Source organism: Cryptomeria japonica, chromosome 9, assembly GCF_030272615.1.
Source record: "Cryptomeria japonica chromosome 9, Sugi_1.0, whole genome shotgun sequence".
Taxonomy (NCBI): Eukaryota; Viridiplantae; Streptophyta; class Pinopsida; order Cupressales; family Cupressaceae; genus Cryptomeria; species Cryptomeria japonica.
In genome coordinates, this window is record NC_081413.1 from 744,818,435 (window position 1) to 744,890,523 (window position 72,089).

Sequence of the window (72,089 nt, forward strand, 5' to 3'; positions counted from 1 at the left end):
GGGGCCTCAGTTGCAGTAGAATGAGTGACCGGAGGATAAGGCTGAACTTGTTCGAAAACTGACTCACTGGATACCAGTTTTGCATAGGCATTGCCTTCTATCATTTCTTGTTTAGGTGCCTCGGTGTCCATGATGTCTTCATCAATTTGTATGGTGTCAGTAGGGTCTTGTTCGATGACATTAGGATATTGCTCGATGACATCAACTATTTCTACTTCACCTTGCTCACCAGTAGTCTTGAGTCAAAATATTTCCTGCCACTTTTCTTTTGTCTCATTTTCCACTTCAATATAAAGACCATTCATCAGTTTTAAGGCTCTTTGTTTGATGAGGAACTTTGTGTGGTAGGTTGTCAAATGTTCTTTTATTTCAACTAACGACATGTCTAGAAAGAGATGTACCAGACTTCTTTCTCTAATCTATTTTTTTGAGTCCATTGCATATTTCCACCTATTATCAATATGCAAATATAATTCTTTTGGAAGAGAGTTAGATACGTCCAATGGGACCAATTGGAATTTTAGAAGTGTGTAGATGACAGCTTCTTCTATTTGTCTCTTCTCATCATCAGATCTAGTTTCATACTTAACATATCTGAATCCTCCAAATCCACCATATTCTTTCAAGTTAGTACATAAATTAGCAACACTATGTACATTTTCCTTTGTACTCTTAACAATCTAAAATTTGTTAGCATCTTCAGACTCTGTGTCACTAGACTCATTAGTCAAAATGAGTCTCCGAGTAGATTTCTTATAGGTCTTTGTTACCTTAGGAACAACAACAGTCTTTGGTTTCTTACTCGGTGACACTACAAATGATCTTGTGTTTGGGCACTTTACTGAGGGAGTCGGTGATGCCTTTGATGTGTCTTGTTTCTTCCTCTTCAGAACTTTCCCTTTAGGCAACTTGGTGCTTAGTGTAATAGCAACCTCTTGGGCTTCTGATTCCTCCTTGGTGATTACTAGTGTGCCCTTGACAGGTGTGGAGGAAGAAACTTCTCCAAATTTCTCTGATAGTGCCTTGATCATCTTTGTTGCTTTTCTTGTAGCTTTTGGTACTACAATGCTCATCTTTACTTTCTCTTTGACTTCTTCATATGTTCCATACCTCAGCTCAGTAGCATGCCTTGGTAGTGTAAGAAAGGCATCTATCTACTGTTGTGTGATGTCAAAGTCAATCTCATAACCCATAGGTGGCAAAGATTGAGTTCTTGGTTCCACAACATTCACATAGTAGTAGTCAGTGTCTACTTCAAAACATATGTCATATTTGTATTTTTCCACTAGCTAGGGTGGAATTCTATACCTGTTATGCATATTCTCTTGAAACTTGCTGAAGTAATCATCCATAATATCATTGAATTTGTCACCTAGACGTTTGGTAAAGTCATTGATTTGATGGGTGACTGGTCGGTGTAGCTCCCAAACTACTTTACCAACTGTTGGAAAGAATTTTTCAAAGTGGAAAAACATGCATACTAACAGTGATCCAAACTTTAGTGTATTGGCCGAGTTGTTCTTCTTCGGCTTCCTGATGGTGTTTAGATTCTCAAACAGGTTTTTCAGCAATACTTCACAAAGATCAATTTTCATTCCCTTTTTCACAATTTTGTATGCTAAGTCGACTGCTGCATAGGGTACACTGTTTTCCCTTGCCGATTGGAAGAAAGAATAACCTATCACTCTAATAGAAAAATTTAGCTCTACATCAGTTACATTATTCAGTTTCAATCCTCTACAATTGGATTCCACTCTGGTTAAGGTGATCAATTCCTTTTGTGATATCATCTTCTGAGCTCAGGCATGATCATAAATAGGGTAACCGGTGATCAGATGAATGATTTCCTTGGTGATTTTGAATGGTTTCTCCTCTAACCACATGAAATCATCGTGAACTCTGCTTAGAACAAACTTGACCCACTAGGGTTTGAAGACACGAGGATAGGTTAGGGCTTCAGTCAATCCCTTGATCTTAATGTGCTCATACTTGTTATCCAATTTCCCATCGGTGCACAATTCATCATAGGTGTCTTTGATTTCAACATGACCTAGTTCTTCAACTCGACATTTGGTGAAGAATCTGACATCCTCAACTAGTAAAACTCTATCCGGGATGAGTGAAAATGCAGTTTTGTCATCCGGTTCTGATGCTACTTTGGGAGATAGAGAGTATTTTAGTGAGGGTTTTTCAACATTCCTAACAACAACGGGTTCTTGGATCTTCAGTGCCATTGTATATTTCAAATAGAAATTATCAAAAGATTCTTAGGGTTTGAAGATTTTCAAACGACAGATGCTTCTTCTCTTAACAAATATGAAACAGAAATCTTCAACAGATATGATCGGTAAACCAACTTAACAATAAGTTGAGATTGATGTAAATACCTTGAATTTCGCTTTGGAGGAGGTTTGATTGCCTTGGAATCACTTTTCTCTGCTCTCTTGAAAACTTGGTAAGTGAAAAATGACCGCGTAAATGCTTTTAAGTACACAATATACCTTATCAGGCTCCGTGCAGGTTAGGTTAAAACATTAAATGCACTCGGTTCCACTAAATCGATTTACTCTTTTTTTTTGCTTTAACCGAGTAGCCAGATTTCCTTCATTTACCAACTAGATAGGCTTCCTGTATTCATTGACTTGACAGTCTTCCTATATAGTGCTCCAAAAGACTTTGATAGAATTTCAAACTTACTAATACATCTTTAACTATGCAGATTTTGACTTAAGTACATAATAAAGTAGGAACTGTTAGGATTTGACCTTTGAGAGAGTGCAGTCCCTTCATACCTTTACCAATTAATTGGAATAGGTGCACCTAACTCGGTAGATAAGGTTCTTTCTTCATTTGACACAATTTCCTTCTTTTTCCAAATCATCTATAATTTTTCTTTTATTTCCTTATTGTCTCCTCTAGGTTGATCTCTACAATCTCTAGCCAAGTGTCCAACTTTGTGACAATGAAAACATGCCATACCAGGATTTCTCCATGATCTTCGGTTGTTCATTCCAAACCTTATAAAGAAGTTGGCACTTATATGTCCATATCTTCCACAACATTCACACCATATCCTTGTATTGTAATCCCATGGTACTGCAACATATGGCCAGTTAAGTTCTTTGTGAGTTTGGTAGCTTCCAGTATTTGCTTGGTGTGCAGACCACATATAGTTCTTTTGCTTAAACCAACACTTCTCGGTACTATGTCCATATCTATTGCAGTTTTTACAAAACCCTTTGAATTTTGCCTTCTTATAATTGCTAGCAGACTTTGTCCTACATTGGTTAAATGTGTGACCATATTTACTGCAATTGTAACAATAATCATTGGACTTAGTGACATTCAGTTTCTTACCTTTTCTGATTTGGCACATGTTGGCAGTATGACCTTCATTTCCACAGTAGTTGCAAATAGGCTTCTTTCTTTTGATGTTCTTCTTGATTCTAGCTTGCTTTGATAATTGTCCTCTCTCGGTAGTATGAATTCCCTTCTCGGTGGAGTCTTTTCCTTTGTAACTGAGTCCTACATCTTAGTTGGGTCTTCTTGTATTTAGTTGCTCATCCAACATCTTTGATGCTTCATAACTCTTCTTTAGTGTTTCTTTGGATTTCTTCTCTATTTCAAGTTCATCGATCAACCTTGATACTTCAAGTTTCAATGCTTGATTCTCATCATCTTTCAGATTTGCTTCATGATGTGCATAACCTAGTTGATCTGAGAGATTTTGTTGAATCCCAGTCAATCTTATGATTTCATCATTCTTTTCAGATACTAATGCTTCAAGTTGTTGTTTTTCTCTTTCTAGATCTCTTACTTTATCCTCGACTGTCCTCAATGCATCAAGATTTTCGGTCATCTGTGTGCTGAAATGCTCATGTTCTCTTTTCATTGCTTTTAGCTGATCAGTTAGTGCTTTGTTCTTTTCTTTCAACACTTCAATCATTTCTTCAGTCGCTTCAGACATACTGTTCTTAGATGATGTCTCAATTTGTTCCACTAACTCTTGAGAGTCCTGCAAATCATCAGATAATCTTCTTCTCACTTTCAATGATTTTTGCATTTGTCTTTGCATGTCTGCAATCACTTGATTAGCATGATCCAACTCTTCTTGCAAATATACAATTCTCCAAGATTGTTTATAGCCTTCCATTGATAAGATCTTTCTCTTTAGGCAGTTAAACACTTTTCTAAGATTGAAGCTCTGATACCAATTGTTAGGCCCAATATGGAAAGCTAATGTACTGAGAGGGGAGGGGTGAATTAGTACTTCAAAACTTTTCTTCAACAATAACTTTACTATTAAGCATAAACTGAATAGTGCAGTAACATAATATAATGATAAAACAGATAAATAACAATCATACATGATTGACTCCATAACACATATATTTTGGTTACGTAGAAACTCTTGGTTAGAGAGAAAAATTGTGGTGAGGATGACACCCATAACTTCACTATTGCAATAATAAAGGTTGCTCGGTTAGAGCTACATGTTTAGCTATTTCTCATAGCTTACCCTATTAGGAGTATCAAGATATGTTTGATCTACCTTGCTAAAGGATTTTACAACACTTATTCTAAATGCTACACCTGGTTAGAGGCTTTACAATTTATAGACTAAGTTTGAGTCTTTTACCTTGTTAGAGGTTTTTCTTACAACTCAAAATATTACAATCATATCTTTACAAATTATCTGCAACTTTACATCTAAAATGTTATAGCAGATTCTATGTGCTCAAAATGATATTACCTTGCTTATAGAATACCTCAGAAATCCATATATTAACTCGATAAACCCTTCTATTTTCTCTGTTCTTTGACTGTTCTTTGAAATCCTTCTTAGTGACCTCTGTGTTTCTCTATCAACTGTAACAGTCATAACACTCTTTGATATCTCATGATTTTCCCTTTTGTATATGTCTTGCTTCACACACACATGCACATATATACTTGCACATATATCTAATCCTGAATTCATGGTGTATAAATAGATCTCTTATGTTGGTGATCTAGTCCATGCTTCGATCTTACAAACATGATTTCTCGAATGAATAACCATGCAAAATATTTCATTGGTTAGATGACCTCAAAATCATACACAATCTTTAAGTGCAATTTCCAATGTGATAACGGTTACTTGTTCCTTGATCTTTGTAACACATTTCCCATATATGTCTAGGTTCAGTGAATCTAGTAACATGTTTCACTTAGTGTGTGTTCACTCGGTATATCATTCTTGCTGCTTGGTAGACATAGAGTGTTCGGTGTATACTATGCTCTGAGACTACTTTCTTCTATAACCGACTGCACTGTGGTTACTGACTGTTCTGTGCTTACTGACTGAAAGATTTGGTAGAAGTAACCGACTAGAATATATAGAATAACTTTGAACATAAGACTAATGGAAATCTTAGTAAGTAGTAACAATGTTTAGGATGTGAAATCTTCAAACCAGTCTCTTCATCTTTTATCTGTATAGTGTTCCTTCTATTGGAAGAAATATGAGAGTGGTTGGTCCAATAATTGATGACCAATCTTCTTACATCTTCAGAAATTTGTCTTTTAGAGGAAGTCTACAAATATTTAACCAATTCATTTCAATGTTTTCATCTAACATATTTCTCCTTCTAATATATCTTTGAACAATTTTTCTAGATATATGCAGTAATTCAGAAATTCATGTAACTTGTCTTCTATGTGACAACCTCTTACTAGAAATCGTAGTCATCAATGCTCTAAGTGCAACACTTGAATCAACTCTTCGACTTGTGGTATCAATAAGGTTCAATGCATCTTGCAAATTTTCAACTATTATTTCTTTTGCATGACCTCCTAAGATTTTTCTCTTATTGACACCCAACAGCTCTAAAACAGGAGTCATTTCTCTTTTCCTAAATAACTTTCAAATAATTGTCCTCTCCCGACCATAGAGTTTTTTAAGAAATATTCCTCCCATATTTTTTTGCAATGCAATTTAATTTTGCTCTTAGGTACCATGTGTTCAGATGAAATGTGACTAAAAAGAGAATCCTCATTCATCTCCATCAAATTTCTCATGACAGAAGAAAAATTCGTACCTTGACTAGTACTAATTTCTTCCACTACTTCAGTTGCATCCTCTTCAACATCAATAGGATATTCCTCAACATCAATAGGTTGCTCTTGATTACATTTTGTATGACCTTTCTTTGAATCATCCCTTATACGATCATATTTTTTTTCTCTATTTCTTTTATTCTCCATTACACAAAGTATTGAAATTTTCTTTCCTAAAATCGCAAGTGAATACTCCTTAAGAAAAAAATCAACTCCTTTGCAAAAAATCACCTCCTTCAAAATAATCATCTTCTTCCTTGAAAAAAATCAACTTCCTAGAAAAAAAAATGAAGTTTTTATGAATTGTTTTTTGTTTTTTGTTTTTAGAAAATTAAAAAAACACCTCAATAATATATGAGGGAAAGGGTGGGGAAGCAAGCAGTCGCTTCCCGACACGATCGCTCATGGAGGGTCCCACCTCTTGGGGGACTCAGATGAGCCTTACTCAGCCAAGGGCCACTTGGCCGAGTAGGACTCAGCCGAGGTCCACTCAGCTGAGTAGGACTCCGTCGATGCCCACTCGACCAAGTCTGCCTATGTGGCATCACACATGGCAACATACTCATTAAAATCCCCCAATTTATAGAACTTTCAAGTTCTGCTAAGAATTTGAGCATCAAATTTTATTTTTTTTAAAATACTAAAAATACCCTTTTCGAGAGCTTGGAGTGAGGAACGTTAGTAAATCATATCAGAAAATTTTTAAAATTATATATAACACTAGTGAAAGAGTCCTATTAAAAAATATATAAGTTTTTTCAGGATTGCTATAGTTTTGATAGGATAAATTTTGTGGGAGACGAAAAACTGTAAATTTTGAGAAACTTTGACTTTGAATTGTTATAATGGTGAAAATATACATCGAAATTAGATTTTTATTTTCTTTCTACACTGGCTACAGATGTCATTTAAAACATATTTCAAAATTAGAGGAAAACAAGATTATTTACATGTAGTTTTCTAGTTGGAGGTGAAACCCCTGATTTGCAGTATTTTTCAATAATTGAAAAATGACTTTAATAATTAAAAACACATATCATATCTTGTTCCAATTTTTTTTTTTAAATAATAGGCATAAACTTCATCTAGCTTTACACATTTCATTAGTTTACATCATCTTCAAATACAAAATAGAAATATCACTTTTGTGCCATTGAAGTTGAATTGTTTTGTTGTTGTTAGCATTTTCCTTTATAAAAGTGAGACACAAGTTTGTACTTTTACCCAGCAATACCTTTAACATCAATCAACCATCACTCCCCAATGGCCTTCTCAACGTTATGATGGTCCATCCACATCCTTTCAAATCTAATTAAAGAAGTTTCTTTTAACACTTTTATTCTTTGCAACAAAAACCATAGGAAAGTGGTTCGAACCAATCCGTGAAATAGCTGATAGGAAGCACAGATAATGGCTAAACTAGTTATTAGAGATTAGGGCCCTATCTAATCTAACTTGAATAAAATCGCCCCCTACCCTTTGGTTGGTCTAAGTAAAATTGGCACCTTGGAGATCTATATCATGTAGACCCTAGTTATTAATAAAGTTCAGCAGGTCCATTCTAATATCTAACTAAGATGGGATGTCCCCAAACTTCTCATTGTCATGGAGAGGGGTATTGAAGTCCCCCATGATCATCCACCTTTCATCCTTAACAAGATATCAAATAGCCTCCAGCTTCTTCCAAAATTTGCATCCACCTAGTCTATTATTAGGGGCATAAATGCTAGTTAAGAGCCAAGAGGTACCATCCCCTAAATGATGAAAGCTAACAAAATCCAAATTACTATCCTTCTTAACAGGCACCTCAGTAACACTCCTTAGATTCCATAAAATGGCAATGCCCACATAAGTACCATTTGAGCTACCTCCTAAAAATCCACCATCCTTAAAAAGCTTAATCTTGTCAACTTTCTCTTTAGTCATTTTAGTTTCTTGGATAAGAACAATATTCGATTTATTTCTTCACTTTATTGTTTGTCTTGAATTTATTTATGTCAATTGTAAAAGATTTACATTTTTATACATGCGAGCATGTTATATAATTTCATATGTGTTGAGTAGGATTATATCATGTTGTATTTAATTAGATTTAATTACATTAGTCATATAATTATTAAGCTTAACACATTTTTCTTCTACATCATCAAGGTAGCATTTAATGAAATACTTAGATATTTAATTAAATCACACATGTATCAATTTAATCATGAATAATTGAGAAATAAATCACAAAATTTAAATTAGACATACATGTTCATTACCAAATATGTTACTTTTCATCAAAGAGGTGTATACATTGTTTCAAGAATTAAAATAATATGTTTGAGATAAAACATAAGCATAAACATATATATCAGTTTCATAACATGAATATCACTGTACATAAAAAATTATCATGATACAATCATCTCCTATCCCTAGGACTAGTAGCTAGAGGATGGTGACTAGATGTCCCCTCCTGATCTGGCCATGGGGGTAGGCCCATGGGTGTGTATCATGATGTGGTGTATGAGTGACTTCCTGAGAAGCTCCTATGATCCCTCTCCATCATGATCTGATGATATGTGGCTGCCTCTACCTGAGCCACTGCTAGATCTTACTCTATCTGTGGTATCCTCTCTAACAGGGTACTTTCCCTCTATCTCCATACCTCCATCTCGACTTGAATGGGGGTGAATAGGTCCTCATGCTGCCCAAAAAACCCTTATAGTCTATGCACTATCTGCGAGGAGATGAGAATGTGTGTGGTCATGATGATGCCTGTCACTACATTTTGGATAACAGATTGCCACTCCTAGACACCAATTGTAGAGATAGAAAGAGGTTTGTCATCAATAACATTCTATATCATTAAATCTAAATAAATAGGATGCACAAATTAAATAATCATAAAAACACTTTACCTGGATCTTCCTCTCGCCAATAAGGTTCGTGGAAAGGGACCTCTTGTGACTTGGACCTACTAGGCTCTTCATGCTCATAATGTCTTTGAACAATAGGCACATGATGGTGGGGACTAGAATTAGGACCCCTTATAGGGTCCTTTTCCACTCATGATGGAATTATGTGTGGATCTAGGGCAATGGTATCATCCCTAGAGTAATGAGGAACTGCATCTGACTTGGCCTCCTTGGCCTCCTTGTCCTCCTCACCCTCCTCATCCTCCTCACCCTCCTCATCTTTGTTGTCCTCCTCATCGTCCTCCTCCTTGTCCTCCTCCTCCTCCTCCTTGTCCTCCTCCTCCTCCTCTCCATCCTCCTCATCATCACCATCCTCATCTCTCTCTCCTACACCACCAATCTCCTATTGTCCTGCATCCTCATCCTGATCATATGTGTCCTCCTCATCAAGGACTCTGAACGTATTAGGATCCTCCTCATCACCCACATGTCTCCATGGTCTGGGGTTTCCTCTAGGGGATTCTGCTAGAAGAATAAATCTAGGGTATGTCCTACCCCACCATGTGATGTACCGTCGGTGTGCTCCCACATCATCTCTATATTCGGTTGCGATATCCTGATCTAACCCATCTAAATCAATGATATCAATCACGTCGCTAGTAGGCCTCTTAATGGCTTCTAGCCTAGGAGTCACACATGAGTTCCGGATATAGATAGGCACATTTGTTAGAACATAGTACTCAAACCCAAATTGCCACCAAACTTGGTCGAAGTATAATGGGACTACAATGTGGTTGTACCGTCCCTCTAGTAGGTGGTTCCTCTACATGCAAAACAACTACCTATGTATACCCACTGACATGTACATCCTAAGGTAGGCTCTCCATCTAATAACCTCTATTGTCAATCTGTCAAATATAACTCTCCAATACAACAAATCTCTGAACTACCACTCATGGGTGAGAGGATATGCAAACACCGTAGGCTTCTTTGGAACCAGGTCAATGGGTACTCTAGTGGGTCTAGTGCATGTGATGTGTTTGAGTATCTAGATCTGTAGTGGTGTGAGGGTTGCATCCTTTTCCAAATACGTACTCTCCAAGGTCATGAAAGAGGTGGGCTAGCATGCTTTTCCCCTAGGAGAGTACTCTCTGATGTCTCTCCATAGCTCTAACTGCATAAGTGAGACCTCCATGCATGTGAGTGTTGTGCCCACTAGGGCCATGACTAATTCAATGGTATCAATCATTAAATGTCTCACTAGTGGAACCTCACTAGTGGGATGCAAGAGCCAAATGATCATAATATGGCCCTTCGTCTCAGTTGGCATCTCTCTCGCAACGCAGTAGACCTGCTCCCTCCTGTAATTGATAGTAGTGCACTCTGCTTGGTATTTCATTGTTTCTCCTCTAATGGAAAGAAAAAGTATGCGACATACATCCTCGAGTGTGATCGTCGTCTCCCCCACAGGTTAAAGTAAGGTGGAGGTATCTACATCCCATCTCTCCATCAAGGCCATCATCATCGTAAGATGGAACTTGATGGTGGACATGGTCATCACATACCATAATCCTACCAAATGTAGCAACTCAATATCCTCTAGTGAAAGCCTTGGAATCAGACTCAGGAGGCTCCAAAAGGTGTGGCTAATAGTATCTCACAGATGTAGGGAAGAATCTACAAAATGAAACAATCAAATCATTAGTAATCGCTCATTGATCATTGTCATCTAATCGAAAACATCATCACATCTATTCTATGCATCAGATGCCTCATCTCATGCAATCCTCAGTCGCTACGAGCAGGGACAAGGGCACCCTAAGTGGACCAAGGCACCCTATGGGACTAGAGCACCCCGGGAGGACTAGGAAGCCTAGGTGGGACTAGAGCACTCTGGGAGGAATAAGGCACCCTTGTGGGAGTAGGGTGCCCTAGGGGATCGTGGTGCCCGAATAGGGGGGCACGTGCACGATCATATATTGACATCATTGAAGTAGAAGGAAATTTAAACAAAAGTCAATGAGGAGTCAATGGTCAGTCAACTCACCTCTTTGAATGGTCTCTTGATCAACACGGCCTAAAGCAGGATCTCCATCTACGTGGGTCACTCAGGTTGACATCGAGGTATGATGACTGATGTGTGGGATCCTCTGTAGTGAATAGTTCTGAAAGTCAAAAAGTGAAAAATAAAAGTGCCACTTTCATATTTATGAGGAATCCACTTTTTCATCCTTATGATTTTAAGTTAAAATCTCTAATTTCCCCCTTTTCACTCAATCTATCATAACCTGAGCTAGGGAGCTCTGATTTTTGCACTATCACTGGTGTTGGAATCATGAATTTTCTCTCTTGATTTATATGTATTCCATAAAGTGCTTGGATGTATAATAGAGCCTTGTTGTGAACATGTTTCATCAAGGTCTTCATCACAATTTGTTGTGGTAAACATGATACCCTATTTCACCTCATAAACAAGCAAGTCAAAACAAGGGGGCATATAGCTACCTACGAATTTCATCACTCTCCTTAGTAAGAATTAAATGATTTTGTGATCTAACATGTGGTTTTGTAGGGTGCAGCTCCTAACTATGTACTGTAGATATTGCTGGGGGTTTTCTCCGAACACTTATATATATATATATATCGATTTTCAAAAAATGTTTACTTTTCTATACTTTATCTTGCATATGCGCGTAGTGACATATGACTGCTAAAGTATATATATATATATATATATATATATATATCGATTTTCAAAAAATGTTTACTTTTCTATACTTTATCTTGCATATGCACGTAGTGACATATGACTGCTAAAGTGGGAGCTAAATGTAGCATCATAAATTGTACACCCTTATTAGTGTGGTACAATTCCATGCTTGGTTTAGCACCTGCCTTGTTGTGTTCTCCATTCTATATTTCTAATCTCTTTTAAGTATTCATTTAATCAATTTAATTAAATCTAAATTCATATTTCATCACTTCACACATTATAAAGTTGGGCCCTTTACCCTAAGTGTGCCCCTTTTCATTTTATTCCTTCAATTAATCTTTAAATTTTAAACCCTAATTATTTCCTATTTCAACCTTTAATGCTCTATTTCACATATCAAAACATCTCGGAATCAGTTGTAACTTTGTGATTCGCTCTAATATCATCATATCTAACAGCCCTAAAAATTTGGTGAAAAGTTGGTCAGAATGGGTACACTTTGCACTTGGTCCCCAACATTTTTCCCAACATTTTGGGAGTAAAATTCTATGATATTATAATTCTTAACCCCAAAACATTGGCAAGAAATTCAAATCCTAGGTTGGCCTTAAGATGAAATTAAGATCTAGGGTTTCGTACATAAGAGCTCGCTTTCTTTATTTTAAGGCATCCAAAGGAATTATTATTAAAGAGGACACAAGGAGTCTTCTATGTAGTGAAAGAGGAGATCTTTAGAGTCTTCAACAATATTCAACAATACCTATCAAGCATTCATCAAGCATTCTTTCATCAATTCGGGGCTTTTGTAGATGTAAGAAAGTGATAGGAGATCACCGACTGAAGATTGGCTTGTACCTCTCCCTTGGGGTTTGACATGGTTTCATGTTGTTCCATTTTTTTTCATAAGATTCATTATATCAAATTTATCTACATTAATGCTTTAGATCACTTTGCATCATTGATTTAGAGCATTTACTTTGTCAATTACAAGCATTTAGGGTTTACTCTTTAGGGTTTGCACACAATATTTTACTATACAAATCGACTATTTGTTGAGGTGGAAATCACCGAAACAGGGGTTTGACTAAGGCAAAAACCTATATGGCCACCCCAAACCCTAGTTTCAGCTATAGGTGCAGATCTATGATCCGAGTGTCACTACAAGTTTCAAGATCGACAAAGCACATAGAGACTGTTCCTGGGGTAAGATATGGACAGAAACCCCTAGAAAAAGGGTGTGACACCCTGATCCTACCCATGCCAGGGGTGCAGAGCCTTGGTCCTCCCTAGTTTAAGCATAATTTGGCAGATCAATAGTTCAAAACTCTAAGATCCCAGTTTGTCAGATACAACTTCCAGTTTGCAGAATTAGGACAGGGGCGCAACACTCCAGTACCGAACATTTTGGCTCATATTTTTGGCATAGGTACACCTTTAAATTTGTCTTTCAATATTGACTTTATAGTAGTATATTAGTTGTTCTCAGTTCAGTATTCTCATATTAGGGTTACTTGTGTACACTTGCATTCTAGGTTAAGTTATTCAAATTTGCACTTTCCATCTCTCCTATCTCCCATTTGCAACAAGGGAATAGAAACCCGAAGAGGTAATCCTTGGCTCTCTCACTCACAATAAGTAGCCAAATTTTGTTACCTCCCTAGGCTCTTTTGTATTCCATGAGTGTGTATGCGAGAGTGGGATTAGGGTTTAATCACTTGGTCACACTTCCCCGCCCCCCCCCCCCCCACAAATATACAAATGTTTATATCTACTAATAAAATTAGTCACTTTTTCTTTAACACCTTGTTTACAATGCATCAAATCAATCAAAGTAATTTTAGGACCAATATTATTGTGAAATTGTTGAATAAAAGCATTAGCCAATTGTTAAAATTAAGTATTAAAATAAAGAGGCAAAGAACAATACCATTGCAAAGCTTTATCCCTAAGTATTGTAGTAAATAATTTAGCCAAAAGTATTTGGTCATGAGCAAAGTCAGTACACAAAGTTTGAAATTTTTTCACATGAGTGAAGGGATCATCTTTTCCATTATAAATCTCAAATTGAGGAACTTCCAAATGTTTAGGAGGGACAACACAAACAATGTCATTAGAAAATGGGCTCGCTACACCAAAGGTGGGAATAATATACTTAGATTGGTTCATGGAAGCTATGTGTTGTTGTAAAGAAGACATTGTTTGGGCTAGACTATTAATGGTAGCTTCAGTGGAGGAGTTAAATTTGGAAATGTTAGATTGAGGAGGTGTAACATTGTTAAAATAGAGGGGGTAATGTTGCTGTATGAAGGTGGTGGTTGAAAATAAGGAGGTGGCACACTATTGTAAGTCGGAATGGGAGAGGATTGGGTAACAAATGGAAAACTCATAATAGGAGGAATGAAAGCATTATGATCAGAGGAGTTGCCCCCTTAACGAACATGTGTAGGTATGACATTTTGAGTAGAAGTGGCCATGATATTGGATGTAAAGGTGGGAACACTAGTCATAGGAGTAGTCAAAGGAATGGATTACTTGCTTTGACTAGGAGGTTGTGTATAACCAAGAACTTCGGCATAACTCTGCATGGAAATGATATTAGTATCAACAACATGGGAAATACCATGCAAGACAACAACACCAAGTTTATCTCTTTGAAACATTTTTTTTAATCCTTGAATCAACGGGAGAGCCTCACTTTCTGGGTATTGTTGACTCATCTATTGTTAAAGATCATCAAATTGATTGTCAATCTTCACCAATTGGTCAACAAAAACCCTAGTTAGCAATTCATCTGCATCATGAGAATTATGTAAAGAATGAGGATAAACAGGATCGTGTGTAGGACTGGAAGTACCGCCAACATTCTCATGAAACAAAGTTTCCAAATTAGGTTTGATCCCCTTGGTAATTAAACCTTGGGAAGCCTTAATTCTACAACTTCTTCTCATGTGGATATTATAGGTTGGACTAATAGTAGTAAAACTCATGCACTAAGGGAGGGAAATTGGAAATTTGAAACCTTGCAAAATAATTGGATAATGCAAAATTGTAGGAAAATGATCTCAATTAAATAAGCAAATTGATTGAAAAGATACAAAACAATTGCAATAAATTTGAATTTAGAAATTAGAGTTTTATGGAAAGAACCACTTAATTTAAATTTAAAAATTATACAAAGGGGAATTAAATTTAAAATTATGGCCTTGTAAAAAGATCCTCCTAATTTAAAAGTTAAAATTTGAGAATAGTTAATTTAAAATAAAAAATTAGGGCTCTTTCAATTAACCATTTGATTTTAAAAATTAAATTTGAACTTGTCCAAAATAAATTTAAAATTAGGGTCTTGTAAAAAGAACCTCTTAATTTAAAATTAGATTTAAGGTTGAAGTTTTTAAAATTGAAATGATTAATAAAAAATTGGAAAATGCACAAGATTAATCTAAATTTAAAAATTAGGGTTCTTTTAACTAACCACTTAATTTAAAAAATTAAATTTTAAATTACATTCAAGTTTGTAATTTTGAATTTGAATTGACACCAAATCTACAATATTTAATTTAAAATTTAAACAACCCACAATTTTAAATTTAAAAAGATAGGGAGAGACTTGAAAAAGAATGAAAATTTTGGATACGGAGATGGCATTCGTACGGGGGCTTGTAGGTAGTTGAGATAGGGTTTCACAGCTCTAGCTCGTGCAAGGCACAGGTGTAGGTTTGTGCGGGGGCAGGGAAGTGCAGGGTGTCGGGGGCTAGCAGTGGTGGATGGTGCTGACTAGGGCTTGACGGTGGGAGAGAGTATGGTCGCCAGGAGGGGTGGAGGCTGTGCAATGGTGGGGTTCTAGACTGCTGCGGCCCAGGGCAATCTCGTGTGATAGGGATCTCCAACGGGCCCCTCTCTTTAGTGGTGCATGGGAGGGTAGGTGCCTAGGGTGCTGAGCCTCTATGAGTGGCCCTTTGGGGTGTGGGTCATTCGTCCTCTTGTTTTATTTTTTATTTTCATTTTTGCGCCCCGATGGCAAGTTTTCGTGGTGAGGCCTCGCAGGTTGCTCTAGCCATGGATTTCTGTGTTGCGGTGGGCTCAAAACCCCCACATCAGAGTATGAAGACTTTCAACAATAATATTTTCTCATCTGATTTGGGGTTTAGGTGTGCTGGCAGCTCTCACATTGGGAAGATTAATGGTTGCCTGGAGAGATGCAGTGAGAAGCCAAAGCTGGTTATTCCTCCAGAGATGATAGTTCAAGACATTGAATATTTTTCAAATCACTTGCTATACTACAAGTTTTTGGGGATGAGGGTTTCCGTGCAGTTTTTGGAAAAGTGTGTGCAGAGGACTTGGGCACCAAAAGGGGAAATGGAGATTATGCTACTGGAAAATAACTATTTCATGGTTTCTTTCAACTACATGGAGGATCTCAATAGGGTCTTTGAAGGAGGCCCGTATTTTTTCAACCAGGTGGGATTATTCATCAAGCCTTGGCATGTGGGGTTTAGTCCTTCAGAGGAGCTCCCAAATAGGATTCTAGTGTGGGTTCCGTTACCACATTTTCTAATGGAATACTTTTGCGAGGATGTGCTAAGGATGCTTGCTACTCTACTTGGAAGGCTAGTGGGATCCTCAACACAAACCCTAGGGAGAAAGGTAATGACCTTTGCATGTATCTATGTTGAAATTGATCTTAGTAAACCTTTGCCAGATGATATAGATATGTGCATAAACTCTTATTCTTGGGTTCAACAGTTAGATTATGAGACTTTACCATTTCGTTGTCGGCTATGTCATGAGTATGGTCATTTACAGCGCAAATGCCCTAGATAAAAATTGGTGGTGCGACAACCTCAGTAGTCTGACCTGAACTTAGTTAGGACTAAGAAAGGGAAAGCTGCCATGTCAGTTGAGGTTGAGGGTGTTGATGGTTTTATCTCAATTAAGATAAAGAACAAGAACAAAGGACAAAAGAGGCCCTTACAGGAGAGATAGGAAGAGGATACCTTTAATAGATTTGACGTCTTCGATGACCTTAGCCATCAGGAAGTCAACCCGGGGTTAACCCCTCTGGATCAAGGTGCATCAAGAGGAGTTCTAGAAAGTTTAATTAAGGACTCTACCCAGGCCCTGCTACTGGTTGGAAGCCAGCAAATGGAGATGGACCAGCCAGTAGGGGTATAGTTGGGGTTGGATCTTGGCTCTAAGGTGAATTTGGTTGAGGGGGAGGGCTCTCAGATAGCATTGAAATTGGAACTGGTTGGGGTTAAAAGTAATAAGTCCTCCTCTCACCTGGGTCTTGACTATAAAGATATTAAGAAAAGTGCTTTAGAGAAGAGCTCAAAGGTTGGCAGAAGGAAGGATATGGATAAGATCAAATTGATGGGGGAGAATTTGGTTGATTCAGGTTCGGTAAAGACTTTAGATTCGCACTTTTCAATCCTCCAAAATGATCGTGCTTTCATGGAAGGTAAGGGGCTTGAACAGTGGCCCTAGACAAAAAGCTGTTTGGGATTTGATTAGGAATCATTCACCTGATGTCCTATTCTTGCAAGAAACTAAAATTTCAGTGAAGAGTAAGCTGTCTTTGGAACACTTTAAGGTTCTGCCCTATCTGGTGGGTTGCCTCTACATCCTCATTATCCGGGGTGATATCTAGTCTTGAGACTGGGGAATTCATCCTGTTTTTGAACATCTATGCTCCCACTAATCTTTAGGGCAAGAAAAACTTATAGTCTCATGTTTCTTGTATTTGAAGGCTGGCCCCTTTTCATCCTTGGATTATGGAAAGAGACTTCAATGCCATCCTGGAGTTGAGTGAAAAGAAGGGGTGTTATGCGGTTGGAACCTTCTTCTTTCCTTTTTCAGGATAGTATATCCTTATTGCAGCTAGTTGACATTAAGCCTAGCAATGGTTTGTTCACTTCAAACAATAGGAGGGTGGCAGAGCATTGGATTGCAAAGAGGCTGGATCATTTTTTCATGTCTAGTTTTTGGATTGGTGGGGGGTTGTCCACAAGTTTTGAGATTCTTGAGTGGAGAGGGTCAGATCACTAGGCCATCAAGCTGGTGTCTTCTTTGGCTTGGGTTGCCCACTCACCTTCATTCAAATTCCAACTTATGTGGCTTCGGGACCTTACTTTGCAAGTTCTAGTTGCAGAGTAGTGGAGGAAAGGGAGGTCGGCCTTTGGCACTACCATGTACTCTTTTTCCAAGTAGCTACAATTTGTCAAGCTTCAGCTTAAGCAGTGGAACTGACAGAGTTTCGGGAACATTTTTCATGAGAAGAAAGCTGCTCAAGAGGTGTTGAATGGGATCACTAGGGTAATCAGAGAGCATGGTTTGTCTGAGGACTTGCTTAGGGAGGAAGTCAGGGCTATCAAGGTGGTTGAGGAATGGGAGCTTAGGAAAGAAATATACTGGAAGTAGAGAGCTTGTATTGATTGGCTGAAGGAGGGGGACAAGAACACTACCTTCTTCTTCAACTTAGTGAAAGCACAGAGACATGGAAACTCCATCCCTATTCTGGTCAATGATAGAGGTGAGCAGTGCTTATCCTTGCAGGAGATATCTAGGGAGTCACTTCAGTTTTTCTAGTCCCTCTTCAGGGAGGACTCTTAGGGGGAGATGGTGGAGGAGAATCTAGTTCTAGCTTGCATTCCTACTCTTGTCATGGGGGAGATGAATGAGGAGCTTTTGTGTCCTATTTTGTTGGAAGAACTCGAGAGGATTGTCTTTAACATGAGGAAAGGAAAAGCTCCTGGACCGGATGGGTTCCCGGTTGAATTCTTTTAAGAGTTCTGGCATATTATCAAGATGTATTTATTGGAAGTTGTCTAGGAGTCCCAGAGGAATAAGAAGATGCTTTTGGCATTGAATGCGAATTTCATTGCTCTAATCCCCAAGTGTGATGGGGTTGACCGGTTAGGCCAGTTCCACCCTATCTCTCTCTGCAATGTGATTTATAGGATCATCTCTAAGCTGATAGTAGATAGATTGAAGAAGTGTCTGGGGAAGGTTATTTCTGAGGAGTATAGTGGGTTTATGGAAGGGCGCCAAATTCTGGATGGTGTGGTCATTGCTATGGAGACCATTCACTCTATGGCAATCTCCAAGGAAAAAGCTATGTTTATCAAGTTGGATATGGCTAAGGCGCATGATAGAGTTCGGTGGTCCTTCCTTCAGAAGATCGTTAGGGCTTTTGGTTTTGCTGGTGAGTGAATCCAGTGGGTTATGAGTTGTGTTACATCCACTTCTTTCTTTGTGCTTATAAATGGAGACCATACTGAGCTGTTTGGTGCTTCTAGGGGTCTTCGCCAAGGGGACCCGCTCTCCCCTTATTTATTCATTCTTCTAGCTGAGGGTCTGGGGAGGCTGATTAAGAATAATGTGGGGTTGGGTATTATTCATGGTTGGAGATGGGGTAATGACTTGCAGCCACAGTCTCATTTACAGTTTGTGGATGACACGACCCTTATGGAGCTAGCTAGGATTAGAGAAGCTTCTAATCGGTGTAAGGTCCTGGATGTTTATCTTGTGGCCTCAGGCCAGTTGATCAATGAGGATAAATATTCTATCCTCTTTTTCAACACTCCTAAACCTATTCAAAGGAGGATTGCTCTTATCTTGAGATTCCAAGTTGTCTCCCTGCCCTTGATTTATTTGGGTGTTCCTATTTCTCCTGGCAGCCCTCCTAGAGAGTCGTGATAGGTTATCTTGGACAAATTTCACTCGAAGGTTGATCACTGGACTCATAGATGGCTATCCTTTTCTTGGAGGGTTCAACTGATTCATTCAGTGGTTCAGGCTCTTTCGATCTATCGGTGTATGCTTTAGGTGGCTCCTAAGTGGTTCTTGAAGGGTTTGGATTCTCTGGCTAAGCAATTCTTATGGGTAGGTAATCTTTCCTCTACCAAATGGAGTCTTGTTAATTGGGATCTAGTGTGTAGCCTGAAGCAGTCAAGGGGGCTTGGTTTAAGACAGTCTATTCTTTTTGGGGAAGCTTTTGCAGCTAAATTATACTGGAGGTGGTGTGTTGAGTAGGATCGAGGCTGGGCTAGGATTTTGACCAACAAATATATGCAGAGGATCCCAATGGAGGAAATCCCTAGATATTCGCTTGAGGGAAAGGGCTCATTGATCTGGTATACTCTCAAGAAGGGAGCTTCTCTCATTAAGGCTTGACTTTTTTGGATTTGTAGAAGGGGGGAAGAGGTCCTTTTCTAAAATGACTCTTGGGATGGATACCGTCCCATCCTTGATCAGTTTCCTAACCTTGTCAATTTGTGTCAGAGGTTTTTGGAGGTGGGATGGTCAATGGTGAGTGACTTCAAGGCTATTTATAGATGTGGTTGGTTGGATTTGGAGTAGTGGAAGGCTCCTAATGAGTGGCTAGTTGTTGGGATGGAGGAAGAGCATGCTGAGTTGCATGGCATTTTGGCAAGTAGACACTATAGATCCCTCAAGGGTAGGGATGGGCTTGCTTGGTCTCCAAATCCTAAGGGTTTTTTTCTGTGGCTAGTGCATACTGGAAATTGTTGAACCAAAAACTTGAGGGAAGAGAGGTGAACTGGTGGAAACAAGTGTGGAATAATGCTTCTTGGTCGAAGTGTAACTGCTTTTCTTGGACTTTGGCTTTGAATAGATGTCTAACTTGAGACAATATCAGCAATCAAGGATTCTTGGGGCTTTCTATCTATGTTTTGTGTGGTAACAGGGAGGAAGACTCCTCATACCTATTCTTCAGATGCCCCTTCTCTATGCTCATTTGGCACTATTGGTGTGGGGTGTGGAAGTATCCTTATGTCCATGCGGATTCTTTAGTGGAGTTCTGGAGTAGTTTGGCTAGACCTCCTTCCTCCATACTATCTGGTATATTAGGCCCATCTTCATTCTGTGGCAGATCTGGCTCGAAAGAAATAGGAGGATCTTTCGTGAGGTCATATTATTTTTTCAACAAGTTTGGAATAGGATCATTGCTATGATCCGGGAGATAGTGGAAGCTAAATGTTAGGTGAATTTTTTGCTGGGTAGAGATGAGGCAGATACTGTGAGTAGGCTTGGCCTGTAGGAGTTGTCTCTGACTTCTGCTTGTGTTAGGAGAGGTAGACGGGCTATGAAGAAGGTGCATAGGGTGGGAAGGTGGATACCCCCTCAGGATGAGTTTATCAAGATTAACACTGATGGCTCATCTAGGGGTAACCTAGGCCCCGCTGGAATAGTAGGGGGGGTTTGTTTTCCTCTTTTCGGTGCATAAAGGATGGCAGTCTAATAATTTTATGGAGGGATTTGCGATTCTCTATGCACTAGACCTGGCTTGCATGTTGGGTCAAAGGAAGGTGATTTGTGGATCGGATTCATAAATTGTTGTTAACTTGTTGACTAAGTAGAATGTGAGTGGGATTCAGTGGCAGTTGGTAGGGATTGTCCAGTAGATTCTCCAAATCAGCTCTTTATAGGAGCAGGTGTCTTACATCCACATCCCTTGAGAATGGAATAGAGCACCTGATTGTTTGGCCAAGTGGGCCTCAGAACATGGTAATGATTGGAAAGTTGAAGGTTGGGAGCATCTCTCCGAGGATTACTGTCAGGACTTGTAGAAGATTTTCACTGAGGACATAGAGGGTTTTGAAGTTGAATGATTTGAGGCTAGGTTGGTGGTTTTTTTTCTCTGGGGCCTCGAGGCTCCGGATCTCTTTGTAATTCTTGTGTTTGATTTTCAATAAAGTTTTTATCCTTTTTATTCAAAATTTTAAATATAAAAATTTAGGGTTTTTTAAATAAACCACTTCATTATAAAATTTAATTTGAAAATTTGAGCTAAACTTGTAGATGCAATTTTTAATTGAGAATTAAGGAAGATAGAGAAATATGAAAATGATTAATTTAAATTTAACCAATCACAAGTTCAATTTCAAGATTAAAAATTAGGGTTTTAATGAATTTAACCACTAAATTTTCAAAATTTGCATGGAAATGAAACTTGTAAACGAAAATTTGACTTTTAAATTGCATAAATATTTAGATTTGAAAATAAAAATCAGAACTAAGCATAGGACATGTCAGTTTCACCAAAATGTAAACTGGAAAAATATTTGGTTCTAGGGTTTTCACCCAAGGAATGAAAACCACTAGACTTATTTTTCACTTAGGTACTTTACATCCAAAAGAGGAAAGAGAATTCACTAGATCTAGTAATAAATTACATAAAGGCTGGATGCTAAGTGAATTTGGGTTGATGATGTTTCCTCTTTTGTAAGTTGAAATGCTGAAATTAGGTAAACTGCTGAAAAATGAAGGTAAAAGCATCAAAATGGTAAGCTAATGATGTTGGATTTAGACGGGCACCTAGAGTTAAGCAATGTAAGCTGAGTGCAACCTACTCCCTGAAAATACTCAGAAAATGTCAGGATTGTGGCGCATTGCAGCTTTGTACCTGCTTCCTGCACATAGAAAGAAAGAGAAATGTGTTCGGAATAGGGGTTTGCCTTAGGTGAAACCCTGGTTTTGGAATTAACCATAAAATTAAAATAATAATTGAAATGACTAAAAGGATACGATCTCCTTTTGACAGAGATGTTGAATTACGATTAACAATTGAACTATGATACCTCCTTGTGAATTTTGTCTTGCCTCTACATGGAATTAGGGTTTATGTAGTCTTCAACAAGATAGGATGAATAATATATCATTCAATGCTTAAAATTTGACTTTACTATTGCTCCAAAGGTAAAAGAAGACCAATTGTTTCTCAATTGCTTGAATGCTTGATCTGATGTGTGTTGATTGATGCTTCTGTATTCATGTCATGCTCAGATGAGAGGGGAAATCCTCTTTATATACTTGCCCATTGGAAAAATTGGATAATTTTCCAACATGAGCCAACACAGATAGGGAAATCTCACTCAAAATTAAAATAGGATGAAGGGGTCAAATGGGGCCCAATTTAGGGAGGACTATGGCATGGTCTACCCTATTTTGGGTAGGCATAAGGTGAAATTTGAGGTGCAATTTAAGCTAAATGACTTTTGTGATGTGCATGAGCATAATCAGGTCTTCAATTGGGCCAAGGGGCGCAAACAATGTGATGAAGACCCGAATGCTGTCAAAATTGCAAAGGGTGTAGTTTTAGGTCACTAAAAAGGTGTTTAATTTAGCAGTTTGCTAATAGGTTGATGCCATTTACCAAAGTCTAAGACAATCTCAAGTTCCACATAAATTTTAACAATATCTGCTGATTTGTCATTAAGAAAATCATCATAAATCTCTAGAAGAGAACCTAAAGAGTCTCCAATTTTAATTAGAGCATCCACACTCTAGCATTCTATTGGGAGACCCACAAGACTCTAGCAAACCGAAATTTTTTGAAAATAATATTTAGAAGGGTTAAAATTGGGGGACCAATTTATTCTATAGAAACTAATGGCTTTGAAGAAAATAGGAGAACAATACACGAGTTCAAATTTTAAGATTGAATAAATACATTCAATAAGGTAGAAAGAGTTTTGAAGAGGGTGAATACATAACTTACCCGGAAAAAATGGATCTCCATAGTTCCATGATGTCTTTCTCAGAGCCACCCATCCCACCCCATTTAATGAAAAAAGCATTCTACTTCAGCCCATTTGCATTTTTTTCAATAAGTTCTGAAGCCATGCAAAGAGTTTGCATCCTACGCTTTTCCTGTTTATCTGGCTCTAAAACTGGAGGAAGGAGGTTTGGAGAAGACTGTGCTTACCCTTTTGTCTCTGGTAAGATTCCACTCCCAGACCTTTTGTTGACGGACGAATTTCTTCCTAGCTGGAAAAGATGGTTTCGATTTCTGTTCAATGTGTGGTTTATACGTCTTCATTTTATTATTTGTACAACTATCCTTTAGACATTTGAATTGGCTGCTTTATGATTATCTCCATTCCGAACAGGGATATTGTTTGGACCAATAATAAATGAGGGAACCAAGAGGGAAGTTGTCAAGCAAGCTTTTGCTTTCTCATTTGTGAGAGGAGGGAAGGTTCCTTTGAATGTCTGGCACCTTTGAAGAGGACCCATGCTCTCCCAAGTCTTTCTATAGAAAGCATGGTTGGAATGAGGAGATGATGAAGAGAAATGTTTGAAGGAGTTTAGATTGTGGATATTTTGAGAATTGCTCAGAGAGTGCCAACATTTAATGGAGGAATTCAACAGACGAGGGTGTCAGTAGCCAAAACAAGAGCGTTGCAGAGCCATAGAGGGGTATATGCAATTTAACATACCTAAAACCATTTACACTAATCTTATACTTTAAATTCATTTTATTACTTCTTTCATAAATATTTATCAATCTTTAATATTTAATCTATTAGAAAGTTTTATATCTAACAAATATCATTTTCTATAATTTCAATTGAATGTACAAGTCTAAAAGTCAAAGATTATGATGTATCTATTTTACCCAAATTATCTATGATACAATCTCTTACAAATTATTGAAAAATAAGATCCAATCTAATTAAATGATTAAATTATTTTTCCACACATAAATTTCTAATATTTATTTATGAAACTTGTAAAAGAATTATCTGCCATCTTATTCCAAGAGTCTTCTCCGTATACTTTGTCCCTTGAATAATAATTCCCAACTTCCCTTATATTAAATTAGACTTTCTCCATAATAAATTAATTCAAAATTAATTAGCTAAAACTATTTAAAAGGAAAACTATTATTCTAAATTATTGTTTCGGGCATAAACTACACATTGGGCATTATCAGAAGCTTTGCAGATACCGTCCCAGAAATTCATGATTAGCCTTTCCATTGCTACTAACGAGCGATTAAAACTGAGTATTTTGGAGTTTAGATAATCCGGAGACTCCAAAATAAATAAATATGGGTTTTACATTGCTACTAACGAGCGACTAAAATGGCTTACTTTGGAGTTTGATAATCCAACGATTACTTTGGTTGTTTAGATAATCCGCAGATTCCAAAATGAATAAATTGGGTTATGTTAGTAGCAATTAAAACTCTTGCGAATGTGAAGTTTTGATAATTCAAATATCATTTTGGAGTTTACATAATCCATTACAGATATCAAGCTTCAATTAACACTCTTGGAATGTGAAGTTTGGATAATTCAAATATTAGTTTGGAGTTTGCATAATCCATTACAGATTCCGAATTGGAGATATCACGCTTCAACTATAAATAGTAGCATCGTTAAACCTTTTTCTCACAGATTCAGAATAGATGGCGAAGAAATACGTGCTCGTGCTCTTGTTATTGCTCATGGCTTCTTCTGCTTTTGCTTCTGGTAAGATGCATGCATTCTTATTCAATATTTATTTTCTGAAATACTTATATAATAAATTTACTAATTTGGAATTCTCTGGTCATTATAAGAGTCCATGGTATATGAATACTATGGGTACTGCGGATTTTGGAGCGGATATTATAAAGGGGTATGCGATATTTTTACCAGTGGTTGTAACGATACCTGCAAAGGCTCTGATCATGCTTCCGGTGGAGCTTGCGTTTATTTAGCTTGTATCTGTTTCAATCCCTGTTAGAATTGCCTTATAATAATCACTCTTATAATCGCTGTGATGGGAGAATAAAACTACTCTACTCTACTCTTCTTATCAGTATAAGTAATATATAAACTAGGGTTTGGGCTTGTATATGTTATAAAAACTATTACAATAGCAAGCTCCGAATGCCCGTCTATCTGTTATAAAGCTCTTCTTACGGGCCTGATAAATAATAAATAGTTATATAAATTTATGTCAAACAAAATAGTTTGATCGTTCACACTTATTCTCTTCTCTAGTTCACTATCCATGATGAATCATAGATCATGATTGGAAACTTTGATAACAAAAAAGCACACACATTTCAGAAGCTCGCATTCACTATACAATTATAGAGTGTGGAAACTTAATGTCTATTATATTTTTTTTTATCGTTTTTATTTATGTTTATTAAAATATATGTTTAATATTATTTTTGTATTAATTATTTAGTGTAATAAAATATTATTTATATTTAGTTATTTTAATTATATTTATTTATATATATATTTGATTTATTTAACATTTGTATTTATGTTTTTAAAAATATATATTTAATAATATTATTGTATTTAGTGATTTAATTTAATAAAGAAAAATGTTTATTGTCATTTGTTTTTTCAAAAGGTTGAGATTTATGAGAGATTGATATTAAAAATAAATAAATTAAGTGTGATATTAAATTTAAAATTCAATGATACAAATATGTTATGGGAGATATATATTATTTTAAATTCTTGGAGGTTTATGGTTGGATTTTATAAATGTCTCTAAATATACAAACTAAAATGTCTTTTGCTTTGGTTTAGATATGTACACGCCTAATCATATCATTGCAAGAATCAACTAGAAAAAAGAAAAATTCAGGGAATTCCATCTTTTATCTTCTAACATTTACACCTCAATATGCATTGACATTATTTAGAAATACATCAATACAAAATTTACTAAATTGTGAGGCTTGTGTTGTCCTCATTTAGATCCCTACTTGATGAGTAAATGTCTCAATTTTTTTCTTTAGGTTCATATCCATGTCTAGTAAATTGAACTAGTGTAAATGTTGAGACATGGACCAGCTAGGACTCGAACCTAGGACCTTTCATATGCTGCTGGAGTGCTCTACCATTGAGCTACTGGCCCCTCTTGGACCAGTCCATCATCGGTCCGAGTGTGGCTTATTTCCTACAACAACACCCCCCCTTAAGCCACACCTCTTGTGTGCTTGGGGCTCCTAGCCTGGACCTGGCTTTGATACCATGTTGAGACATGGACCAGCTAGGACTTGAACCTAGGACCTTCCATATGTTGTTGGAGTGCTCTACCACTGAGCTACTGGCCCCTCTTAGACCAATCCATCATCGGTCCGGGTGTGGCTTATTTTGAACACCAAAAGTAAATAATCCATCTACAAGAAGCAAGTAGCGAAAATTGATGCTTAGAATTTAGTTCCCTTGATTTTCTAATATATAAACTTTAATATAAATTAATAATGTTTAATAGGGAATTTGCCAACTTGTGGTGGTTCTGTTCTCCTTAATTACACCCTTAATCATACCAATTCCATGACTTAAGAGTAATGATTAAAGGTCCATGATGATAATGTTATGATAAAATGATATTACATTCCTCTCAATGAAAGTGGTCTTTTGATAAATCTCCTAATGATATTTCATATTTTTAAATGGTTGAGTGAATGTATTTAATTAAAATGTAGCATGTAAGTCAACATAAACATGTACTATAAGAAATAAAATGTTGAAAATGAGTGGGAGCGGGAGACCAGGGTGTGCTCAAGCGAGAGAAGGTTGTAACGAATCAGGATCGTAGACTAATGCAGATCAAAAGACTAGAGGTTTAGATGGAGGACAAAATGATGTTGATACTAAGGATGGGGACCCAGAAATTTGATGCATGTTTAAAAATCTTCGTGGGGACCCAAGTGGTCAACCTTCAGTGCCTTACAGATTTGACCTTCTTCTTGGGAGGGACCGAAGGGTCCAAATGGAGTCTAGGTTAACCCTACTCTAGATCCCAAGATGATTGATCTAGATGAGAAGGATTTCCATAATCTTGAGGGTCCTCTAGAAGATAACGAGATTGCTGGAGATTTAATTAATAAGCCTAAGCAGTGGTCTTCTCTTTTTGGGATTGTATACGGTGAAAATATGATGATCAAAACCTATTGTAAAACCATAAAGATTCAACCATAAACAATCTAAGTCCTATAATGAAACATCCAACATAAACCAATAGAGATACATAATATCATGCAAATCATCAAATAAACAATATTACCATTCACAAGTCAAGTGGGGTTTCAGTCTCCATTGTTTCCTATCTCCATTGATCTTTTTAAATATTTTTGCTATCAAATTTTATGTGTGAAGAAGAGCTCAACAAAGAATGGATTGTGGTTGATAGCTTGATTGCAAGAAGGCTTGATTGCATAAGATCAATTAGACACATTGGTTAGGGTTGATAATGAAGGAAGTATCCTCTTATATAGAAGACACTTTAGGAAATGGAGGGATAAGATTAAAAGATGAAAAGGATAAATGGTCTGCTAGGACAAAAGGATAGGTAGAAGAAATAATAAAATAATGAAAGGGTAGGTGGTGTAGGCATTAAGAGATGAATGGCATGTGTCATGGGTAGAAAAGGCTAATGAATTAATTAAATAAATAAAGATTTATTTAATTAATAGAAGAAATGGGATCAATTAAATAAATATAAGTATTTATTTAATTTTGGGAGAAAGATTATTTAAATAAATAAAGATATTTATTTAAATTAGAAAAGTAATAGAAGAGGCTAAATGACTTAATTAAATAAATAAAGATTTATTGAATTAATAGAAGAATCGGGATAAAATAATTAAATAAGTAAAAATATTTATTTAATTAAAGAGGACAATTTTAGGTGTTTACAAGGATCAAACCTTCAAGAAAATCATCTTTACCTCCGGTTGGTAACACTTTTGATCCTAGTTCAAGAAGGTTTAGTATCACTATTATGGATCCTATAATTGACCTCAATATATTTCTTATGGCTCTGTCTCTGGTGGGAAAATTTATAGGTCCTAGACCCAATATTAAGAATGTTAGGGATTTTGCCAAAAGAAGTGAAAGTTGAGGGGCCAGGTCAACAGTTCTGCAATATCGAAGGGCTTTTTTGACTTTTCCTTCTTGTGTGAAGAATATCTCTCTATAGTCTTAGTGGGTGGACCTTGGGTGATTGGGAAGTCATCCTTGGCTCTTAAGGAAAAAAATCTCCAATCTAGACCTTTTAGACTCTATCCTTGAAGTTGTCCCAGTTTGGGTTCAACTCCCAGGCCTTCCATTGGAATACTAGAAAAAATATGTTTTCCATGAGATAGAAAGTTCCTTTGGGGAGATTTTATCTATTGATACAATGACAACTGCTCGTAAGTGACAAGTTTTTGCCAGAATTTGCATTGGAGTGGTCCAGTCATTTGACCTCCCCTCCTCCATTGACATTGATTCTAAACTTGGGAAATGGGTTCAACCCATAGATTTTGAATCTCTACCCTTCGTGTGTTTCTACTTTGGGGGGGGGGGAGAGGGTCTAGATTGTAAGTAAAAAGGAGTAGGCTCAAGAAGAGGACATTGACAAAGAAAAGCGCTCCTCTCATCCTCAGGATCTAGAAAAGAGAGGAGCTTTGACTGGTGGACAAAAAATGGCAGGCCAGGAAGTTGAGGATCCTATTCATCAAAATTCTATGGACATTAATATGGAAGTTGTGTCTCAAGAAGGAAAGAAAATGGACAATGAGGCTTTTGCTCTCGATATCAAATTTTTTGTTGAGCTAAGAAATGACACAAGGGAAATAAATGGGTCTAATGACATGTCAGTTGTCTCAGCGATTTGGACTAATGTGACACAAACTCCTAAGATGGTTAGGTCCACTTTTCCTTTTTCTCCCATTCAAAATTTTCTCAGGAGAGCGTAGACCATACCACTTCTAGAAGCAAAGATTCTAGGGAAGAGAAACCAAATTCTCTTGCTATCATAAACCACAATATAGAACAAGTGGGCTCAAATAGGAAGTTGATCCAAAAGAATATTGAGGTAAGAAGGCTAGATTTTGGTAAAGAAAATCATAGTTTAGACGATTCTAATATGGATGGAGAGAGGCCTTTTATTATAGTGGAGAAGAAAAAAGGAAAGAAATCAAGTGTGATATCTGGGGTTTCCACCAGCAATAGAGAAATGACAAATTGTGGAGCTAGAAAGAGTACAATAGGTAGGAAATCAACTAAATGTATAGGGACCAAAAAAGCATTCAAAATATTGCTGATGCAACCCAGAGAACCATCACAAAAATTTTCTCCCTTGGTAAGAAATGAAGAACATGTTATGGAACTTAAGAGAGCTTAATAGCTCTTATAAACAAGATATTTGGCATAATTTTTTTAGGGACCACAAACCTAATATTATGTTAGTTCAAGAAACTAAAATGGCAAAGGAAAGAGTGGAAAAAATTAAACCTTTTAAACATTATGGAGTTTTTGGTGTTAGCTCAGAACACACTTCAGGTGGCATAGTTACCTTCTCGAACTGTATCTACATCCCAGATGATCTAGTTTACGAGGAATATAATCATGTGGATTAAAAATTCACTCACATCAGAGATGATTTCTCTTGGATTTTGTCAAATGCACCTTCTCGAACTGTAACTACATCCTAGGTAATCCAATGCTTTATCAAAGTCCAAACCATAAGTAGTAAATCATACATGTATATCTCCATGCAATCATTTGAAATATATGAGAATATGCTAATGACAACTCTTTGGAAAGTAGTTGGAGCATTGCATAACCCAAAGGGAATAATAGTGTAATCATTGTCCTCCAAGGGCAGATAAATTTCATGTTTTTTTGATCTTCTAGAGCTATTTTAATTTGATTGTAATCACTGAATCCATTCAAGAACGAAAATTACTACTTTCATACCAAGAAATCTAACACTTGATCTACAAAGAATAATGGAAAATGATCCTTCTTGGTTGCTTGGTTAAGTTCCCTGTAATCCACACAAAGTCATCATTTACCTCCTTTCTTAGGAACTATAACTAGAGGTGACAACCATAGACTATCTGATATAGGGTAGATAAACCCAACATTTAACAATTTTTGCAATTCCTCCTTAACTATTTCTCTTAAGGTGGGATTAATCCTCCTTTGTGACTATCTAACTGGTTTTCATTCTTCTTTGATGTATATCCTATGGGTACACACTTTAGGATCTAACCCACTCATATATCTATAGTCCCATGCAAAATCCTTCTTATGATGTTGAAGTAGATCAACCAAGGATACCTTTTGTGACTCTAGGAGCTAATTATTAATTTTTAAATACTTTCTTGGGAAAACTTCTACGACTAAAACTAACATAATGGAAGTAAGTGGATCAATCAAATAGCCCAACTCTAATGAAAACTTATTATTGATAACCTAGGACCAGAAATATCGATAGATGGGACCGTCGGTAATCTATTGCAAGAACAAATTGAAAGAAAGAAACATAGCTAGGCTTAACAGAAAAATGCTAATAAGAGCCCATGTACGGCGAACACTCTTAGTTGCTCCTGGAAAAAATAAGGAACCTAATCCGATTGGTACAGAAGTTGAAAGCAGAAGGAAAGGCACGATCCAAGCATATTTGTATATAAATTCCATAGGAAGACTAAATGATTATTCTAAATATTTTTATATTCCACATGCATGGTTTCCAATCCACTAGATCCTTAAGAGAACAAAATAAAAATGATAGATCATGAATAAAAAAGAACGATAGAATATGGGATGGAAGGGATGGAGTCCTATCGATTTCATATTGATTGTGACCTTTTTTCATCTTTTTTCTGCAAATACCAGATTGGAACCGATCAATACTGATACTAATCAAATATTTGTAAGATGAGCAAGAAGGAACTCTTTTTCAGTCTAGGTACTGCGCTATTAGTCATGTACACACACATTTTTATTTTATTCAATTTTCTATTGTAGATGAATAGTAGTATTAAGAATAAATTTCTTTGGAGTCCATAAGTCGACCCCATAAATCTTAGAGTTAATATTCGCCTGTAAGAAACTTATTGGGTAGTACTGATATAGAATAAAAGAGGTATTTGTATTATCATATTATATATATATATATATATATATATATATATATATAAAATATATATGTGTAATGAGTCAATACAGATTTATTCCTAGGACCTCAATATTTAGAATCCAAATTTGCCATAGATTCTTCACAAGGAGCCATATAAGAAGAAACTTTCATATCCAGTTTTGAAATATAGATGGGATTCAAATAGTATTATACAACCATCGACTAGAACCCAAAAAGAATGAAATTTCATCACCAACATAGGGGAAGAATAAAGGGAATATCTTCTTGGGGTAATCGCATTTGTTTTGGTAGATTTTCTTTTCAGGCATTTGAACCTGTTTGGATCACATCTGGGCAGATAGAAGAAGGATGACGAGCAATTACTCGCTATGCCCGTCGTGGCATAAAAATATGGATACATATATTTCCCGACAAACCTATTAGAACGAGACCTACAAAAATACGTATGGGTTCGGGGAAAGCCAAGGGATCTCCAGAATATTGGGTATCCGTGGTCAAACCAGGTCGAATACTTTATGAAATAAGTGGAGTATCAAAGACTATAGCTAGAGCAGCTTTTCAAATCGTTGCGTATAAAATGCTTATACATACTAAATTTATTACTAGTTTGCGTAAATAATGCCGAACCAAAGAGATATTTCTGGCAGAAAAAGATTATTGAATTGATAAGAAATACCTTTTTTCTGTTGATTTAACAATTCTTTTGGAGGAAATATGATTAAGTCCCAAACTTACTTGAATGTAGCAGACAATAGTGGAGCCCAAAAATTAATGTGTATTCGAGTGCTAGGAGCAGGTAATTGTAACACCGCTAATATCGGTGATATTATCAATGCTATAATTAAAGAAGCAACACCTAATATGCCTCTGGAAGAATCAGAGGTAGTTAGAGCCGTAGTTATACGTACATGTAAAGAACTTAAATGTAGTGATGGAATGATAATACGATCTGATGACAATGCAGCAGTTGTCATTGATCAGAAAGGAAATCCAAGAGGAACTCAAGTTTTTGGTTCAGTTACTAAGGAATTAAGAGAATTGAATTTCACCAAAATAATCTCATTGGCTCCTGAAGTATTATAAATACTAATAAATTATGTAGAAGTAATGTCAGGCATATTCCTAAAAAAAAGATAAACATGCCTTTATATTGAGCTTGTAAATTCTTAAGAATTAGTTCGCCATGGGTAATGATACTATTGCTAATCTAATGACTTATATAAGAAATGTTGATATGGTAAAAAAAAAAATAGTTCAAGTAGCAGCTACTATTACTACAGAGAACATCACAAGGATTCTTCTACGAGAAGGTTTTATAGAGGATGTTAGGAAACATCGAGAAGGTAAAAAATCTTTTTTTGTTTTAACTTCAAAATCTAGGGGAAGGACGCAAAAGAGATATATAACCGCTTCAAAGCATATTAGCAAACCTGGTCTGAGAATCTATTCTAATTCTCGAGAGATCCCTAAAGTTTTAGGTGGAATGGAGATTGCAATCCTTTCTACTTCGCAAGGGATAATGACTGATTGAGAAGCTCGACAAAAAAAAATAGGAGGGGAATTATTATGTATTTTATGGTAACTCCAAAACAAAAAGTAAATGCCTAAATTGCATTTTTGCTTCCAATAATTGGAATGCTATCAATAATATTGACAAAAGATATTATTGATGATAGGAGTCAATAATGACTCATTATTGAGTGTTCAGTGTCATAAATTTGGCTGACAAAAAAGGAGTTCATTATAATTCAATGAATATTATTGAGTAGTAATAGCTTACAAAAAAAACATATTCATGTTTATTTTTCAATTAAAATTCTATTAAAATGTCTTTTTTCTTTTTTTTATAATTAAATGATTCCTCTCTTTTAGAAATCAATTTCATACTTAATAACTATTCCTCCTTTTTTAATCACTGTAAAAAAACTAGGAGTCTAGTTAAAATGAGTACCAAAAAGAATTTTGTCACTGTTGAGGGTGTAGTTACAATAGCATATCCTAATGGTATGTTCTTAGTCCATCTAGATAACGATATAGATGTTTTAATGGTTGTATCAGGTAAAATTAGATATCAAACAATACGAGTAGTACTGGGAGATAGAGTGACAGTTGAATTACCTCTTTACGGTTTAAGCAAAGGATGTATAATATATAGACATCCCGTTAAACGAAATGATGATGATGACTTTATATCTACTACTGATCAATATTGAGGCCCATTAACTCTATAAAAAAAAAAGAAAAAGATTTTAGCATTAAATAAAGGACCACAAATATGAAAATCCGTTCTTCTGTTCTTAAAATTTGCGAAAAGTGCCTCCTAATTCGTAGACGGAAACACCTTCTTGTAATTTGTTACAATCCGAGGCATAAACAAAAACAGGGCTAATTCCTATTATATATCACGATATGAATTCTAAAAGGAATTTTGGAATCCAATTTAGAATTATTATAATATAAGATATATATATATATTTCTTATATTATATTACTTTTTTTTAACTTCAAAATATTAAAATTTATCAAAAATTATAAGAAGATTTGCATTGTGTCTAAAAATACAAAAAAATTTGTGTCAAAAACTAGAAGAAAATATGTGCCACGTAGAGCTACAAGAAGATTTTTGCCACCTAAAACTAAACATCGAATACTAAAAGGAGTTATTTATGTTCGAGCAAGTTTTCGCAATACCATTGTTACTATTACAGATACACGGGGGCAAGCGGTTTCCTAGTCTTTTGTCGGTGCTTGTGGATTCAAAGGTACAAAAATACGTTCACCATTTGCTGCTCAGACTATAGCAGCAGGGTAGAGAATTGGTAATATCATAATTTTAAATGCCATTTCATCGGAGTTTAGTTGTTTCAAAGAAATTGTTCTGTAGTTGAATGTGAACAATCAAATCAATAGATAAAACTATCATATTATCCACACCTAAGAGGAGATTACCATGAATCCTTTGATTTCTGCTACTTCCATTATTGCTGCTGGATTATCCATAGGCCTTGCTTCTAATGGACCTGGCATTGGTCAAGGCACTGCTGCGGGACAAGCTGTTGAAGGTATTGCGCGACAACCAGAGGTGAAGGGTAAAATACGAGGCACCTTACTGCTAAGTTTAGCTATTATGGAAGCTTTAACTATTTATGGATTAGTTGTAGCTCTGGCACTTTTATTTGTTAATCCATTTGTTTGATCTCGGAGACCAAAATCCATATTCTTCGGGATTTTAAAGACCCCCCTCTATCAATTTTCTTGTTCAGCCAATAGGGGAGGGGCTGATCCAAAATAGTGGACTTATACTTCACTTGTTTTGGTCAAAAAGATTTGCGACACTCGGAGAAGTAGATAGATAGAACAAAGTTTTTTTTTCATAATTGTATCATTATTTATCATTATGCGGGACCTCGGACTTACTAAGTACTCGAAATTTGCTTATCCAAAATTCGAATAATAGTAGGATCGAGTCGGAGAAAAAACTTTGTAAAAGTATCCTTATCTATGAGGGGAGAGCGTATGAAAAATGTAACCGATTCTTTCATTTCCCTATCCTCGGCTGAGGGTTTCAGGTTAAATACCAATACTTTAGAAACAAATATAATAAATCTCAGTGTGGTGCATGGTGTACTGATCTATTTTGGAAAGGGAGTGTGTGTGAGTTGTATATTTGAATAATCCAGCTGGATCCAACCAACTACACTTTGTAGATAGAAAAGTGCATGATCTCAACGAATTACTTCTAAAAGGGAAAAAAATATGGAAGAACTATAGCATTTTGTAATTGATTGGGAAATTTTATTACCAATCCCAACCAACAAGAGAAAATCTATAGAATGGTTAAAGCTAAACTACTTGAAGTCCAAGCACAACTGGGTACTCTTTCCACCACTATGCTAATATCAGAAGGGTTCAAAGGCATAGTTGGAGGTTGATCCTATATAGAACATTCATATCAATGGAATTATTCAATCTATCTACTGAAAAATAGTCCTAATCTCCCATCCAATTTTTTGGGTTTAAATACGGAACTGATGACCTACACAAAAGCGAATTTATTCAAGAAAAAGTAAATAGGAAATATGAATGAAAAGAAAAAAAGAAGAAAAAGAAAAAACAACTTTGTTGATAATAAAAAATCCCTTTTGGCAAAAGAGCCCTTCGTAGATTTTGGTCTTTGATAGATTGATTTTATTTTTATACATAATACAAACGAAAAGTGCAGGCTCGGTAAAAAAAAAGCCAAGCGGGAGAGCCGAATGAATCGAAAGGTTCGTGTTCAGTTTGGGAAGAGATTATCCATTCGTTCAACTTATGAATAGATAATCTACTTTCATTAGGTAATCTATTAGATAACCATAAATAGAAAATATCGAGTACTATTTAGAGTTCTGAAGAACTATGTAAAGGAGCTGCTAATCAACTTGAGCAAGCCCAGGCTCACTTACGGGAAGTAGAAAGGCGGGTACGCAAAATTCGGGTAAATGGATATTCTCAAATACCACAAGAAAAAAATGATCTTATCAATGTTGCTTCTATTAATTTGGAACAATTAGAAAATTTAAAGAATGAAACCATTCACTTGGAACAAGAAAGAGTAATTGAACTGGTTCAAAAACAAATTTCTTACCAAGCTGTCCAAAGAGGTCTAGGAACTCTGAATAGTCATTTGAATAGCGAGTTACATTTATGTATGATCGAGCATAATATCGACTTGCTCCTAGCCATAAAAAACATAACTGATTAACAGTATATATAATATAGTAGGTCTTATTTTTCAAAAGAGAATTAACTAGTGTTAATGGTAACTATTCGACCCGATGAAATCAGTAGTATAATACGTAAACAGATTGAACAATATAATAACGAGGTCCAAGTTGTTAATATTGGTACTGTACTTCAAGTAGGGGATGGCATTGCTCGTATTCATGGTCTTGATAAAGTAATGGCAGGGGAATTAGTAGAATTCGTAGATGGTATAGTAGGTATTGCCCTAAATCTAGAATCAGATAATGTTGGAGTTGTATTAATGGGTGATGGCTTGATGATACAAGAGGGCAGTTTCGTAAGAGCAACAAGAAAAATTGCTTAGATACCAGTAAGTGATGCTTATTTGGGTCGAGTTGTAAATGCGCTAGCTCGACCTATTGATAGTAAGGGGAAGATTTCATCTTCCGAATCTCGATTGATCGAATCTCCCACCCTAGGTATTATTTCAAGATGTTCTGTATATGAACCTCTTCAAATGGGTCTTATTGCTATTGATTCTATGATCCCTATAGGACGCGGTCAGTGAGAATTGATTATTGGGGACAGGCAGACCAGTAAGATGGTAGTAGCTACAAATACGATTATAAATCAAAAAAATCAGAATGTAATATGTGTTTATGTCACTATTGGCCAAAAAGATTCTTCCATAGCTCAGGTAGTTAATACCTTTGAAGACCATGGCGCAATGGAGTATACCATTGTGGTAGCGGAAACTGTGGATTCTCCTACTACATTACAATATCTTGCTCCTTATACAAGAGTAGCTTTAGCCGAATACTTTATGTATAAAGAACAACATACATTAATCATTTATGATGATCTTTCCAAACAAGCACAAGCTTATCGACAAATGTCTCTTCTATTAAGAAGACCCCCTTGTCGGGAAGCTTATCCAGGAGATGTTTTCTATTTACATTCTCGTTTATTAGAAAGAGCAGCTAAATTAAATTCTCAGTTAGGTGGAGAGAGTTTGATTGCTTTACCAATAGTGGAGACTCAAGCTGGAGATGTCTCAGCTTATATTCCAACTAACGTAATTTCCATTACCGACGGGTAAATCTTCTTATCAGCTGATCTATTCAATGCAGGAATTCAACTTACCGTTAATGTAGGTCTTTCTGTATCTAGAGTAGGATCCGCAGCTCAGATGAAAGCTATGAAACAAGTAGCTAGAAAATTAAAATTAGAATTAGCTCAACTTGCAGAGTTAGAAGCTTTTGCACAATTCGCTTCTGATCTTGATAAAGCTACACAAGATCAATTGGCAAGAGGTCAACGATTACGCGAATTGCTCAAACAATCTCAATTGGATCCTTTAACAGTGGAAGAACAAATAGCTATGATTTATACTGGAACGAATGGATATCTAGATGCATTAGATATCGTACAAGTTAAAAAATTTATCCTTAAGTTGCGCAAGTATTTAGTAAAAAATAAACCCCAGTTTGGAGAAATTATACATTCTATTGGGATATTGACAGAACAAGTAGAAGGCCTTTTAAAAGAAGCTATTGAAGAAAATATCCAACTTTTTCTTATGTTGGGAATAAGATAAAAGAGTTTAATAATCATTTTGCAACATTTGCAAAGCATAACGCATTATTATGTCCAATAGGATTTGAACCTATACTTAAGGTTTAGAAGACCTCTGTCCTATCCATTAGACGATGGACATTTTATTTTCATTATTCCTTGAAATACTTTATTGGGAACAAAAAAGTATGATTTTTTCTCCATCCACAACCAGTTTCAAGAAAGAAAGAGAAAGAATAGATATGTAACATGGGCATAAAAAATTCATGTGAATGAGAGAGAAGTTGACATGAAAAATTTGAATAAGGAATATAAATGAGCAGGTAGCGGGAATCGAACCTGCATCGTTAGCTTGGAAGGCTAGGGGTTATAGTCGACGTTGATTAACACCTCTAATTCAGAACCAAACACAAAAATTTCATTTCATTCGGCTCCTCCATGGGAGAGAGATAGAATGGGAGGTCTAATGAAAAACGATTATTCAAATAATAATAAATATTTGTGAATAAAAAAAAAAGAAAATTAAAAAATAGTTTTGCTCTGCTCCATAACATCTATGTTAGTTTATTTGTAGTTCTTTCTTTCCTCTTAATTTCAGGTGAACAACCTTAAATATAGAATACCTATTCACTTTATAGATGATCCCTATAGAAAGATAAGATTGAAAAATCTTAATATTGGGCTAAAAAATCTTTCTAATTACTTCATTCCCTATTTCTATTGATTGCGATCCTAGAGGAAATCAAATTCCACCGAGCTCAAACAAAATAACGGTGACTCAAGTAAACCAAAGTCATTGTTATCTAGCTATTTGGCTCCAACTTTTGCTATTCTAGCAGTTGAACATTTAGTTACGATGAAAAATAATCTTTTGATATCCATGGATCTTCAATTGATCTGATTAGATAGATCGGTCTAATCCTTGAAAACATTCTACATTCTGTTTCGCCATCTTGGATGGAATGGAAAATAGGGTTTTTTTATCATTCCAAATCCAAATTACGAGAATGTGCACAATTCCTTTCCTGAACTAGGGTATTCATAGGAGAGGTTTGGAACCTATATAGAAATATAGCTTTTTTTTTTCAAAATATAGACGAGAGTTGAAAGATCCTTCAACTCTGTTGAATATAATGATACAACGAATCACACTTTTACCACTAAACTATACCCGCTACAATTTCATTGTATCATACAGATCGATCTTTTGTCCAATAGGGAAAAAAGGAATTTTTAGATTCTAATAAGAATTTAATGCAAGTTCTTATTACTAGTTTGCGTAAATAATGCCGAACCAAAGAGATATTTTTGGCAGAAAAAGATTATTGAATTGATAAGAAATACTTTTTTTTTGCCGAGTTAACAATTCTTTTGGAGGAAATATGATTCAGTCCTAAACTTACTTGAATGTAGCAGACAATAGTGGAGCCCAAAAATTAATGTGTATTCGAGTGCTAGGAGCAGGTAATCGTAACACTGCTAATATCGGCGATATTATCATCGCTATAATTAAAGAAGCAGCACCTGATATGCCTCTGGAAGAATAAGAGGTAGTTAGAGCCATAGTTATACGTACGTGTAAAGAACTTAAACATAGTGATGGAATGATAATACGATCTGATGGCAATGCAGCAGTTGTCATTGATCAGAAAGGCAATCCAAGAGGAACTCGAGCTTTTGGTTCAGTTACTAAGGAATTTAGAGAATTGAATTTCACCAAAATAATCTCATTGGCTCCTGAAGTATTATAAATACTGATAAATTATGTAGAAGTAATGTCAGGCATATTCCTAAAAAAAAGATAAACATGCCTTTATATTGAACTTGTAAATTCTTAAGAATTAGTTCGCCATGGGTAATGATACTATTGCTAATCTAATGACTTATATAAGAAATGCTGATATGTTAAAAAAAAAAAGTTCGAGTAGCAACTACTATTATTACCGAGAACATCACAAGGATTCTTCTACGAGAAGGTTTTATAGAGGATGTTAGGAAACATCGAGAAGGTAAAAAAACTTTTTTTGTTTTAACTTCAAAATCTAGGGAAAGGACGCAAAAGAGATATATAACCGCTTCAAAGCGTATTAGCAAACCTGGTCTGAGAATCTATTCTAATTCTCGAGAGATCCCTAAAGTTTTAGGTGGAATGGGGATTGCAATCCTTTCTACTTCACAAGGAATAATGACTGATCGAGAAGCTCGACAAAAAAAAATAGGAGGGGAATTATTATGTATTTTATGGTAACTCCAAAACAAAAAGTAAATGCCTGAATTGCATTTTTGCTTCCAATAATTGGAATGCTATAAATAATATTGACAAAAGATATTATTGATGATAGGAGTCAATAATGACTCAAAATTGAGTGTTCAGTGTCAGAAATTTGGCTGACAAAAAAGGAATTCATTACAATTCAATGAATATTATTGAGTAGTAATAGCTTACAAAAAAAATCTATTCATGTTTATTTTTCAATTAAAATTCTATTAAAATATCTTTTTTATTTCTTTTATAATTAAATGATTCCTCTCTTTTAGAAATCAATTTCATAGTTAATAGCTATGAATGTCATAGTTAATAACTATTCCTCCTTTTTTAATCACTGTAAAAAAAACTAGGAGTCTAGTTAAAATGAGTACCAAAAAGAATTTTGTCACTATTGAGGGTGTAGTTACGATAGCATATCCTAATGGTATGTTCTTACTCCATCTAGATAACGATATAGATGTTTTAATGGTTGTATCAGGTAAAATTAGATATCGAACAATACGAGTAGTACCAGGAGATAGAGTGACAGTTGAATTGCCTCTTTACGATTTAAGCAAAGGACGTATAATATATAGACATCCCATCAAACGAAATGATGATGATGACTTTATATCTGCTACTGATCAATATTAAGGCCCATTAACTCTATAAACAAAAAAGAAAAAGATTTTAGCATTAAATAAAGGACCACAAATATGAAAATCCGTGCTTCTGTTCGCAAAATTTGTGTAAAGTGCCGCCTAATTCTTAGACGGAAATGCCTTCTTGTAATTTGTTACAATCCGAGGCATAAACAAAAACAGGGCTAATTCCTATTATATATCACGATATGAATTCTAAAAGGAATTTTGGCATCCAATTTAGAATTATTATAATATAAGAAATATATATATATTTCTTATATTATATTACTTTTTTTTTACTTCAAAATATCAAAATTTATCAAAAATTATAAGAAGATTTGCGTTGTGTCAAAAAATACAAAAAAATTTGTGTCAAAAACTAGAAGAAAATATGTGCCACGTAGAGCTACAAGAAGATTTTTGTCACGTAAAACTAAACATCGAATACTGAAAGGAGTTATTTATGTTCGAGCAAGTTTTCGCAATGCCATTGTTACTGTTACAAATACACGGGGGCAAGCGGTTTGTTGGTCTTTTGCCAGTGCTTATGGATTCAAAGGTACAAAAAGATGTTCACCATTTGCTGCTCAGACTACAGCAACAAATGTTGTTGATACCGTAGTAAATCAAGGTCTTCTGAAAGAAGCAGAAGTTATGATAAGGGGCCCTAGTCCGGGGAGAGATACAACATTACAAGCCACTGCTCAAAGTGGTTTACAATTAAGTTATGTACGTGATGTAACTCCTATGCCACATAACAGATGTAGACCTCCCAAAGGGAGACGTGTATAAGAATTGAATAAATTGAAAGTGAAAGAAAGGATTAAATTATTTATTTGAAATAATATTATGAATCAGAATGAAATAGTAGTCTCAATGAAGATACCAGAATTGAAGTGCGTTGAATCCAGAACAGAGAATACGCATTTTCATTATAGTCATTTCACTCTATCTCCGCTTCGCAAAGGTTAAGCTAATACAATAGGCAGTGCAATAAGAAGAGTTTTACTTGGAGAAGTAGAAGGAACATGAATCACACGTGCTAAATTTCACAATATATCAAACGAATATTCTGTAATAATAGGTATTGAAGAATCAATACATGAAATTTTGATGAATCTGAAAGAAATTGTACTTCGAAGTGATGCGTACGGAATTCGAGAAGGATCTATCCATGTTGTCGAACCAAAAAAAGTAACAGCTCAAGATATCATGTTACCACCTTTTGTGAGAATAATCGATACTACACAACATATAGCTAACATAAACAAATCAATTACCTTAGATATATCATTACAAATTGAAAAAGGTCGCGGATATATTATTCAAAATCCAAATAATTACAATCCTAAGGATGAAATTTTTGCTATAGATGCTGCCTTTGTCTTTCCTATAGATGCTACCTTTGCCCCTGTTCAAAATGTAAATTATAGTATTCACTCCTATTGGAGCGAAAATGAGACACAAGAAATTCTATTTCTTGAAATATGGATGAATGGAGGATTAGCTCCTAAAGAAGCACTTTACGAAGCTTCTCAGAATTTGATTGACTTTTTCCTTCCCTTTCTAAATGGAAAGGAAGAGAACAGCGATGGAACAAACAATCTAAGCGAGGAAATAACTCCTTCCTTACCTATTTTGCATATATCGACTGATACGAAGAGAATAGTTTTTGATCAAATGTATATTGACCAATTAAACTTCTCTACTAGGATATATAATTGCCTCAAAAAGGCAAATATAAATACAGTATCGGACCTTTTGAATTATAGTCAAGAAGATTTAATGAAAATAAAACATCTTGGGGAACAATCTGTCAAAGAAATCTTGGAATTTATATGAAATATTCAAATTGATTCACTAGGGAAACCGGTTTAGATTTCTAAGAGTTCTATTCAATCTCCCCATTCATTCCCTTCTTCTAAGTTCTTCTGGAATAAATCTTTGACCATTCTATAACAATATTAGAAAATATTTGATAAAAAAATATATCTAGGGAGAGACCCTTTATCTTAAAGCAATGACTCCCTAGATATATAAACAAAAGATTTCCCTCCTCTCCTATATTAAGATATTCTAAATTAGATCAAATTGGAAAAGACCTAGAGTTAAAGATCCACTACCCGCTCATTTATATTCCTTAGTCAAATTTTTCATGTCAACTTCTCTCTCATTCACATGAATTTTTTATGCCCATGTTACATATCTATTCTTTCTCTTTCTTTCCCGAATCTGGTTGTGGATGGAGAAAAAATCATACTTTTTTGTTCCCGATAAAGTATTTCAAGGAATAATGAAAATAAAGTGTCCATCGTCTAATGGATAGGATAGAGGTCTTCTACACCTTAAGTATAGGTTCAAATCCTATCGGACGTAATAATGCATTATGCTTTGTAAATGTTGCAAAATGATTATTAAACTCTTTTATCTTATTCCCAACATAAGAAAAAGTTGGATATTTTCTTGAATAGCTTCTTTTAAAAGGCCTTCTGCTTGTTCCGTCAATATCCCAGTAGAATGTATAATTTCTCCAAACTGGGGTTTATTTTTTACTAAATACTCATGCAACTTAAGGATAAATTTTTTAACTTGTACAATATCTAATGCATCTAGATATCCATTCATTCCAATATAAATCATAGCTATTTGTTCTTCCACTGTTAAAGGATCCGATTGAGATTGTTTGAGCAATTTGCGTAATCGTTGACCTCTTGCCAATTGATCTTGTGTAGCTTTATCAATATCAGAAGTGAATTGTGCAAAAGCTTCTAACTCTGCAAGTTGAGCTAATTCTAATTTTATTTTTCTAGTTACTTGTTTCATAGCTTTCATCTGAGCTACGGATCCTACTCTAGATACGAAAAGACCTACATTAATGGCAGGTTGAATTCCTGCATTGAATAGATCAGCTGATAAGAAGATTTGCCCGTCGGTAATGGAAATTACGTTAGTTGGAATATAAGCTGAGACATCTCCAGCTTGAGTCTCCACTATTGGTAAAGCAGTCAAACTCCCTCCACCTAACTGAGAATTTAATGTAGCTACTCTTTCTAATAAACAAGAATGTAAATAGAAAACATCTCCTGGATAAGCTTCCCGGCCAGGGGTCTTCTTAATAGAAGAGACATTTGTCGATAAGCTTGTGCTTGTTTGGAAAGATCATCATAAATGATTAATGTATGTTGTTCTTTATACATAAAGTATTCGGCTAAAGCTGCTCCTGTATAAGGAGCAAGATATTGTAATGTAGCAGGAGAATCCGCAGTTTCCACTACCACAATGGTATACTCCATTGCGCCATGGTCTTCGAAGGTATTAACTACCTAAGCTACGGAAGAATCTTTTTGTCCAATAGCGACATAAACACATATTACATTCTGATTTTTTTGATTTATAATCGTATCTGTAGCTACTGTTGTCTAACCAGTCTGCCCGTCCCCAATAATCAATTCTCGCTGACCATGTCCTATAGGGATCATAGAATCAATAGAAATAAGACCCGTTCGAAGAGGTTCATATACAGAACGTCTTGAAATAATACCTGGGGTGAGAGATTCAATCAATCGAAATTCGGAAGATGAAATCTTCCCCTTACCATCAATAGGTCGAGCTAGCGCATTTACAACTCGACCCAAATAAGCATCACTTACTGGTATCTAAGCAATTTTTCCTATTGCTCTTACAGAACTGCCCTCTTGTATCATCAAGCCATCACCCATTAATACAGCTCCAACATTATCTGATTCTAGATTTAGGGAAATACCTACTGTACAATCTACGAATTCTACTAATTCCCCTGCCATTACTTTATCAAGACCATGAATATGAGCAATGCCATCCCCTACTTGAAGTACAGTACCAATATTAACAACTTGGACCTTGTTATTATATTGTTCAATCTGTTTATGTATTATACTACTAATTTCATCGGGTCAAATAGTTACCATTAACAGTAGTTAATTCTCTTTTGAAAAGTAAGACCTACTATATTATATATACTGTTAATCAGTTATGTTTTTCATGGCTAGGAGAAGGTCGATATTATGCTCGATCATATGTAAATGTAACTCGCTATTCAAACGACTATTCAGAGTTCCTAGAGCTCTTTGGATAGCTTGGTAAGAAATTTGTTTTTGAACCAGTTCAATTACTCTTTCTTGTTCCAAGTGAATGGTTTCATTCTTTAAATTTTCTAATTGTTTCAAATTAATAGAAGCAACATTGATAAGATCATTTTTTTGTTGTTGTATTTGAGAATATCCATTTACCTGAATTTCACGTACCTGCCTTTCTACTTCCCATAAGTGAGCTCGGGCTTGCTCAAGTTGATTAGCAGCTCCTTTACATAGTTCTTCAGAACTCTAAATAGTACTCGATATTTTCTATTTACGGTTATCTAAAAGATTACTTAATGAAAGTAGATTATCTATTCATAAGTTGAACGAATGGATAATCTCTTCCCAAACCGAACATGAACCTTTCTATTCATTCGGCTCTCCCACTCAACTTTTTTTTTACTGAGCCTGCCCTTTTCATTCATATTATGTATAAAAATAAAATCAATCTATCAAAGACCAAAATCTACGAAGGGCTCTTTTGCCAAAAGGGATTTTTTATTATCAACAAAGTTGTTTTTTCTTTTTCTTCTTTTTTTCTTTTCATTCATATTTCCTATTTACTTTTTCTTGAATAAATTCGCTTTTGTGTAGGTTGTCGGTTCCGCATTTAAACCCAAAAAATTGGATGGGAGATTAGGACTATTTTTTAGTAGATAGATTGAATAATTCCATTAATATGAATGTTATATATCGGATCAACCTCCAAATATGCCTTTGATCCCTTCTCATATTAGCACAGCGGTGGAAAGAGTATCCAGTTGTGCTTGGGCTTCAAGCAGTTTAGCTTTAACCATTCTAAAGATTTTCTCTTGTTGGTTGGGATTGGTAATAAAATTTCCCAATAAATTACGAAATTCTATAGTTCTTCCATATTTTTTTCCCTTTTAGAAGTAATTCGTTGAGATCATGCACTTTTCTATCTACAAAGTGTAGTTGGTTGGATCCAGCTGGATTATTCAAATATACAACTCGCACACACTCCCTTTCTGAAATAGATCAGTACACCAAGCACCACACTGAGATTTATTATATTTGTTTCTAAAATATTGGTATTTAACCCAAAACCCTCAGCGAAGGATAGGGAAATGAAAGAATCAGTTACATTTTTCATACGCTCTCCCCTCATAGATAAGGATACTTTTACAAAGTTTTCTCTCTGACTCGATCCTACTATTATTTGAATTTCGGATAAGCAGATTTCAAGTACTTAGTAAGTCCCAGGTCTCGCATAACAATAAATAAGGATACAATTATGAAAAAAAAGCTTTGTTCTATCTATCTACTTCTCTGAGTGTTGCAAATCTTTCTGACTGAAACAAGTGAAGTATAAGTCCACTATTTTGGATCAGCCCCTCCCCTATTGGCTGAACAAGAAAATTGATAGAGGGGGGTCTTTAAAATCCCGAAGAATACGGATTTTGGTCTCCGAGATCAAACAAATGGATTAGCAAATAAAAGTGCCAGAGCTACAACTAATCCATAAATAGTTAAAGCTTCCATAAAAGCTAAACTTAGCAGTAAGGTGCCTCGTATTTTACCCTTCACCTCTGGTTGTCTCGCAATACCTTCAACAGCTTGTCCCGCAGTAGTGCCTTGACCAATGCCAGGTCCAATAGAAGCAAGGCCTACGGATAATCCAACAGCAATAACGGAAGTAGCAAATATCAAAGGATTCATGGTAATCTCCTCTTAGGTGTGGATAATATGATAGTTTTATCTATTGATTTGATTGTTCACATTCAACTAGAGAACAATTTCTTTGAAACAACTAAACTCTGACAAAATGGCATTCAAAATTATGATATTACCAATTCTCTACCCTGACATTATATTCTTTTTTAGATGAAATAAAGACAATTTTTTTTTCATTTATAAAATGAAATATTCTACGTAATAGCCCATTTTTTATGGTTAATTGTAAATAATTATATATAATAAAATATTTGAATTTAGATTCAAAAGAAACTATTAAGATACTACAAGATATTATTGATACAGGGTTGAAAAGAACTCAATTTACACTATTTGAAATACATCAAAAAATAAAAAATGAATTTTATAGGTTTGCGCTTTTAAATAAAGCATTTGAAAATAAGCAAATTTCTACCTTGCTTGCTCAAAATTTGGAAGATAGGAGGGATGACGAGTCTGAAATCATTTCGATAGAATTTGATAGAATGGCATTTAGACCTCAATAATTCCTCATTTTAGAATCACTATTGAAATTAAATACACAATTAGCCGATGTAAAAGAACAATTACTATCACAAGTTAAGTTCTTGAAAGTAGTGGCGACAAGCTTAGTGAAAAAAGAACTTTATTTTCTGGAAGACAAAAGAAAAACAAGGAAAAAAAAAAAATATTTCCTTTTTATCCAACAACTGACCCAGAGACAAATTACTTTTTTATGGCTGTGAACACATATGGCGATCTCTTTGATGGAAAGATATCTGGTCTTGAAACAATTTAAATATATTAATTCTCTTTTGAAAAATAAGACCTGGTAGTTAGGTTGATCTGAGACGCTTCCATGAGAGAAGTGTGAACCTTCCGCAGTAATAGAGTATGCAATAAATCTACGGCTGTAGGAAATTCGGATGAGCAGGAAGGTGGAAAAATTGAGTGCAAGACACATGAAGTTAATTCTTGTGGCTGGTGTTCCAAGCCATAATGATTTTCTATTATATTGGAAAGCACTCAGTCTTCATCTTGAAGATATATGAATGGTTCTCTATTTATCATCATGAGGTGACAAATAGAGTTTACTTCTTCTTCTACCTCATCCCCTACATCAGGCCATATGACCTTCTCTTGATCAAGCTAAGGTTGTGCAGGGGACTAAAGAGATAATTTCTTAGTTGAATTCCCATATGAAATAGTCACATCTCTTGACCGGTATCAAATATATGCATCAGTTGTAGCAAACCAAGGCTTTCCTAAAATGACAGTATATCCTCCTAATGTGACCTTAGGAGATAATATCATGAAATATACTGGATATTCCCAAGAATCCAAAGTGACTACAACATCTTCTATCATACCATTAGGTCATACAATGGACCTATCAACAAGCTGCAGGACTATGGGAGTAGGTCGAAGACTAGTTATGTTAAGTTGTTGCATGGTGTCCTTAGTCATTACATTAATGGCGACTATTAGATCTATTAGACCATTCCTAATCTGAGTACCATTAATGACTATTCCCACCATAGCGCTACCTGGATTAGAGTACTTAGGTATTGTAAACATACCCAACATAATATCAGTGAGTTGTCCCATCACATGGATTGTTTGTGGGTCCTTCTTTTTCCTACCAAGTTTCTTCAAACATGCTTCCTTAATGACCTTACTATAGATGGGGACATCCTTGAAAGCCTGAAACAATGGAATTTTAACATAGATGTGTTTCAACTGATCAATGAGATCAAAAGTTACATCTTCATTTTTCTTAGTCTCCTTAGCTTGTAACCTTTGAGGAAATGGAGGTATTATATTCATTGGAGGCGAAGTTATAGAGTGTTGGGCATGGGCAAATTGAGTTGGCTGATTTGGAGGGTTATATGATAAACTTTCTTTGATGGTACTTCAGTAATTACTGGAGAAGATGGATTAGGCAACATAGTCCCTAACCTAAGATGAATATCACTTATGTGAAGGGAATATAAAGGGTACTGGTTACGATCAACATAATAGACTTGTTGTTGTGGTTGGGGCTTACTATATGGATTTGGTATGGGCTAAGATGGAAACTGAGTAGCTTTAGGTGGAGTGGCATTAGGAGCAGGGGGGTGACGTTATAGTAGGCTGATGAGGTGGTTGTGGTGACTGTAAATAAGTAGAAGGTTGATATGACCACTGTTGACCCCCTCTCCATTGAGAAGCTGGTTGCCAATTTCCCTGTGGTTGTTGTGATTGGGATGAAGTATTGGATCTATTTGACCATGAACCTTGGGGATTATACTAGGATTGAGGTGGAAAATTTTGAAAAAATTGAACATATGGAGGTTGCCACTGATTATTTTGTGCCTAAGAACTCCCATTATAACTAGCAAAAGATAATGGATTAGGAGGCATACCTTGTCTTGGGGCTCATGGCCTCCTTTGAGAAACATAGAAGAGTTTTTCACCATCTCCATCTACTGGCTTAAACTCAGGAACACAATGATTATCAATATTAGCAACTAAGTTACACCTGCAGTCCTTCTTCTTTTGCCTATGGTGTGGACAAAACTCTACAAGCATTGCTTAAACTTCTTCATGCTTGCTTGAAGTGTGTCCAACTGAGTGGCCATATTATTTATGATATCCTCCTTAAAATCCTTCAATAAATGGCTCAGCTCCATCCTTGAAACACCATTGGTTGTTGTTGATGGGGACTTCCCAAGCTTATAATGCCTATTCTTCTTGGTAGTCGCCCTTGAATATTTTTGACAGATTTGGCTGATGTCATTCCATGATGATTGAGTTATATTTGCACCTCCCATAAGGTCTAGGGCATATGTGCATTGTTCACTGATTCCTCTTAGAGATATCATCTTGAGAGACTCATCATTCAGAGTATTGTGTTTGGAATTCTTAACACAAAATACAAATCTCTCAAGGTAGTCTTTTAGACTCTCATCCTCCTTTTATGTTATCCTGAAGATATGATCTCCATGGCATTCAGTTCCCCTATAATAATCCTTATATTTCTCAAGAAACAATCATTTTATCTCATCCTATGTATCTATTGAGTTACTCCCTAAACTCATAAACCATCTTAGGGCAGATTCTTTCAAGGTAGCTAGGAATATTTTAAGCCTATGGGCATCTGTAGTGTAATCATAGCTCCTACAGAGAACATCAAATTTAAACAAGAAAGTGTTTGGGTCTTATGTAACTAGCCCATAAAATTTAGGAAGATAAGAAGTTGGAATGTTCTTGGCGTTAGCATTATCTTGTGGATCAGAAACGGGAAATTCAAATGTTGGGTTAGCAGGTGGATTGTCGCCACCTAGAGGTGGGGGATAACCTCCATCCCTTGGTGGATTATCTCCACCTCCTTGTCCATCCATTGATCCTTAGTAAATAACTAAAGGGTAATGATTCCCTTCAGGTGATCCAAAACGAAAATGAAGACCATTTTCTAGAAGTTCAAATGCAGGACAATCCAAATTATGTGGGGCTTGATAAAGTGCAGAAAAGGGGTTTACATCTGGTGCTTCATATGGATTGAGTCCTCTATGATCAGGGTGACTAGGAAGGAATCTACCATGAGCATCTCTTCTTCTTCTTCTTTGCTTACAGATTCAAAAAAATTAGTTGACAACTTATTTTAAACTACCCAAACAATAAATTATTGAAAACTAAAAGCTCATGACTATGATAGGGTCTTAGTTTGACACCATCCTCGGTAATGAGTCTAAAAATGTTTGCCTTGCCAATTAGGATAATAACTAGACTTCAAGCCTTAACTCAGGGATTGGACATCCATTTTGTATAGCTATCATTTCTATGGTTGAGGTTCATTTACTTGTCAACCTAGGGACATATTACTTAAAATGGGCTAGCACTATTTGTGGAATAGGTTCCAACAAAAGCCATTCTATCCTATTGCAACAAATGGAGTTACTCAAACAAACATACAAAGATGCAATGACTAAATGGCTATAGGAAATATTAACACTGAAAGATAATTTAAATAGATAAATGTTATCTATGTTCAAAGCTGATAAACAAGAACTACACTATTTACTTTGGTTGTAGGAATAGTCACAGGATATGGTTCTAGTGGCTGCAGGAACAATCAATTGCTAGAACAACTACTACAACAAAAGGAAACTTAATTCAATAGTTACACAAGATTACTCACCAAGTGGGCCCCCTTGGATGAGCATACCCAGAATTTCAAATGATTCTGTAGGCTCAGAGTAACATAACTTTCTTCATTATCTCCAAAAACTGTTACAATACATAAAATAGGGAAAATGCTACTTAGCTTTGAAAACTCTCTCTAACCTCTGCGAAGAGGTTAAGAATTTTATTTATAAGAAGATTATAACAAACTCTTAACTACCTAGACCATGCCCATGAAAATAGGTGGAAACTTTTATTACAACAATGAAGAAGTCAACCACAAAGATCATGGGACTTTTATCATTACATGACCAAGAATATAGCATGATGGTTTCACTAGATTGTTTCCTTCTAAAGACAATCATAAATAAATCTGGAACTGCCTCACTATTCTTCAGCCGCTCCACTCGAACACCATCTCCCTTATTGTCTTTAATGCTCTTAACCGCCTTGAAATATTTCTAACGGCTTGCATGGTGTGATCATCCAAACTCATATAGCTTGAACGCTTCTGCAACTACTTATTTATTCCCGCATCAAGGGTTAGAGAATACAAGCACATACATATCCATTTTCTATCAACCATAACATTTATGCATCCATACATGAAATTGTCATAGTAATTCGCATAGCTATAGGAATATTTAGCCAAAATAATACAAGTTTCAACAGGTTCGGTTACTGCTCAATATGCACATAGTCAAAACTCTATTATACCCTATGACCTTCACATTGTCCAATTATGCACTTAAAACATAAGAAAAACTTATCAGTGATAAACATAAAAGAGCTATTATTTCAGCTCATCATCATCCAAAATCTTTCTCCTTTACAAATATTTTGATACTATCATTCTTAAACCAAACTTAGATGACAATGAAGATATTTTTCTTTTTTGATGAATTCTTTCATTTAGTATAGATGTCAACATCAGTCTTCTTGACATGGTCTTATTTGCTATTCGAATTTTTTTACCAATGTTCACAAAACCTTTCTTAACATTTTCAACAATAGATTGTTGTATCTAAAAAGTTTCCTCGTTTTATTTGTTGTATCTATACCCAACAATTTTAATGGATGTATTAACTCTTTACAAGTAAGTACAATTGGGCTTTCTCTAGTGCACTATCAAGATTATCGGAATGAGACATTATTAATTTTGTACTTTTATTCATTGGCCTCCTTTTAGTATGTCTAGGTTCTTCATTGAGACATTTCAATTCATCCACATCCATTGCAAGTAAATGGTCTAAATTTTTATAAGAAATATTTCTCTTCACCTTTTTAGATAGATCCACAATATGCTCATCCATATTGTGAGAAGGTAACGAGCCTAACCCCTCTCCTTGAACCTCCATTGATTCAACTTGGGGCTCCTCCAAATGTTCTTCAACTATAATGCATTCTTCAGCCTCATTTGCCTCAACTCTGTCCTGAGAACTTCCTTCTTGTTGAGCCCAATCAAGCACACACAGAAACACACATATGTGTGTGTGTATACATATATATGTGTATATATATATATTTATGTATATATACATATATATTCATATATATGTATATATGTATAGATGTATATACATGTATACATATAAATATATATATACATATATGTATATATATATATATACATATAAAAAATTCATTTTTCGTGTGTTGTCCTTGCCCTTACATTTCTCATTTCTCATTTTGGGTAACATAATTGTTTACTTACATGTGTTCAGAATCTTTGCAGAATGAAATGTATTAAGCATAAATAATGAGATTTCACACTATTAGAGAGGTAGTTAGCTTTGGGATGATAAATAATGTGTATGTATATATGTATGTATGTATGTATGTATGTATGTATATGTATATGTATATATATATGTATATGGTGAGACCCCACCTATAGATGATTATAGATACTTCATACTTGATGTTACTTGAGACACTCAACTTGATTTGATGATATAGACATTTGGTTTGTGATTAAATTTTTATTATGACTATGTTGGACATGAAGATTAGTCTAAATATTCTTCTAGAATTTTATATACTTGAAGTGAAAACAAAAATTCAGTGTGGCTTAATTTCTATGTAATATAAATCTTAGATTGAAGAAATGTTTTTGAAGCTCATAGAGTATAGTGATTTATCTATGGTGAATGAAGAGAATGGAGTTTCGTTGTGTTATATGACATTTATAATTATATGTTTCTTTGGCTATGATATTATGTTGTACTAACAATTGTAAATGAGTGTTATATGATCTTAAACACGGAGGAATCAGCTGGTAGGGAATAAACTTTATGGTAATGAGGTATATTGTTTACTTACTTTACCTCATTTTATTATTTTGAAAGAATATTAAGACTAGGAGTCAAGATTTACCTTCATTGGTTACAATCGATTCAACATTATGTTGATAATATTTTGGATTCCTCCTTGTTTAGACATTTTGTATATTCATATAAAAATTAATTTATTTACAATATATTTTGATGTATAGTATTAACATTATAAATAAACTTCACATTTTGATTCGTTCTCAAGTTTTTACACTAGCATAAATTATATTCATTTTTTTTAAAGTATTTATGAAAGGGGATTTTATAAAAGAAACTTTAAATTGATTGGTTTAACATGAAATACTTAATTTGTAAAATACGGGGTATGGAACCAATATAACACATGTTGCAATTGACTATCTTGTCGCTAACATACTGTCCGTTTTCAAGTCAGAATAGACACAGCCATATGGGCATACCCTTTCTGTAATAAAGGCTCATGAATGTGCACCAAGGACTCGAATGCGAGTTGGTCAAATGTGTACGTTGTGCATAACTTCGAGAGCCCACAATCTATGAGAATAGAAAGCCGTTTCAACTAATATCTGGGGGTACCTTGCAAGTATGACTACGAGATTTGTTTGAACGTTGCAAAGGCCTTCTTTAAAAAAATAAACAAAAGAAGCAGGCATCACTGCAATCTGGGAGAACACGTTCAGAGAAGGGGCACTCTATCCATGGGAGCATATCTTGCAATCCTTACAATATTTGAGATCACATTCTAAGAGGAGATTGAGAGAGTTCCATTAGAGGTGTTTGGTAGGAAATTGTTATGGCTGGAAAAGAGGAACAACCCATAAGCTGTCTGGTAAGTTCATAATCCCTTTTAAAAAATAAATTGATCCAGTCTATGGTGTTCCTGTAAACATTGTATTACTGCAAACATTGTAACTGTGTGTGTTCATAATTGGTTTTGGTGTAGTAAGAAGGTAATTCATTAATTATGAACTCTGTTCTGCCAACTTGTGAGATTTGAACCCACGGTCTTGCCAAATCCAAAACATCAACTTAATATAGCTATTGGAGAAGTTCTCTTGTGGGTGGTATTAATAGTCTTCCTGGCGGTATTAATAGTCTTCAATGGTTTTCCTGGCTATAAGAGTTTGATTTTTTTATTTTTATATTGATTTTTGTGGCCACTTGTTGTTTAGATTTTCTCCATTTTATGAGTATCTCAGATGGGTACAAAGATTACTAGTATTGAACCTTATTCAATTAACATGTCAAGAAATTATATTGAAATATTTTGCTTCAATATAACAAGACATAGCATCTATATTTACATCTACATCTACATATACATATATATACATACATATACATATACATATACATATACATACATACACATATACATATACATGTACATATACATATACATATACATACACACACACATATATATGTGTGTGTGTGTGTGCGCATGCAGGCACACATGTGTGTATAAATAAATATGTTTATATGTATACACATATATGTATATATATGTATATGTGTATGTATATATGTATACACATTTACATATATATACACATACATATGTATATATACATACATATATATATATATAGACCTATAAAAATTTCATTTTTTTTGTTAGTTGTCCTTGTCCTTTCATTTCTCATTTCTCATTTTTGGTAACATTATTGTTTACTTACATGTGTTTAGAATCTTTGTACAATTAAATGTATTAAACATAAATAATGAGGATTCACACTATTAGAGAGGTAGTTAGCTTGGGGAGGATAAATAATGTATATGTATGTATATATGTGTATATGTATATGTATATGTATATGTATATGTATATTGTGAGACCCCACTTGTAGATGATTATAAATACTTCATAGTTGATGTTAACTACTGGAAACACCTAATTTGATTTGATGATATGAACATTTGGTTTGTGATTAAATTTTTATTATGATTATGTTGGGCATGAAGATTAGTCTAAATATTCTTCTAGAATCTTATATACTTGAAGTGAAAATAAAAATACAATGTGGCTTAATTTCTATGTAATATAGATGGTAGATTGAAGAAGTGTTTTTGAAGCTCATAGAGCTATGGTGAATGAAGAGAATGGAGATTCGTTGTGTTATATGACATTTAAAATTATATGTTTCTTTGGCTATGATATTATGTTGTACTAACAATTGTAAATGAGTGTTATATGGTCTTAAACACGAAGGAATCAGTTGGTAGGCAATAAACTTTATTCCTCCTTGTTTAGACATTTTGTATATTCATATAGGAAATTGATTTATTTACAATATATTTTGATGTATAGTATGAACATTATAAATAAACTTCACATTTTGGTTCGTTCTCAAGTTTTTACACTAGCATAAATTATATTCATTTTTTTAAAAGTATTTATGGAAGGGGATTTTATAAAAGAAACCTTAAATTGATTGGTTTAACATGAAATACTTAATTTGTAATGGTTGACGTGACTGGTACATTTAGAATAAAAAAGAACTACATATGATAGTTACATTGAAATAACATTATTTCATATAAAATCATTGTTAAAATAATTTTGTGAAATAATAGTAAAGTAACAAGGATTAACAATTGATATAAGAATAATAACCACTTCCTTAAAGAAATGTAATAACATCATTCAATTAGTTTATATATATACACGAGTTAATGTAACATTATGTAAAATTTATTTTGTATCTAATAAACATGAAATGGCTTATTACGCAAAGAGTGAGTTCGTTCAAGATAAGAGTGAAATTAATGAGAAGCTAAAACTAATGTAGTTGCCCAGTGAAAAAGTCACATTATGCAACCATTGCGAGTATTCTACTTTCCTACGCCATACCATGTCAATAAATTTGGTCTTCCCATCATTGCTGTCACACACAACATCCAATGTATCTACACCATTATTCTCAACTACTCACGCCCCTTGGATGAGAACTAAGCCCATTGAAATTAATTGAAATTAATGTAAATCTCCCTATTGAAAATCATATTCTATTGTTTCATAAATGCCAATCAATGTTGGTAAAATACAAGAGTCAATATAACATGCGTGTTAGTCATGCATTTTACATTGTCTATTTTGAAATTAACAACTACAATTGACTAATCTGTTATTAATGTGAAAAATCTATTACAATTACTGATTATTATCCTCCTATCTTTGATAGATTATTTGAGAAACAAATATTGAAAAATAACACAACTGCGATTTCACAAACTCATATAAATGTGCAACACAATGAACACAATATTTTCGGACAATTGTCCCTGGAAAAACCCCGAAGGGAAAACCAGTACTGTAGATGAGGAATATATATTAACTACAACAAATCAAGAGATACAAATATTGCTTGCCTGTTACTGGTAGAGCTTCGACGACCTCCCAATTTCTCTTGCTGAGATTCCACCCCGCTACTATCCCAATGCTATCACTGTGCCCTTGCTAACACTGCAAGACTACTTGCTAACACTGCAAGTTGTTCACACAATTCGTTCATTGTTTTCCAAATGCCCCCTGACCCCCTTATATACTACTCTCGTTGGAAAACCAACGGCCGAGATTAATTCTCAATCAACGGCTAAGACTAAAAACAACTAAACAACCCTAACCAAATTGGTTGCTAGAAGTTTCTAAAAAGAGTCAAATAATTAATAAGAATTGTTTGAACTCTAACTACATTTGTTAGCAAACAATTATTTACTAATTATTTAGCAAATGGACAAATAGCTGTCCAAGCTAACAAACTAACAAACTAACACTCCCTCTTAGCGAGGAAGCTATTCTGCATGACAGCCAACTTCTCTCTAAAGAAGATGAAGTTCGCCTTTCCCAATGCCTTTGTCAGAATGTCTGCTACCTGCTGATCTATAGGTATAAACTGTAGCTGAACAACTCCATGCTATACACAATCTCTGATGAAGTGATACCTGATGTCTATATGTTTCGACCTATCATGAAACACTGGATTCTTAGTCAACTTAATGCAACTCTGATTGTCGCAGTGTATCACTGTAGTCTCCACGTTCTAACCAAACAAGACTACTAGCAACTTCCGAAGCCATATAGCTTCACATGTCGCCATGCTAGCTGCTATGTATTCTGACTCTATAGAACTTACAGCCACAGACTTCGGCTTCTTACTGAACCAAGAGACAACTCCTGATCCCAGACTGAAACAACACCTTGAAGTGCTCCTATTGTCTGTTGTACTGCCTGCCCAATCTGCGTTAGTATAGCCCATCAACCTGATTCCTTCACCTCGAGCATATCTAATCCCATACTCGATTGTACCTCGCAAATAACACAACACATGCTTTGCCACTGTCCAATGCACTCCCTTTGGCTCAACCATGAACTGACTAAGAGAGTTTACTGCAAATGCTATATCTAGCCTAGTGTTGACCAAATACATGAGAGAACCAATGAACTACCTAAATAATGTGGGATCTATTTCCTTCTCTCTGGATGTGTCTACCTTCCTCCAATTCATGATCATAGGTGTAGACATGGCTTTGCAATCTTCCATCCTGCTTGAGTCCGTACAAAGCTCTCTTTAATCTACACATGTGGGTCTCTTTGTTGTGTACTACAAAGCCTTCTGGTTGTTCTATGTATACCTCCTTTTTCAACTCACCATTGAGGAACGTTGTCTTGACATCCATTTGATGGATCTGCCATCCCATTTGTGCTAAAATTGAGATTACAGCTCGTATAGAAGTATACCTAGCAACTGGAGAAAATGTCTCCTCATAGTCTATTCCCTCCTTCTGAGAGAACCCTTTTGCCATAAACCTTGCCTTGTATTTCTCGATGCTACCATCTGCACCATGCTTGATCTTATAGATCCAACGTGATCCAACCACAACCCTATCTGTTGGTCTAGGTACTACCTTCCAAACATCATTCTGCATAATTGAAGTATACTCCTCAACCATAGCATCTTGCCACACTTGATGTTGTGCAGTCTCCTAATAGCTAGAAGGTTCACTATCTACCAACTGACTAACTAATGCAACATAGTCATCAAACATGGCTGGTTGTTTCCGTTGTCTACTACTCCTCCTAGTAGTACCCACTAACTCCTGAGTATTTCTTTGTGTCTTCTGAACCTTACGGTTGTTGTTGCCAACTGTAGAAGATGAAATATCAACCTCCATGTCTTCTTGATGCATCTCTTCTTGCACCTGTTGCTGCATACTCTGAGAAATCTCACATCTTGAGCCTATGCTTGTACTAGTAACTGTACTAGAGCTTTGCTGACCTTGATTCAATTGAGTGAACCTTGGAGCTTGTGTTGGCTGCTCACTCTGATCAACTACTGGCAAATCTCTGGACCTTCTAAATGTCTTGTCCTCCATCAACTTGACATCACATCGAATAATAATCCGCCTGGTCCCTGGAATGAATATTCGATATGTCTTTGAGGTTTCACTGTACCTCACAAAGTACCCTCTTTCTACAATCTGATCTAACTTGGTACATGTATCCTTTGGAATGTGACAATATGCCAAACTCCCAAAGATCCTGAAGTGACTAACATCTGGCTTGTTCCCAGTGAATGGTTCCTCTAGTGTCATCTTCCCTAGCATCTTATATGGAACCCTGTTCTATATGTATACTGTCGTACTACATGCTTCTGCCTATAAGTAATGGGGCAGGTCCTGATCATGTAGCATAGCCCTTGCTGCCTCTGATATGGACCAATTCTTCCTCTCTGGAACCCCATTCTGTTTTGGGTTGTAAGGAACAGTCCACCCTCTCTTGATTCCTTCCCTGGTACAAAACTCTTGGAATGCATTCCCTTTGTACTCACCTCCATTGTTTGACCGAAGAACATTTATCTTCCTTCTTGTCGAGTTCTCCACAAGAGCCTTGAACTCTTGGAAGTGACTAAAAACCTCATCCTTAGTCTTCAAGAAGTATATCCAGGTCTTCATGGAGAAATCATGAATAAAAGTAACAAAGTACTCATATCCTCTGAGAGATTTTGTCGACATTGGTCCACATACATCTAAATGTACTAGATCAAGAGAACTCTTAGATTGAGTGTCACTCCTTAGAAAAGATGCTTTTGCAAACTTCTCCAACACACATCCCTTACATACATCATCGTGCTTTGTGCTCACCTCTGGAACACCTGTCACAATCTCATGAAGCAATTTAAGCGCTCCATGATGTATATGGCCCATCCTCCTATGCCATAGCTCTCCAAGATCTCTAGGATTACTGCTACTCATGAGTGCCTTAGGAGTATCAAATTGCAACCTATAAAGTCGACCACTCCTAACTCCAATAGCTATGGGTGACTTCCAATCCTTATGCTTAATCAATACATGTGCCCCTCTAAAGAGTACATTGTACCCTTTGTCCTGAAGGACAGATACAGAAATCAAATTCATCCTTAAGCCTGGAACATGCAACACATCATGAAGAGGAATCATCTTACCATTCTCCCTCTAAAACTGAACAATCCCTTTCCCAACTGAGTTGAGTTTGGACATGTTTCCCATAGAGATCTGGATTCTGGTGCTCTCCTCCTTATAACTAGAGAAGTATTCTCTAACTCTTGTCATATGAAATGACGCCCCACTATCTATGTACCAAACACTCTATGAGGTTGAGGTAACCATACATACTATGAGTGCAAACTCATCTTCCATTCTATTCGAGAGCTCATCTGCACTTGCTGAAGCTGCAACTTGCTTCTTGCCTTTCTTGTCATTCTTCTTCCTTTCTGGGCAATTGCTGACATAGTGGCCAAACTCATGACAACCGTAGCACTTGATCTTCAACAAGTCTTTCTTCTTCTTCTCACCTTGTGGATTTGATCCTTTGCTGGACCCCTTCTTTGCTTTTCCTTTACGCACTAGGGCAACCTTCTCCTATTCTGCCTCACTTTTCTGACTCTTATTGTTGGCTCCATTGACAAGGCTTAGTCTAAGCTCCTTCTGAGTGAAGTCACTCCAAAGTCAATCCCAACTTGGTAAGGTGTCTCGTCCATTCACAACTTGAACAAAGATATCCCACTGCTTAGAAAACCCATTTAGACCTATCCATACCAGCTCATCATCACTTGGTTTATCTCCAACAGCTGCTAACTCATCCTTGACAACTCTGAGTCTAGTGAGGTAACTTGTCACATCTTCTCCCTTATTCATTGGGGTACTCCTTAGCTTTTCTCTGAGAATCAGCTTCCGATTAGTGGTAGCATTCTGGTACAGATTCAGAATGGCATCCCACATCTTCTTTGCAGTATCTAACTCTGCAATATGTGGAACTATATGGTCCTTGACACCATCAAGGATTAGCCTCCTCGCCTTGGAATCATCCTTCCTGTATGCTGCAAGGTGTGTTGCATCTGAAGGTACAGTCACAACAGTGGTAACATATTCCTTGATACCATTCTCTTCTAGCAATAAAGAAATTTTGGCTTTCCAGACACCAAAATTAGAGGCTCCATCCAATCTGTCCTGATCTCTTAAACCAACTAAGGCCATCTCAAAGGTTAAAGCAAATAAAAATTCTAAAGAGGTTAAAATAGGTTTTATAAACCCTCAGTTTCCTTCGCCTAGGGTAAATCTCTTCTACCCTTACCTTAGCTCTGATACCATGTGAAAAATCTATTACAATTACTGATTATGATCCTCTTATCTTTGATAGATTATTTGAGCAACAATTATTGACAAATAACACAACTACAATTTCACAAACTCATATAAATGCGCAACACAATGAACACAATATTTTCGGACAATTGTCCCTGGAAAAACCCCGAAGGGAAAACCAGTACTGCAGATGAGGAATACATATTAACTACAACAAATCAAGAGATACAAATATTGCTTGCCTGTTACTGGTAGAGCTTCGACGACCTCCCAATTTCTCTTGCTGAGATTCCACCCCGCTACTATCCCAATGCTATCACTGTGCCCTTGCTAACACTGCAAGACTACTTGCTAACACTGCAAGTTGTTCACACAATTCGTTCATTGTTTTCCAAATGCCCCCTGACCCCCTTATATACTACTCTCGTTGGAAAACCAACGGCTGAGATTAATTCTCAATCAACGGCTAAGACTAAAAACAACTAAACAACCCTAACCAAATTGGTTGCTAGAAGTTTCTAAAAAGAGTCAAATAATTAATAAGAATTGTTTGAACTCTAACTACATTTGTTAGCAAACAATTATTTACTAATTATTTAGCAAATGGACAAACAACTGTCCAAGCTAACAAACTAACAAACTAACACACTGTATGAAAAATCTATTTTGGAGTTAAAATAGACACAACCGTATGAGCATACCTTTTCTGCAATAAAGGCTCATGAATGTGCACCAAGGACTGGAATGCGAGTTGGTCAAATGTGTACGCTGTGCATAACTTGGAGAGCCCACAATCTATGTGTATAGAAAGCCGTTTCAACTAATATCTGGGGGTACCTTGCAAGTATGACTACGAGATTTGTTTGAAAGTTGTAAAGGCCTTCTTCAAAAAAATAAACAAAAGAAGCAAGCATCACTGCAATCTTTGAGAACACGTTCAGAGAAGGGGCACTCTATCCATGGGAGCATATCTTGCAATCCTTACAATATTTGAGATCACATTCTAAGATGAGATTGAGGGAGTTCGATTAGAGGTGTTTGGTAAGAAATTGTTATGGCTGGAAAAGAGGAACAACCCATAAGCTGTCTGGTAAGTTCATAATTTTTTAAAAAAAAATAAATGGATCCAGTCTATGGTGTTCCTGTAAACATTGTATTACTGCAAACATTTTAACTGTGTGTGTTCATAATTGGTTTTGCTATATTAAGAAGGTAATTAATTAATTATGAACTCTATTCTGCCAACATGTGAGATTTGAACCCACGGTCTTGCCAAATCCAAAACATCAACTTAATATAGCTATTGGGCAAGTTCTCTTGCGGGTGGTATTAATAGTCTTCCTGGCGGTATTAATAGTCTTCAATGGTTTTCCTGGCTATGAGAGTTTGATTTTTTTATTTTTATATTAATTTTTTTTGGCCGCTTGTTGGTTAGTTTTTCTCCATTTTATGAGTATCTCAGATGGGTACAGAGATTACTAGTATTTAACCTTATTCAAATAACATGCCAAGAAATTATATTGAAATATTTTGCTCCAATATAACAAGGCATACCATCTATGTTCAAGGGAGGTAAAACATAATTCCAGATTTAGTCTAAAACAAGAAGATAATAATAATTGTGTCTAAAACTTGAACATAGAATACACAAGCTGAAGCCATCTTTATCTGTTGTTGAAGGTGACACTCTTCTATGTGATGAAAGCACAAACTTTGTATTACTATTTTAATTTTATCATGACTGGCATTTGTGCTGAATCAATATCTTATTATTATGTAGTCTCAATTATTAATCAGCTTAAAGGAGTCAGCTAGCATTTCATAGTTTGTATAGAATATTATTTGAAATTTATGTTTGCCATATCAGTTCGTATTATGTTGACAAATTTATTTATTTATGTATGGTCATAATTTGTTGACTGATGCAACCTGAGGTTAATTTCAGGTTAAATGATTGCTAACATTTTTCTTATTATATCGTACTAATTTTTTATTACCAACAAGCAATTAGATAAACCTTCTTTACAGATCATTCAGTTTAAGATATAATAACAGAGAATTCGTGCAATTAAAAAAGTGGAGTGAGTCTCTTTGTATGTATCCACAACTACCACTATTGATATTTACAATGACTTCAAACCGATGTGATAGTCAACCCCTCTTCATATGTATGGAGCTATTCAATTCTGACCATAAACCTCAACAACTATTATGTTTCTATGGAGCATTGTTTTATCCAACATAAATTGTTGCCCTCAACAACTATTATTTTTCTATTTATGTTGTCAGTTTTCTACTTCAATCTATCTCACCTTCTGATTCTCTGTTGCTTGCAAGCTTACTTAAGAATTGTTAGAATAATCAGCAGATACATGGAACTCTTCACAATGTCATAGGCTTCCTTTGGTTCACGAGTTGTTTCTAACTTATGAGTACATATGCTAGGGATTGAAGCCCAATGTCCAGGCTCTTTAACTTACATTATTTCCCTTTTGGAGTCTTGAAAGTGGAGTGAAAGGATAAAGTAACTATCCATTGTATTATTGATGCATACGAGTTGATGTACATTTAACCAAAGGACATATTTAATATATATAAGATTTCCCCTGCCCTTCCCCTAGATGTGCATAAATTATTTTATTTTTATCTGATTAATCTAATTTTGTAGTTATTTATCTGCACTTTATAGATTAAATGTTTCAGTTTTAGATGGTGGAATAAATAGTTGCAATGACTTTGTTTTCTATTTAGTGTAACTGGATTGCCAATTAAAGTTTTGATTCTCTTTGCATACTAACCGGTGCATTCATATTATTAAAAGACTTATTTCTATTTTAATGTTATTGATTTAAGCATATGTATTACTAGATATGTAGTTGGGCTACTAAACTGGTAGCAGTTATTTTTTTTTGGTATCTAAAGTTGCTGCAACTTGAGTCAATTTGGAGGATGTAATACGGGCACAAGTATTATAAAATATGGATAGTTAATATTGCTGGAATAATGTTGTACATTTGTGAATAGATTTTTTTTTTATTTTTAAAAAGAGAATATAAAGAGAAGCATAGGTTTCAATCATTCTTTTATTTTATTTAATATTACTATTTGAATTAAATTAAAGAAAGACTTAATGATTTGATCAAGTGAGAAATGAAATGAATTCCCAATTCTAAATGGGGTGGTATTATTAAGACATCAACATTCACAATTAAGTAGTTATAAGCTAATTAATATTAGATTAGTTGTTCTTACCACCTTACCACACAATTAATATACAAAGAGACTTATTTAGGAAAGAAGAAGAAGAAGAAGAAGAAGAAGAAGATGATGATGATAATAATAGAATAAAATAATAAAAAGAAATATCAAAATTAATATTATTGGATATAAGAAATTCATGTCTATATTAATGCTATAATTTATGTTCAATCATTATGGTGTAAGACTTATGGGTTCGACTACTACTATATATTATTGACAAAAAAATCATATTAATATTATAGTCATATATTGAATTAGTATTAATGAATTGTATAGTAGTAATCATATTAAGATAAAACTTATTGTGTATGGTGAAAAGTGGATAATGGAAACAACAATATTGAAAGACTAAAATAGATTCAACCACAAAACCTTAGCCTAACAACAACAAAGAACCACCATAACATATGAAGATTACCTAAGACAATGCAAATCAACAAAATCAAAAAGATTATACCATCACATGTCCACTAGGGTTTGAATCTTCATTCTTCCTATCTTCATTGATCTTGCTTGATATATTTGCTCTCAGATTTTAATGCATATGAAAGTTTGAATGCAGACTACTTAAGAGGATTGATAATGAAAGAAACATCCTCTTATATAGAAGACACTTTAGATAATGGAGGGATAAGATTAAGAGGTGTAAAAGATAAATGGTCGGCTAAGATTAAAGGGTAGGTAGAGGAAATAAGAAAATAATGAGAGGGTAGCTAATGTAGGAATTAAGAGATGAATGACATGTGTCATAAGTAGAAAAGGCTAATGAATTAATTAAATAAATAAAGATTTATTTAATTAATAGAAAAAGTGGGATCAATTAAATAAATAAAGGAAAAGGACAATTTAAATAAATAAAAGTATTTATTTAAATGAGGAAAAAGACTAGAAAAGGATAAATGAATTAGTTAAATAAACAAAAATTCATTTAATTAATAGAAGAATTAGGATAAATAATTAAATAAATAAAAATATTTATTTAATTAGACTGGACAATTTTAGGTATCTACATTTCGCCCCTCTTTGAGACGATGCAGATTGTCACATTGTTTCAAAGAAGATAAGATAAACTGATACAAAGTTTCCCCAAGATGAGAATGATATGCCCCCTAGAGAGATTGGATGAAAATGTCTAAAAAGATCATAGACAATCTCTCGATAAGAAAGAAAGGATAGAAAGGACTAATAAGATAGGATGGAGTGACAGAGTCACGGGATAAAGAAGACTGACTCAGAAAACTAGGGCTAGGGTAGTCTATAAGATAGACTATGAGGGAAAACATTCTCATTGCCATCCACACACCTAAGAGATCAGAGTGCAGAGAGAGCAGAGAGTAGTTAGAAGTCAGCAGCGATGGCATTGATGCATAGATTCAGTCGCGTTCGTCGATATTAGAGGCCAACAGATGTAGGAGAGTCAGTGAGTACCACAAAACCTCCTTGTACCTTGTTTCATTAATTGTTTTCATAAATGCATGTTACGTAGGTCAATAAATGCATATTAGGTATGTCTTAGAAACTTGTCAACTAGGGCAAAAAATGTTAAGACATGTCTGCATTGGTGTCAGGCACGTCTAGGTAGGTTAGGCACATTTGTGTTTGGTCTAAACGCATCTATGGTTTGAAAGGCGTCTATGAAAAATGTGAGCGCATTTGTGACATGCAGAAACATCTATGTAGGGTAGGTGCGTATATGCAAGACAGAGGCACATCTGTGAAATATAGGAATGTTTGTGTAGTATTTAAGCATGTTTGTGTCATGAATACGCATTTATGTCTTTAAGGTTGAATCGGTAGTTCTATGATAAACATACATTGTTGATTGGATAAGTTGCTAAGAGGATACACTCAAACAAGTCCTCTAGGGAAGACTAGGATAACAGATAGGGCTAGGATTGACAATTTTGTGATAGAACATACGTTGTCAATCAAGAAACTAATCAAGAAGATACACTCAAGAAGAGCCCTTGGGATAGGATAAAGTGAGGCACTTTATGATGAATAGGGAGTACTGAAGAAATTGACAATCGTGTGATAGAACATACGTTGCCAATTGGATGAGGCTAAAATTGAAAATTTTGTGACAATTGGATAAGCTAGTCAAGAGGATACACTCAAGTAGGTGCCCTAAAAGATAAAAGAAACAATTTGTTATGAACAGGTAATACTACTATGGTAGAGTGCCATATGATAGACATAAGCATTAGGATAAAAGGTAGCACTTTGTGATGAACAAGGAGTACTACTAGGATCGACACAATTGATTGGCTTGGCTACGAGAGGACCTACCTATGCTAGAGTCATGGGAGAGATTCCCTTTGAATCACGGATTACAACCAAAGTTGACATTGGAGGATAGAACAGAAGTTGCTCGGCCATGGGATTATGATATATTATGTATATGCCTAAGTTTTGGGTGAACATGGGGTTGTTTACTGCATCAGCAGAGAGATGGCACTCAGAGACATGCACATTTTATTTGCCGATGGGTGAGATGACAGTCACCTTAGAGGATGTGTACAGAATATTGTGAATACCGATTGATGGGGAGTTGGTTTCTTATGATCGAGAGAGAGATCGGGAGGCATTGAGATGAGTGTTCCAGGATCCTCGACTAGAGATGAGGGTAGGACATGTGATCTAGAACACCATGACAACTATAGGATTAGCTCTACCAACGGTGTTGGAAGGAGTTATTGGTGACTGAGCACACTAGGTTTGCATGGGGGTCATATCTGTTGGCACACTTTTATTATCAGTTACATTAGTTTGCATATCATGGATCAATAGGATTGGAATGTAGAGTGACATTATGGTAAGTAGGGGAATATGCGCATCTTATGGTTACATGGTTGATACACTTTAGAGGAAGGGGACATGGGCGTAGTTATGTGCATTTGTATGATATGATTACTTCCCAGCCACGGATTGGGAGGCTAGAGTATTGGCATCGAGTGATCGATGAGGTAGATAGTGTAGTATGGAGGCCTTTACCGAGATTGTGAGGAGTGGGAGGATGATGCAATGGAGCTTCCATATGTGTTTAGGAGTAGGTCTCTGATTGGGCACAAACCATATATTATTAAGCCATAGTTGATTCATAAAGTATGTAGGAATTTTAGCAGGATACAACGGATGCCACATGGGTTAGGGATGTATGTGCAAACAATGGGAGATTAGACACATTTAGGTGCATCACTTTCTTATGATCAGGTAGTGCTACAGATGTTGTAGATTCTTCCCATGCCGTGGGATATTTGGAAAGATGTGGAGGATGTAGGGATGGATGCAAAGTATAGCGTATATTAGGTAGAGCATCTATTTCCATAGCTGATGGATCCAGGGGAGCCGATTGGTGGGGATGATAGTGGGGATGGTGGAAGTAGAAGCAGACGATGGAGATGAGGTGTAGTAGCAAAGATGAGGGTAGCTCAGAGGAGAGATGGAGGAGAGGAGAGACATGATTATATAGTCAGAGGTAGAGGTGGACTGCCTTTACAGTTGCCATCAGCACAAGTTCTAGGATAGGAACATGGACAGGGACAGGGACAAGAGCAGCCACAGAAGAAGCCATAGGGATAGGGGGAGGAGGGAGGAGAGGAGGAGGATGAGATACTATCCTTGAGAGAGATCTATTAGCAACATTCAGATGAGATTCAAGACTTAGAGAGGGATGGGGCTAGGCTGAGGAGATAGCCGCAAGACACTGAGCGAGAGAGAGATCAGGTTATTCAGTGCTACATAGAGGGAAGCTACGTAAGAAATAGAGGACACTAGGGATAGATATGCCTATGTTCTATGAGAAGGGGACATTGGAGAGACTTGTATTATGGATTTGTGCCACCTGATCAATGGGCTAGGAGCTTCCAAAGACCATCATGGACTACGACGACCACTGGAGGGAGAGAAAGGAGACAGGCATCTAGTGGTGGGATCATAGGTCCTCCACCACCACTAGATAGAGGGGGCATGAGAGACAATCCTAGGGCGATGACTTCCAGGGCTTAGACTCCGTCGAGGTCAGGTAGCTCCCTATGTATCATTTTTTGTACCATTTTTGTATGATGTTGTAGACACCTTTGGGTGATTTTGTAGCCATATGTATTTTGACATCATTGTATCATGACACTTATGATTTTATATATATATATATATATATATATATGAGATTATTCATCCTTGCGGAAACTATATGCATATGTACCTATTTGATGTTGCTTCGATGTGATGCATGTTTCTATATGATGTTTATGATATGGATGCAAATATGTACATGATAAAATGCAATATATTTTTGTTATTTTAGGTTGCTATATGTTATGCAAATGCAAATGTGAATGTATGAAATGTAGATGAATATGATAATGCAAATAACTATTTACACGACAAGAATGCAAAATGGGCTAACATGTGTTGTGTGCAGGATATGGTACAATTGTGATATCTATATATATGTATGAAATGCTAATATGTGGTAATGCAGGTGCAAACTACATGAAATGTAAATGTTTTTGGCATGTCATTATACTCAATTATGTGTTAGTGGGCTACAGAGACTCCAGAAGGACGATGGAGGTCAATCAAGAAAGGGAGATGGAAGATAGAATATATGTAAGTGAAAGAGCTTCTTGTGCTATTATCATCATTGAGCTTTAGTATGGAAAATAGGTTATGACAATCCAAATATAGGTTCGACCTAGAAAATCATTGTACCCATTTGCATTGATATCAGACAGTCGCAAACAAGGAATGCCCCAGTTCAAACTAGACTTACAGTGTCCTCATATCCTTGGAGAAGTCATGGCATTACTAAAAGACAATCCATAGACAATAAAAAAATAGGAGGTGAAGCATATCCCATCCTTTCCTTTCTAGTCAAAGACATCCTAGAGATAGAATCTCTAGTTAGAGACATCCTGGAAAAGATAAAAGACATGTCACGAAAAGATAAAATCAAAAGAAAACCAAGACTCAACACCAACATCCACTGTAGTCCTCAAGTTTAGTGTCTCTTGTCACTTGTATAAGAGTATTTGATTGTGGTCACAATGTTTTTATTCACAAAATGATAGATAACACTAAACCATAGGGTAAGTGCACAAAGATTGTGGTAAAAAAGGGGGGTATAAGTGGACACTTTTTTTCTGAAATAAGTTGAATTTGAACTTGGAGGCAAAATTTGAAAGTCATCCACTCAAGATATGAAGATAATCAAAGAACAAATATTGTATTACTCTGAATCTAGTTTCGAAACTACTAAAGTTTTTTAAAATTGGATAAGATTAAAGGGGTCAAATCCTTTGCGCATGAAAAATTGACCCTGATTTTTTCTAAAAAACATAACATAGTGTCTCATGTGCACATCAAAAATGTCATAGTTACATTTAGTATTTTGACAAATCCTTTGGCAGAAAGATAGTTAAGAGTGAGCACTAGAAGTTGTGTATTTATTTGTAATTTTTTGTTGAGTATTTTTTTTTTAATGATTTTTCCAATTGAGCACATCCTAAAAAATTAGGTACCTGTTCGTGCGCAAAGCATAAGTTGTACTAAGAAAATCAAAAATACAATTTTTTAAAAAAAAATTGTAAAGAATAAAGTGCACTACAATAATATATAAATTTTTTAAAATTTGGATAAGTATATCAAAAGTTATTCAAAAAATGGTGCACCCATGTTTGTGAGAACTATGGAGACACTAGTAAAAGAAATTCAATAATAAAATGTTATTGTTGTTCAAATTGAAAAAAAATTATATGGTTAGAAAGCTCAGAAGATGGGTGAAAATATGTTTGCAATTTTAGAAATATCCACTTGATGAAGTGTAAACCTGATGATGACAAAGTTGATAAACCAAGTTGATAAAATAAAACATGTCAAAAATGAGAGAAATGGAGGGAAATCAAACTTCCAAACTGTAGCTTTGTCATCTAGGCCTATTTCCAAGCCTAAATAATGAAAAGTGCGTACGGAGTACTACAAGTTTAAAAAGTGCGTACTGGGTACTTATGAGGTAAGCATTGCATACGCGCTATTGTATAATATGATATTCTATATATAATATGTGTATATCCATATAATATATGTAATATATAATGTGTATAATATGATATTGTATATAATGTGTGTATATACATATAATATATAATATATTAAACATATATATACACATGTAAGTGTATTGTCTCCCCCTCTCAAATGCATACAAGGTGCCTCTCTCTCTCTCTCTCTCTCTCTCTCCATACCCCATCCCTCTCTCTCTCCCTCACTCTCTCCCCTTCTCCCTTCCTCCATACCCCATCCCTCCCTCTCTCCCCTTATCCCTTCCTCCATACCCAATCTCTCTCTCTCTCTCTCTCTCTCTCTCTCTCTCTACCCTTCTCCCTTCCTCCATACCCCATCCCTCTTTCTCTTCTTCTCTCCCTCCCTCCCTCAATACCCCACTGCAACTATGTCTGAACTTCTATATAAGTGAATTTATTTCTTGTCTGCAACTTCCTCTTTGATTTTTATCATGTATGCTCTCTTAAGAAAATTGACTGATGGATTTGTGTGTGTATATTGAATAGGAGGAATAGGGTTTGAAATTGAACCATGGGTGTATTACTATGACAAACAAGGAAACCTGCAGCAATATTCTTCTCGAATGTGTTTTTAATGAGCAAATAAGATGTGGAAAATAGTATCAACAAAGCAACATGATGAGTCAGAGTACCTGCAATATATTTTTTAGAAGGAAACAACAGCTAGGAAGAGAAAGATGGAGAGTAACACAGATGATGTCCTGTAGAATGATAGTGGTGGGTATGCGAGAGTTCCCATGTTGTTACACAATGCCTATCACCTACAAAAATTAAAGTTTGTTTTATGCATGGTAGTGGTAGTATATGATGATCATCACTTCTCAAACTGCTTGGAACGGTACATACCCATGAAAGAAATCAAGTGTGTAATTCCTATAGTCACAATCGAGATCAGTCTTATAACATTACAAATTTAATAGCATCATATGTTTTAGAACTTAGGCAGTAGTCTTAGGGTCAAGTCAAGCTCTTACACTTGCTTTTTAGTGAAGCCTCGTTATATGTTTGCTCGGAGTCTCATTGTATGATGTTCTATTCAAAACATTAAATTTAATATAACATTTTATTAGCCCACCATATGACCCCTTAGGTGTCATTAGAGGTCTTATTATTTCCTAAGAGGTCATATGGTATCCTGTGACCCCTTAACACCCCTTGGGACACCAATGACCCATAACAACACCATATGGTATTCTAAAGGGTCCTATGGTGTTCTATGACCCCTTAGGACACCTTATGACCCCTTAGATGTTGTTAGGGGTCATATTGTGTTCTAAGGGTCATATTGTGTCCTAGATTCAATAGCTCTTCCTCTCCCTCCATCCCCCCTCCTTCTTCTCTCCCTATCTCCCTATCCCTCTCTCTCTCTCTCCCCCTTCTCCCTTCCTCCATACCCCATCCCTCTCTCTCTCACTCTCTCCCCTTATCCCTTCATCCATACCCCATCCCTCTTTCTCTTCTTCTCTTCCTCCCTCTTTCTCTTCTTTTGTAATTCATATAGTCACAATCGAGATCAGTTATGTGGTGTCTTGTGTCCTTTCTCTCTCCCTCTCCCTCCTTCCCCCCCGCCTCTTCTCTCCCTCTCTATCCCTCTACCTCTCTCCCTCTCTCTACCTTCCCTCCCCCCCCCTCTCTCTCTCCCTCTCTCTCCCTCTCTCTCCTTCCCTCTCTCTCTCCCTCTCCCTCTCCCTCACTCCTCTCTCTCTCCCTCTCCCCTCTCATCTCCCTCCCTCCCCCTACTCTCCCTCTCCCTTCCTCCATACCCCTTCTTCTCTCCCACCCTCCCCCCTCTTCTCTCTCTCTCTCTCTCTCTCTCTCCCTCTCTCTCTCTCTCTCTCTCTCTCTCTCTCTCTCTCTCTCTCTCTCTCTCTCCCTCTACCTCTCTCCCTCTCTCTACCTTCCCTCCCCCTCTCTCTCTCTCCCCCTCTCTCCCCCTCTCCCTCCTTTACTCTCTCTCTCCCTCTCCCTCTCTATCCCTCTCCCTCCTTCCCTCCCCCCTCTTCTCTCCCTTTGTCCCTCCCTCTACCTCTCCCCCCCCTCTCTCTCTCTCTCTCTCTCTCTCCCTCTCTTCCTCCATACCCCTTCTTCTCTCCTCCCACCGTCCCCCCTCTTCTCTCCCTCTCACCCTCCCTCTACCTGTCTACCTCTCTCCCTCTCTCTACCTTCCCTCCCCCCTCTCTCTCTCTCTCCCTCTCTATCCCTCTCCCTCTCTCTCTCTCCCTCTCTCTCTCCCTCTCCCTCCTTCCCTCTCTCTC

General features: G+C 35.8%; 3 protein-coding genes and 3 pseudogenes across 3 annotated transcripts; 4 read left to right on the forward strand and 2 right to left on the reverse strand.

The window, feature by feature from the left end:
* Positions 1-31,855: 31,855 nt before the first annotated feature.
* Positions 31,856-32,493, forward strand: LOC131051830 (large ribosomal subunit protein uL14c-like). The gene is made up of 2 exons (XM_057986433.2): positions 31,856-32,021; positions 32,120-32,493. Exons 1-2 carry the CDS (start codon positions 31,856-31,858, stop codon positions 32,491-32,493), a joined length of 540 nt encoding a protein of 179 aa, XP_057842416.2.
* Positions 32,494-34,315: 1,822 nt separating this feature from the next.
* LOC131051827 (ATP synthase subunit c, chloroplastic-like) lies at positions 34,316-34,606 on the forward strand. The gene has a single exon (XM_057986431.2). The coding sequence runs from the start codon at positions 34,361-34,363 to the stop codon at positions 34,604-34,606; it is 246 nt and encodes an 81-aa protein (XP_057842414.2). The 5' UTR covers positions 34,316-34,360.
* Positions 34,607-36,142: 1,536 nt separating this feature from the next.
* LOC131051825 (ATP synthase subunit alpha, chloroplastic-like) lies at positions 36,143-37,732 on the forward strand (annotated as a pseudogene).
* A 1,582-nt stretch (positions 37,733-39,314) lies between these two features.
* Positions 39,315-42,444, forward strand: LOC131051831 (DNA-directed RNA polymerase subunit alpha-like; annotated as a pseudogene).
* Positions 42,445-42,730: 286 nt separating this feature from the next.
* On the reverse strand, positions 42,731-44,552 carry LOC131051826 (ATP synthase subunit alpha, chloroplastic-like; annotated as a pseudogene).
* A 1,524-nt stretch (positions 44,553-46,076) lies between these two features.
* On the reverse strand, positions 46,077-46,397 carry LOC131051832 (ATP synthase subunit c, chloroplastic-like). Its single transcript, XM_057986435.2, has one exon. The coding sequence runs from the start codon at positions 46,395-46,397 to the stop codon at positions 46,152-46,154; it is 246 nt and encodes an 81-aa protein (XP_057842418.2). The 3' UTR covers positions 46,077-46,151.
* Between the last annotated feature and the right edge of the window lie 25,692 nt (positions 46,398-72,089).

Excerpts from the sequence above, each read along its gene's own strand:
- LOC131051830 (XM_057986433.2), top strand. The coding sequence starts at position 31,856 with ATGGGTTCGGGGAAAGCCAAGGGATCTCCAGAATATTGGGTATCCGTG. Across the intron at positions 32,022-32,119 it reads TAAATTTATTACTAGTTTGC|GAAATATGATTAAGTCCCAA; the intron begins GTAAATAATGCC and ends ATTCTTTTGGAG.
- LOC131051827 (XM_057986431.2), top strand. The coding sequence starts at position 34,361 with ATGAATCCTTTGATTTCTGCTACTTCCATTATTGCTGCTGGATTATCC.
- LOC131051832 (XM_057986435.2), bottom strand. The coding sequence starts at position 46,397 with ATGAATCCTTTGATATTTGCTACTTCCGTTATTGCTGTTGGATTATCC.